General features: G+C 51.9%; 3 protein-coding genes and 1 non-coding gene across 6 annotated transcripts in view; 1 reads left to right on the forward strand and 3 right to left on the reverse strand.

Moving 5' to 3' along the window:
• Positions 1–4,417: 4,417 nt before the first annotated feature.
• Positions 4,418–32,650, reverse strand: Fbxo31 (F-box protein 31). Of its 3 annotated transcripts, none has more exons than XM_028752829.1 (10): positions 32,351–32,472; positions 18,721–18,792; positions 16,928–17,014; positions 12,816–12,892; positions 12,349–12,516; positions 11,443–11,517; positions 8,157–8,266; positions 7,409–7,562; positions 6,377–6,723; positions 4,418–4,845 (listed from the first exon to the last, which is right to left on the reverse strand). In XM_028752829.1, the coding sequence occupies exons 3-10, from the start codon at positions 16,980–16,982 to the stop codon at positions 4,623–4,625; spliced, it is 1,209 nt and encodes a 402-aa protein (XP_028608662.1). In that variant the 5' UTR covers positions 16,983–17,014; positions 18,721–18,792; positions 32,351–32,472; the 3' UTR covers positions 4,418–4,622. The 3 variants fall into 3 exon arrangements, with proteins under 3 accessions (XP_028608662.1, XP_028608653.1, XP_028608645.1); XM_028752820.1 differs by lacking the exon at positions 32,351–32,472 and adding an exon at positions 19,060–19,157; XM_028752812.1 differs by lacking the exon at positions 16,928–17,014 and having other exon boundaries at positions 32,351–32,650.
• A 482-nt stretch (positions 32,651–33,132) lies between these two features.
• Positions 33,133–33,205, reverse strand: Trnam-cau. The gene has a single exon. It is a non-coding gene; the product is annotated as a tRNA-Met (tRNA).
• An 11,573-nt stretch (positions 33,206–44,778) lies between these two features.
• Map1lc3b (microtubule associated protein 1 light chain 3 beta) lies at positions 44,779–52,845 on the forward strand. The gene is made up of 4 exons (XM_028752785.1): positions 44,779–44,889; positions 48,295–48,350; positions 50,779–50,885; positions 51,381–52,845. Exons 1-4 carry the CDS (start codon positions 44,850–44,852, stop codon positions 51,553–51,555), a joined length of 378 nt encoding a protein of 125 aa, XP_028608618.1. The 5' UTR covers positions 44,779–44,849; the 3' UTR covers positions 51,556–52,845.
• Positions 52,846–55,044: 2,199 nt separating this feature from the next.
• The window catches only part of Zcchc14 (zinc finger CCHC-type containing 14), a 49,243-nt gene continuing 34,789 nt past the window's right edge, over positions 55,045–69,498 (reverse strand). Inside the window, exons 4-13 of the mRNA XM_028753330.1 lie at positions 65,995–66,066; positions 64,754–64,863; positions 63,913–64,007; positions 63,769–63,823; positions 63,089–63,374; positions 61,727–61,818; positions 61,115–61,242; positions 59,701–59,841; positions 58,157–59,617; positions 55,045–57,022 (exon numbers count right to left, since the gene is read on the reverse strand). Of these exons, the coding sequence (XP_028609163.1) occupies positions 56,967–57,022; positions 58,157–59,617; positions 59,701–59,841; positions 61,115–61,242; positions 61,727–61,818; positions 63,089–63,374; positions 63,769–63,823; positions 63,913–64,007; positions 64,754–64,863; positions 65,995–66,066 (2,496 nt within the window). The 3' untranslated portion in view covers positions 55,045–56,966. The remainder of the gene's footprint in view (positions 57,023–58,156; positions 59,618–59,700; positions 59,842–61,114; positions 61,243–61,726; positions 61,819–63,088; positions 63,375–63,768; positions 63,824–63,912; positions 64,008–64,753; positions 64,864–65,994; positions 66,067–69,498) is intronic.

Genomic DNA, 69,498 nt, shown 5'->3' on the forward strand with positions numbered 1-69,498 from the left:
CATCTGCCTGGTGGCTCCCCCACCCCTGTGAAAGTGACACTGTCTCAGAGACCTGTGTGGAGACATCCGTCTATCACCTTCCTGTCTGGACCCCACGGTCTCATTCTGACAGACACCTCTGATACATCTGCAACAGTGGTGCCATCCTGGGGGAGAGTGGAAGCCCAACAGTGGCCACAAAACAGCAGAGTTAACTGCATGCTTTTTAAGTTTTATGTTTGCGCCGGGCAGTGGTGGCACACGCCTTTAATCCCAGCACTTGGGAGGCAGAGGCAGGCGGATTTCTGAGTTCAAGAGTTCGAGGCTAGCCTGGTCTACAGAGTGAGTTCCAGGACAGCCAGGGCTACACAGAGAAACCCTGTCTCAAAAAAAAAAAAAAAGTTTTATGTTTGCGTGTGTGTGTGTGTGTGTGTGTGTGTGTGTGTGTGTGTGCGCGTGTGTGTGACAATCAGCATGCGGTCAGGCGGCACCTTTGCTGAGTGGGTTCTTCCCTTCTGCTACACACGTGAGCTTCCGGACGATTCTCTCGTCTTCACCTCCCATGGGATGGAATGCCAGGATTAGACTCAAACCATGGCGTCTGGGTTTTGTTTTAATATGGATTCCAGGAATCAGAACCCAGGTCTCCTGACTGCACAAGCAGCTTTATCCACTGAGCTGCCTTCCTGGGCCCTCACATTACTTAAGTCAGTTATCTTTTTGAGCTCACTTTCTCAGAGGGCCCCAGAGACCAACCCTCTCGTTCCCTGCTTCCCCAGTCCTGGCATTGCCGGCATTTGGGTATTGGGGATCAGAACTTAAGATTTTCATGCTTGTAAAGAGGCTTAAGTGTGAATTGACCAAATATAGCTGTTTTGTTCTTACATTTTACATAAACATAATACTGCACCTCTTCCAACATTCCATGGTGCAACAGTGATGCATGCACATTGGCCATGCCTGCCCATGCCCTCAAGGTAGCTGGGCTGAGGCCCTCTGGGCTTTGCTGAGACCCCCAGACAGACATCAGAGTTCTCAAAGCTGTCACCTTTGCTGTGGATGTCTGGCAGAAGGCATACCCATTTCTGTCCTTTAACAACATGATTTCCTTCCACCACACTGCCATTGTCCCTCGGGGACACTGGATGAGGACAGGGACACAAACCCACACTTTCTTGGGCTCTAAGGAGTCACCTTGATCCTTCATCCTTATTTGGAAAAGCCGAAGGTTCTCTTTAGATCATGTAAGGGCTGGAGAGATTAGCCCTGCAGTTAAGAGCCCAGCTGCTCTTGCAAACAACCCGAATGCGGGTCCCAGCACCCACGTGGCAGCTCAAGATTATCTGCAACTCCAGTGCCAGGGGAATCTGACACCTTTTGAATTCTTAAGGCACCGGGCATATGTATATGATGTACACATGCAAGCAAAACACGCATATAAAATGTTAGAGGTGTGTGTGAGTGCGCATGTGTGTGTGTGTGTATGTGTGTGTGAGAGTGCGCACGAGCGCGTGTGTGATGCACAGCCCCAGCCGCCCCTCCTGGGGCTCTCACCTCCATCTGAAGAACACCAGAGAAACAAAACAACAACAAGGCTTCAAAAACAGGTTTACTGAGAACTGAAGGGAGAGCCACACACGTCCTAGGCGAGTGACACAGGCGACATTAGGCTCCAGGAGCACAGCAGCTCCTTTTTCAGGGTCCTTCCCTGACCCTTAGGCAAAGCGGAGCTGACCTGAGAGAGCTTTTAAGAGCCACCCTCTGTCCAGAGTTGGGGGGTGAGGGTCATGCTCCAGACAAACCCCTCTCTCCAAACAGGCTTGTGAGCACAAGAAACAGGCTGGAAAAGCACATTCTTGTGCTTTGTGCTGGTCTCCGTGCAAACAGAGGATCCAGCCACACAGAAGCGCCTGGCAGGTTCCTTCAGTGTCACGACCCACCATTAAACCCTTCTTGGGAGGTGGGCCATTGGGGTGGTGGGGTGCTGTGAACACTAGTGCCTCACCCAGAGTTTCTAACTGTACCCCACCCCCATCCCATTTACACCCTCTCTAGAGAGCTATCCCACTCCCTGGAGACCTCAGAACCTCAGACTTGGTCTTCCACAGCCATCAGGAGATGGTGACCTGGGGATGTGGATCCAAGCCAGGTGAGGGTGACACAGGACACTTCCCCAGCAGGACAGAAAGGCAGGGAGCAGAGTGAGGGGCTCTGCACACCCAGCTGTTCCACCCAGCATCTCACTGCAGGTCAGGTGCTTGGTGTCGTCTGTGCCCCAATGTCTTGAGAAAGACATCCCAAACTAGGAAATGTAGGTGTCCCGGGGATGGTGAAGTCCCGACAGCTGAGCATGATAGTTCTGCTCCACTAATGCCCAGCCCACAGGTACTAAAAGGTGAACATACACAAAGATGGTACACTGTTCACAGCGAGCCTTCAGAGAGAGCCACTGGAGGGCTGGGGTAGGCAGCCAGCAGCCAGAGAGGAGGCCCAGCTGGCCAGGCCACAGCGTGCTCAGCTCCAGGTTCTTGGTGGCTAACAGGCAAGCGCCTCACCGCAGGATGTGAAGGTCTGGCTGGTGCAGCATCTGGCCAGAAGCCACTGGCAAGCACCCACTCTATAGGCAGACATGCAGGGACAGGGAGGTCCCAAGAGGAAGTATGCAGAGCTGACAGCCCAGAGCCTGAACTCATGCCACAAGGAGCCAGACAGCTGATGCCAAAGAGACACAAGTAAGGCAGGACCGAGACATGGAGTCTAGAGCTCCCACCACTGACAGACTGCGGATGTCTGAGGTCTCAGTAGTGGCAGCCGATGTCCTGACACCGCCAGGCCTGATCAAATCAGGATGTAAACAGACATTAGCAATACCCCCCACTTGAAAGAATTCAGTCCCCTCTAGAAACTTCCTGAGGCTAGCCCTTGACCTTATCCACACCATCTCCACACAGCGGGCAGGCCAAGCGTATAAACCCACAAGGCGCCTTCTCCTCAAAATCCAGCTGTGTGCAGCCTGAGCAGCAAAATGACAAGGCCAGCCAACAGTGCCAACCTGGTGAGCCCCAGGGACAAAGATGTCTACCTGCCCCAGCAGAGTTCCAGGGCCTAGCTGTTCTGAGGCTGCACTACCTTCAGTGATGTCAGCCCGGATCAACCCTCGTCCGCAGCAGTGTGTTTAGGAAAGCCAGTGTGTGGTTGGCTAATACGGTGTGACTGCCCTACTTAACCAGAAGCGGTCAAGGACACTTAAGAAAACCCCCGAACTAGAACCTCTGCAGAGCAAGCCTTGGGTAACACATACTTTGCTTGAGAGCCACCTGCATGCCCAGCTGCCTGGTCTCCACTGACCTTGTGGTTTCATAGTCACATCCACCACTGTCCAAAGCCTCTCCTGACTAACAGAGGAAGTAACAAAAGGCCTGGGGCCCAATTCTCCAAAGACGCCAGAGGTCAAGACCCAGCCTGGCAGCTCACTGCAGGTTCTGTTGCAACTGACAAAAAGCCAGCATGCTAAAGCCAGCTTGCAAGGGTCCTTCACCACACCACCTCTCCTGAGGCTACTGGCCCTTCCAGCTCATGTCCACTCTCATGTGGCTGCCATCTTCCTAAGGTCCCTCACCAATAGGATGAGTTCTCAGCACAAGGGCTTGCCGAAGCCACAGAGGATGAACAGCTTTGGGGGTAAGTGCAGCCTAGAAGCATGCTAACACTGGAAGCTCTGGCAGGCGCTCCCAAAGGTCTGAGCTCTTGGCCTCTGTCCTTAGGAAACACTAATGCTGGGCTCAGACAGGGTTCCCAATCACAGATGCTAGCATGCCCTAGCACACAGGGTCTCTGAGCAGGTAAGACCAGGCACATGGCCATACAGAAGTGTGACTGCCTAGAGGACTGTCTTCTCCCATTCACCTACAAAGGGCTTCACAGCATCTGCCACTGACACCGTCAACACCGGGAGAGGCACAGCCCTGATAGGAAAGCATCAGGGACGTGGTGTCCAGCAGGGCAGGCCCTCCAGATATACATGTATGGAGGACCACGGGAGATCATGCGGCTGCTGGGGACGAGCAAGTGGCTGGCCTGACAGCTTAACTCTACTGCTAGAGTAGGTGTGGCCCAAAGGTCACCGGGGGCCAGAGTGGTGACTCCCTTGCAATCCTTGGTGGCTCCTAGCAACCAGGATAGAAAAGCAGGCCATGGTGAAATGCCCTTGTCCAAAATCTAGGCAAGCCAGTGAGGAGATGGAAACCCATCGGGTCACCTCCCAGCAGTGACTGTTTAGGTCATCGGAAGGGCACAGGTGCAGCAGAAGCCCGCCCCCACGACCCATGGTGGCTCACGACCCATGGCGGCTGCGTTATAACCCCAAAGACAGATTCGACTGCTTCAGAGGACCTGCAGGCACCCATCTGACCCCTGTGCCACAGGCGGCCGCCACTGAGACTTGGCTCAACTCTTTATTTCCCCACCATGCTTAGCTTTCACTTTCATAGCTACCAACAAATCAAATGTACAAGAGTATGTTACACACTATACAAGAAGTGTCTCGGGGCGACCAGGACCCCAGTGAGGAGGTCTGCGTTCATTTCTAAAGTGCATGCTTCCCCCACCCGGGTCCCGGCGCAGCCTCTCCGCCCATGTGGAGGTCAGGAGGTGAGAGACTGGATATTCCTGAGCATCTCGTCAAAGGCCTGTGGCGACGGCGCTTCGGCGTTCTGGAAGGTGGCCTGGACACGGCTGTACAAGCTGAAGGACTTCAGTTCCAGCCAGAGAAACCCAAAGCGGTCCTCGTCGAATAGGACGAAGACGCCAGGGGTGCGCTCGGGGCTCGTGAAGCCATGGCCGGCGATGAGGCCTGTGCCGTAGAAGCTAGAAAGACGAAAGAGCGTGCTGTCAGAAGGGGCCCCAGCAGCACACAGGGAACACACAGTACACACTGCCACAGTGCAGACAGCCAGTCCCATAGCTTCCAGCCACGCCATCAGCAATTCGCAGGTGGGCGGCACCCAAGGAGGGCCTCGCCTTCCAGGGCCAGGGTTAGGCTCCGGGTTCCTGACTGAATTCGCTGATAAGCACACAGGAGCCCTGGACACAGGCCAAGGCCCTGAGCCATTTAGGTAATCAGTGTACAAGACACCAAGACTTGCCTATTTGTGGCCCAGAAGATACTGTGCCAACACAGGTCGGCATGCCAGGCAGGCCCACCAGGAGCTCTCCCACGGCCCTCCCTGCACCTAGGTGTGGATACTGCCTGAGGCTGCCCAGCAGAGCAGAGAGAACAGAACTATGGATCAGAGGCTCCTCAGATGAGAAGCATGTCCTTCTCCAGGCAGGCCAATTAAAGGCCATAGTGCCTAGAGAGGGCCACAGAGAATCCCTGCCTCGCAGTGCAGGGGCCTGGGCCTTATTCCTCTATGCAGAACAGCCTGAACGACCAAGGCGGGCCCATCATAAGCTGAAGGCAGTGGCCAAGGCTGAAGAGGCAAAGGCTGAAAGGGCATGAGCTGGTGCCTAGTATGTTCAGTTTCGAGTTAGTGGCCCACCACATGTACAGTGGACATGGAGGCAGATGTCACCTCTCTCTCAGCGGTGCTGGCACCTATGAAAAAAGCCACCAAGGGGCTGGCTGATCTCAAAGGCACCAGATGCAGCCAGTAGTGGGAGGAGAGACAGGAGTCAAGCAGCCCCATGAGCTGAACTCAAAAGTGAGATGTGTACGGTGACACCACCTACAGGACACCCAGGCACACTGCAGCAGGGACTTCCCCTGCTCCCCCTACTTGGGCATTTTCCTTGTCTCTCTCTTACCTGGCTAACCAGGTAAGTTATCTTTTAATCTACTGGCAAAGCTTTGCCACCTGTGCCACCTGAAGTGGAACTGGAACTCTTGGAAATCCCACTGCAGGTCCTTCTAGGAGGGGTGTTGTGTTTGATCTGCAGTGGTCTGTGCCCCACCCCACCCCATCCCATGGCTCAGAGTTCAAATGCTGCTGGTACTGCTCTGGAAGCTGGGAGCACTCAGCAGGTGAGTCTGAGCTGCAGGGAAGAATTCACTGGATACAGCCTGTTTCCCGGTTCATTTGTTAGCGGCTTCTGCCACACACTTACGGCAGGAACACAGCCCAGCCCCCACCACCACAAATGACTGAAACCCTGAGCCAAAGCAGACTGTGAGGCAGTGAGATGGCCCAGTGGGTAAGGGCATCTGCTTCTGAGACCTCCCACCCTAAACTCAAGCCCAGAAACCAGCGTGAGGGTGCAGAGAGCTGACTCACGGCTGTCCTCTGACCATCGCATACGCCGTGGCACACGCCCCCTCCCCATGGGGATACACACACACACACACACCCCGGGAACACCCGAAGCTCTGCTGGCTGGGAGCTGGCCCCGTGGTCCTCACCATAGCCGGCAGGTGCGGGGGTAATCCTCGTTCCTCGAGCTGACTCCCACCGGAAGCACAAATGGCTGTCCCTGCCCAGACAAGGCTGACTGCCCAGCTGCCTCAGCTCCACTGCCAGGCTCTCTGCTGTCCTTAGCAGGTGGTCCCTCAGGGCCCTTGGCTGAAGGCTCCCGGGCTGGGGCGGGGACCTCGGCAGTCTCCTGCTCCTGCCGCACCTGCTCTCGGACCTCCAGGACGATCCTGGAGAGCTCGTTGAAGTTCTGGAGGTTCTCCACATCCGGCAGCTGGATTCGGCGTTGCAGGTCGATCTCCACAGTCTGCTGCCCCGCAGGGATATTGGGGTCACCCTATGGAAAGGGCAGTTGACAACAGTAAGGGGACCCACAGAGGCCTCCCAGCCTGTGGAGTATGCTCAAGCTGTCAGGCTTTGTGCACATCTCACAAGGCAAGAAGAGTCTGATGGCTCCCTCAGAGTCAGCTCCCAGGACGGGACAGTGACTCTCGGTGGCCGGCTGGAGCGCAGGCACACACAGGTGCTCCTGAGCCTAGAGACCCCACTTGTGAAGTATGTGGGCCTTCCCAGGGCCTGGCTGATAACAAGCCAGAAGCTCAGTTTCTGAGGGGGTTGGGGGGCTGGGGCTGTGCCACCACACAGCTGGGACCCTGATTCTGGATCCTAACCAGAGCAAAGGGACTTGACAGAGACCTAAGATCCTCCTCCCAGAACTCAGTGACAGGAGAATGTGGTGGCAAGGAGCAGGCACGCGTACAGCCAGCTGTCCAGAGCTCACAAGAGGGGCTTTATCTGAGACTCAAGCCCGGCCTAGCCCACGTCACACCAACATGAGCAGCGGGGAACCTGCTGAGGCAGAGGGTCCCAGTGAGACTCGCTGCACAAGGGTGTTAGCCAGGCAGCATATCAGAACCTGGGAAGTCTGAGCTATCAGAGCTGGAGAGAGCCTAAAACTCAGCATGGCCAGCAGGACGGGCGGCCATCCACTGACGCCTGCCCCCGTGGCGTGACTGACTCACCGTGATCTTGGTGCCCCTGGCTCGGGAGCCGTGGAAGCTCAGCATCACGATCTCCAGCCCGTGGCTGCCGTAGGTGCCCTTAAAGAGGCCGGGCTTGATGAGGTCATCAGGGTGGCTGGGCGGGAGGTAGATCCGTCGGTAGGTCAGGCAGTTGCTGCACCGGGGAGGTAGAAGAAGCAAGGGGCTCAGCTTGGCTAGTGGCATCCTTCGTGCCTGAGCAGCCACTTGACTAAGCCACTTGCCCTAGGCCTTGGGTGCAGCCCTCCTGGCACCCATGTGCATCTCAGAGCCTAGGAGGGCAAGCCCATGAGCACAGCCCAGCTCAGCCTGACCCTCAGAAAAGGAGCCCATGCCCATAGCACTGGGAGGGGGTATGGCCAGGCAGGAGCCGGAGGGGTACTTGGTTTCAGCACACACTGGCCACTTGATGGCTGTGCTGGGGTGACACAAGACAACCGATACCACAGTAGGGTAAGAGATGGGGCTGTGTTCACAGCACCCACAGAAAGGGGACCTACACCCACAAAACGCAGTTTCAGAAAAGGGGGACTAAGTCCATAGTAGCCACACAGAAAAGGAAGAAACAGAGTGCACAGAATTCAAAAAGGGGAGAACTGTGTTCACAGTACCCAGAGAGGAGAGTACTGTGTTCACAGTAGCCAGAGACTGGGGATAGCATGGTCCCATAGGCAGGCCACACTCTCGCACAGAGAGGTTGAACTCACAGCCCCGCAGGGCCCGGACTCACTCGTACTGACTGGTGTAGATGAACTTCATCAGAATCAGCTCCTGCATGTGCTCATGGAAGATGTCTTCCAGCGTGCGGCCCCACTCCTCCCTCAGCCACGTCCGAAACTCCTTCAGAGAACAAGGGCGTGGGAGTCACCAAGGTGGAAGGGAGGGTCTGCTGTGTGGCGCTGAATGGACAAATACTTTCAAGCTTCTGGGTGAGCAGGTGGGGGCAGGGACTGTGAGCACCGGGGGTTTGGGTCTGAGGATGGCCCACCTGGGAAAAAACAGAGTCCCCACCTTCCCAGGATGCATAGCCTCAGACTCCCAAGAGGGCAGCGAGGTCACAGGGAAGAACCCCTGTCTCAGGTGGCAGTGAGTGGGGCTGGCTGTACCCACGGTGGGAGACAGTGATCCACTCTGATCCAGCTCCACCCTGCACAGATGGGAGACTTCAGGCACCTGGAAGAGCTCGGCCACCATCCCAGCCCAGCCAGCGGGGCCACCGCCTGTGGCTGCCAATGAGGAACAGAGGGGGACCTCATCTGATAGACGGGTGGATTCTCCTTTCCCACGCCACTTGCTGAGACCATTCAATGTGTATTTATGGAGAAGGGGCTTTCATGAACACAGCATGTGTGAAATGTGTGAGACACAGTAACTCATGTGCACTGTGCTGTCGTGTCCTAAAAGTCCTGCTCACTCGGGACAGCTTCTGAACACTGAGGACAGGTTAGCCCCTGTTCAGGAACCCAGGAGCCATTGTGGGGCCCAAAGGAAGCCAGAGATTCAGTGCAGCAGAACAGGAACGCAAAACCTTACAGATTTCTGCTTCTAGCATCCCACACAAAGGGCTTGAGAACAGTGTGTGCAGGGCCCGCTACTGTGCAGGCCACGGAGCAGCACTGGATCGAGAAAAGGCATGAAGGGCAAGTTGGGCCTTCTGGCTACAACCACGTGAGCACTCGACTCTGTGAAGACCAAGATCCTCTGCAAACTGACCTGGAGGTCCACCGCCGCACATACACAAGCTCACCACACTGAGAAGCCGGTGAGCCCTCGCTGGAGCTGCACAGAAATGCAAAGTATCCAGTAGACGAAATGGGAAGCCATCACAAGCTCTCTGTACCACACAGCCATGTGTCAAACAGCTCTGACATGAGGACAGGGGGTGGGTCCCTGGAGTCATAAGACAGACAGGACCAAGATCTGACCACTTTCAGCAAGGGATATCCGAGCCCTGACTGAAGAAAGTCTTCAACCAACAGAGCCACCATCCCTTACAACAAACACGAGGCCTCAGACATGACTACAAAGCAAAACCTTTTCTACCCTAATACTGAGGCAAGGGGTCAAGACACTAGCAGGAGACCATCATGCCTCTGTTTTAAGGGGGAAGGCAGTCTGCAAACTAGAGATACGGCTTTATAAAACAGAGGGACCCAAAGAAATTTCTCTTAAAATTAGTTTCCAGGGGCTAGAGGGATGACTCAGTGGTTAAGAGCACTGACTGCTCTTCCAGAGGTCATGAGTTCAATTCCCAGAAACCACATGGTGGCTCACAACCTTCTGTAATGGGATCCGATGCCCTCTTCTGGTGTCTGAAGAAATGTACACATACATACATACATACATACATACACACACACACACACATACACAGACACAAATAAAATAAATTTTTAAATAAAATTAGGCTCCACTTAAACCCCTCATTCTGAAAAGATGGCTCAATGGTTAAGAGCTGCTCCTCAGATGACCTGAGTTCCTGAGTTCAGTTCCCACCACCCACATCAATGTTCACAATGACCTAATTCCAGCTCCAGGTGATCTGACACTCTTCTGGACTCCTCTGACAAATCTCTCTCTCACACACACACACACACACTCACACACACACACACACACAAACACACGCAAATTTTAAAAAGGCAGAGGCAGGCATCTCTCTCTGTGCTGGAGGAGGCTAGCCTAATCTACACAGTAAGCTCTAGGACAGCCAGGCTCATAGTAAAACCTGCCCCACCCTCAAAATTAACCCCTTCATTACCGTGGCTGTTCTTGTGGAGGAGCACAAGAACGTGTTTTTATTTTAAAAGGAACACATTTTATTTATAAGATTCAAATAGGTAACATGAAATAAAACCAACCGAGTGGGAGAAACGAAGACTTCAGCATCACATGAGCTAACTGGAGCTAACCACCCGGAGGCTGGCCTGGAGCAGTCTGAAGCAGAGTGATCACCAGGGCAAGTCCCAGCTACACAAGAACAGCATCAGGGCCTAGAACCCAGCTCAGGAGTGACGTTCACGTCCATCCACACTGTGCCTGGCACTGGGCAATCACCATCTTACGCTCCCAACAGCCCGAGGAGACGGCCAGCGGTGATGACAGGGATGTACTTCCTGTCTCCCCACCTCACTCCTAACCAGACACCCAGCTCCCTGTAAAGTACACACTCCTCATTTCAGTCAGGAGCACGCTACATTTGTAATCAGGAAAGATACTCCCTTCAAAGCCAGGGAGCCAGGTAGAACCCCAGAATCCCATCAGGCATCTCCAGAAACTGAGCCCATGACCTCTGTCTAAGGTCTTAACAACCAAGGGTCACGTTGGGAAAAAAAATGAGAATTCCAACAGTCTCACGGGGCATCAAGCGAGACTGTAGGAAACCAGAGTCAAATGGCACTGTCAAACAAGGACTCCGCCTAGTGCAAGCGCTGTTCACCAGAACACTCCTATGGGTCTCCACAGACCCTGGAAACTGAGAAGGTAGCTACAGGTGTAGCCATGACAAAAGCTACAACAGACACCCACACTCAAGCATTCCAAGTTCTTGATGGTGGTGTCGCTTAGACGCTCACAAATCAAACCTCAAAAGCAACATAAACTCACTTGTGTAAATCGCAGGAGGGCCAGCACAGACACACCCACTGTGCTGCCATGCCCTAGAAACCCACGCCCCTAGGTCCTGAGTGAAGAAAGCAGCTGTGAAGAGCTGTCAGAGCCCCCTGACTGCACATGGAGAAGTGGCTTCTCGCGGTTTGCATGGGCAGCCTCCCGGCCCTACCCACACCAGAAGAGCAATCTCAGCCTGGTCAAAGAACATAAGTGGTGGATGTTTCTGTAAGGTGGACCGCAGGCACGCTGCACAGACAGGGCTGGGGGACAGTGCCAGGGTTCTAATCAATGGGCTTCACACGCTCTACCTAACCCAACAGGAGGCCAGGCCAGTGACCATGAGAAAAGGCAGCCAGCCGCGCAAACATCTTTCCACAGGCTCCCTCCCAGACTCCAGGACTCACCTCCTGTCTCCCACCGGACATCCTGTGGTGATCTGTCTGGTTACACTTGGTGGAGAACTCATCTTTCTTCACAATCTTCAGTGTGACCATGGAGGAAAGAGGACCAGGAGGAACAATGAGTCCTAGTGTCCACCAACTGCCCTCCGCACAAACCCACTGAGACCCAGATGTGTCCAGTCTGGTAGTGCAGGCCTGCAATTGCAGCCACCTGGGAGGCTGAGGCAGGAGACCCCAGGTTCCACCTAAGTAAGAGGGTGAACCCCAGGGCAGGCTGGGCAACCCAGTGAACCATCTCAAAGGAAAAGGATAGCTGGGGTAGAGAACTCAGCCTCAGTGGTGATAGCTCTGACCCGACTATGGTGGACCTGTGAGGACCTGAGTGGCAGTGTGGGGACACAGGCTTGTGCTCTCAGAGCTGGGGAAGTAATGACAGACAGATTCCTATGGCTCACTAGCCAGACTAGTGTGACTGGCCAGTCCCAGGTCACAATGAGAGGCCCTGATTCAGAACACAAGAGGGACAACTTATAGATAAAAGCAAAGAAAACTTGAAGCCAGTCCCACCTCCATGTGGACGCCCACACATGCCACAGACATCCTCACACAGGTGAATGCACACCCACAGGCTACCTCAAATGCCCACCCAAATAACATTTTTAGGGGGCAATGCTCCAGTGGGCTCTGGCACCCCATCTTCACACAGCCTCACACAATGTGGTGAAGACCCTTCCCACCGCACTGAGCTGGACAACCACACCCCGCAGCCACAGGATCATGGTAGAACTGTGACAGGCTGCAGCTGAAGGTGCCTGGCACCCAGCAGGCTGGCACCGGGGCAGTGACAAAGGAAGACAGCCCTTCACTGCACATGCATGTCACGTCACAGGGGACCCAGCGCTCCTCTACCTGGATGTGGCCATTGTGAGGCCCTTTATGGCCGTACATACACTCCACCGTGGCCGACTTCCTCTCCATCAGATGGATTCTAAACAGTGGCTTGAATCTCATAGGGTCCCCAACATGGGGGTCATGAGGAGGCAGGTACATCCAGCCAATGATGAACAGCCCGTCCACCTGCAGCAAAGGGACAGTGGTCACTCCAGTCAGGGTGCTCTCAGTCAACAAGTACACATCAAAGCCTATGTCCTCAGGCATGAGCCTGCAGCTTCTGAGGACATAGGAGGAGCTGAGGGCCCTGTGGCTCTTCAAACAGTCCAGGGGCACAGACAGAAGACCAAAACACTACTCACAATAAATCTCTGCTTGGAAAGTAACATCAGGCCCTGAAAGGAAACCCCGGGGCGGCTTCACTGCCCATCTCCGGTGTGTGCACTTCCTTCCTGCACAAGAACCACAACCAGGCCCCCACTCACCACGACGTTTAGCAATCCTCCATACGGTCCAATATCTGGCTGCCAGAGCCCCAAAATGTGTCTGTATCGGTGAAGCACTGTTGGGAGAGGAGGGACACAATTACCCAGCATGCTCCACTCGCCCAGCATGCTCCCGAAGCAGAGGAAACACCTCCACCAGGAGCCACTAGAAGTGACAGTCCAGCCTGTCCCACCGCCATGGCCACTGTGTCTGTTCACAGAGTGACATCCAGGTGAATTAGGGTGCTCCTGAAGGCCGTGGAGTCCCAGGCGGCTACTGACCACAGCTCAGACTCAGGTTAACCATGAAGGGATAGGGGCCAGAGGCCTTGGCCTGGGATTCATGGAGAGGGACAGCCCAGCCTTTGGACACTGCTGAAGAACTGCCGCCACCACCTCCAGGTCCAGCCCAAGATCATCACATGGGTTCTAAAGACAAGGCGTGGGTCACTGGCTCAGGCCCTCAGACCTTTAGATACAGTGAAGCAGCCATGACTGATGCTGGTACCTAACAAGCAGCCCAGGGCCACACACAGACCTCACACAGAGAAGGGCCAGGTGCAGGGTACACTAATGTGGACACCTTACTGTGAGAGCACCAACCACCAGTCACACCCTCAGCAGCTCCAGTGAGTGAGACTGGTTAGCCTGTGATGTCACCAGTCGTTTCCAAAGAACTACAAGGCCACACAGGCTGCAGGCGTACCAACCCTAGGGACCACAGATTCCCAAGGTAGCCTCGTTAACTCTCTCTGAACCCACAGCACAGAATACAGCACATGAGCCTGGAGTACAGGGTAACGGGGGGCACACGCCTAGGAGTGTCTGCAGTGAGAGAGCTGGACACCCAGAGCTGCCTCTCCCAGTAGCCAGTCTACAGCCGCCTATGAAGGCCACGGAACCAACCTTCATCCCAGGGCGAGTCCTGTGCTATCCAGAGTGACAGCCCAGGCTCACCCAGAACAAAGCCAGTTCAGCAATATTCAGAAAAACAGCACAACTCCAAACATGGCTCCCGCCCACGATGGAAAAGAACTGAGTGTTTATGTCTTCAGGTGTCTCTGCAGACCACAGGTGAGCCGGGAGTGACCCCACGCATCCCTCTTGTCGAAAGGAAAGATGCACTAATAGTCCTGTCTCATCCTGGCCGCCAGGTCACAGCCAGCAGTCCACAGTGCCCAGTAAGAATCAGAGGACGAGCTCACCCTGAGTCTCGGTTTTAGACTTCCCCACACGCTCCTGGCCACTCTGGAGGTGTCAGTGTTAGAGGATCCTTAGGGGAGGGGAGGGTCTAGAGCTCTGTGGGGGCTTCCCGCCACACTCGAGTGTGCAGCCCAGGGATCTCAGGAGCCATCACATTCTGTTACTAAGTCCCTCCCTGTCCTCAGATTTCAGAGGCATCACCTGGCACCCACAGTCACTCCGAGTGAGCCACACAGGAAGGACAGACACCAGCTCCATCCAAAGACAGAGGTGTCCCTGAATACTCTAATACACCGGCATTGCACAGAGCTGTGGCACCTTGAGCCTGCCTGGGACAGTCCTACCCTCGGGACACTTCTCTCGGCTCTTCTCAGCCCATCCAGCCCAGAAGCCTGGGGTCCAAGGGCCTTTACACACAAGTCCCACCTCAGACAGCAGCCCCTGTGGGTGATGAGAACCCAGGTAGGGTCAGGTCCCAAAGCCTTCGTGTGGCAAGGCATCAGAGCAGGCTGGTGAGAGAGCTTGCTGAGAACCCAGCTGGTGCTACATGCCTGAAGTGAGAGGGTAGTGGTCAGGGGCTGGGCCTTGTTTTCTTATTTTCTGGCAACCATGGGCTACCAGGGGCTCACTACCAGGGATGCCCCTATCAAGTGTTGTATGACTCAAATGTACTCGAACCTTGGCTGGACAGCCACCCCCACCCTGCCACTCTGCTGCCAAACAGGAGGCTGAAATCCAGGCACTCAGCAGCACCCCCCAGTGATGGGGAAGAAGACGCCACACTCTTCACAGACCTCTGGGAGGGCTGGGCGTCCAGAAGAATCTCACGTGGCCCTGCATGGGGCCAGTTGTTCTCATGGCTTCCCAGAGCCACGCTCTCTCTGTGGGGCTGGCAGGACCTGCTGCTCTCTGCTCAGCAGGGAGGGCTGCTGGGCCCAGAACACACTGTTCTAGAAACCTGTCCAACACCGTGTGGGAAGTGCCTCCTCTGCAAACTGCCAGTCCTCCCAAGCTCAAGCCCTGCCCAGGTCCCGTGCCCCGCCATGCCCAGGTCTTCCCGTATCCTGGCCATGACCTTGTCAGTCCACCTCTGTGCCAGCCAGTGTAAGCAAAGGTGCATGTTAGCAGCTATTCAAAGTGCCCACACACCGCCCAGGAGCACGACAGACAAAGGCAACATGTCACAAAGCTGAGACTGTCCCCACGGGCAGCTGGAACCTGGTGTCCAGACCTTGACAGCACTCTGAGACACAAGTCACAAGTCTGTCGTTGCTTAGTTGGACAGGAAAGGGTCATTCACAACTTGTTTGTTTGGGGGTTGTTGGAAATAGGACTCGCCTCACACTTACTATCCGGCCAAAGCCGGCCTTGAGCCTAATTCTCCTGCCTCCACCAGGAGCCAGTCCGGCAGGCAGGGCCATCTCAGCTCTGATCTTCCTTGACAGCTGAAATCCTCTCTCCCATCCTCACAGCGTCAAAGAAAACCTTCCGCACTCAGTCAGAGAAAGAAGGCAGGTGGCTTTTAAAGATCCATTATCATTTTATTTGTTTGTGTGAGCACACACTCGCCAATCGGAAGCTGGAAGCCGGACAACTGGATGGAGTCAGCTCAGGTAACTGGGCTTACAAGGCAAGTGTGTTTATCCACCCCTTGTCTGACGTGGGGGGCAGGGAGGGGAGGGACGGGACACTACACTGGAATTGTCTGTGTGCTCACATTGTTAACTGACAAATGTAGAGATTGGTTTACATTCTTCTGCGGTCTTCTTTGGGGTGGGGGGTCTTATTTTGTTTTTGGTTTTGACAGTAGTACCATTCTATACCTCAAGCTGTCCCAGAACTCACAGCAATCCTCCTGCCTCAGTCTCTTGAGTACTGGGCTGACAGGCATGTGGCACTGAGCCCAGTTACATGTTATTTTAGAACGGAGGAGTCTTAGAGGCCTTCTGGTCTCTGCTCTACCTGACTTTTTCTGTGACTGCCTTAAAAAATATTAGTGAGATGTTCCTGCCCAAATCATCACAACTGCGCTGTGGAGAAAGAAAAGGCATCATGGGCCCTGTATGGATGCATCACCTGTCTGTCAATTAAAAAGCCTATGGCTTAGACAGGAAATAGAACCGGGACATCCGGGAGGCAGAAAGGATTCTGGGATAGACCCAGTCTGAGGAGATATGCCCCAAGACATGAGGAGACAGGCGCATAGTACCTGAGCACCAGCCATGTGGCAGAATGTGGATTAGAATAAAGGGTTATTACAGGCAGGAATCTCAATCTTAAGCTAGAACAAAGAGGTAGGCTTCAGGCATGAAAATGACTTTGGGCTAGGACAGGGAAGTAGGCTCAGATATTTTGGTCATCCTGATAAGCCCTCAGAAACAGTGATCATCGCCTTTAATCCCAGCACTTGGGAGGCAGAGGCAGACGGATTTCTGAGTTTGAGGCCAGCCTGGTCTACAGAGTGAGTTCCAGGACAGCCAGGGCTACACAGAGAAACCCTGTCTCGAAAAACCAAAAAAAAAAAAAAGAAAGAAAGAAAAAGAAAGAAATGTAAATAAATAAAATATCAAATTAAAAAAAAATGGGTTATCTTAAGTTATGATATAGTCAGAGAAGAGCCTAGTTATATGGCCAAGGCATTTCAAAATGTATTGAGTCTGAGTCTTATTTCTGGGAGCATGGGGCTGGGATTTAGAACCAGGCCTAACTTCTACAGTACTGCCCAAGACCGTAGAAGCTACTGTGGAACCCCAGCCCATACACAGAGAGCCTAGGCTACCACTCAGCACGACCCGCCACAGCTGCAGCAGAGCAAAGGGAAAAGGCGGGGTGGGAAGTGAGCCCGGCTGCCCAATCGCCCATGCAGCGACAGACAGCAGCAGCCACAGTGCAGGGCAGGAGGTACGTACGGCAGGTGTACACATCTCTGTACTCCATGTGCTCGTAATCGGGGAGAATTTTCATGAAGCGTCCTGACTTCACACGAGGGTTTATACCTGAACGGACACAGCAGGAAAGTCTGAGGGTCCCCTCACACGTGAGCGTCTGCCATGTGATCACATGGGAGTAGTTGCCAGGTAACCTGGCCTCCTCTTCCTCCTGCTACTCCTACTTCTGGGGGTCAGGCTGCAGCAGACTGGCCAGGTCGGCTGCAGAGCACACTATGGGGCAGGTCTCCCCGTTTACTGCAACTTGCTGCAGCCATAAACTCAGGTGGCCCCTGTGGCCCCCTCACTCCCTTGTCACAGCTCACTGAGATCCAGAAATGGGAGAGCAATGTGGTTAACAGGCCCCTAGGGCTCTGTCCCTGCAGAGACACGGCCTCAAAGTCTGTGTCCTCACGATGTGTCTTATACCTGTCACTGCTGAATCCAGACTGGCCGGTGCAACCACCTGTTCAGGGACTCAGGCTGACTCTCTTCAGCCATCAGTCCCGGGTTTAGGAGTGTTGCAGACTTTCAGGCTCTCAGCTCCCATATTTCACTGAGACTCACCACTGAAGCATGCTCTGGCCAATGCAAAGCGAACACCCAGGTACTAAGAAGCAGGCAGAGGCTGGCTCTGCGGCTGCAGCAATATTCACAGAGCCAAACAGCAGAACTCCGCTGTCCTCGCCTGCCGGCCTGCCTCCTCCACACCACAGCGGCTCCAGACCCTGCACCCGGGAGGGTTCTCCACAGGACAGTGGAGCACAGCTCTGAGAAACACCATCTGTGTGTGCTCTGTGAGCTGTCACGGGACACTGACACCTGGCTAACATCCACAGCTCTGTCCCCGTGAGGACGAGGCTGCTAGTGCTTACCACTCCTGACGGGCACGCTGTACTGCTGGCTTGTAATGATGAGAGTCAGGCGGGCACACTCAGCAGTCAGAAAGGGTAGCTGTCACCCAAGATGTGACCACCAAACAGCCACCTGACCACACTGTGGGACACTGTGAGCCCCACAGGTTGTGAAGAGAGGCTAACGGGGAAAGGGATACTGAGTTCTGGGAGGAAGAGACTCTGGGAAGTGAGGGAGATGATGGGAAATAGGACCGGGCTGACGAGCTCACAGAAGAGGGAACCGGAGCTGTGGACGGATGGGGAGCGCAGAGGAGAGGCAGCCCCTGAAACTGAGGGAGCTGACGGAGAACATGGCTCCACTTCTCCATCCCTGCAGCCTGGTGATGGCTCGACACGCTGCAGGCCCAACTCAACTCCAGAAGGCCAGAGCGTTCATCCCAGCCCACACTCTCAGCTCGTCTCTAACAGGTGCAAGCCATCGTTGGGTGGGAGTTACAGCACTGCAGACAACTGTTCACTGAGACAGAACCACCAATGCTCCCAGCAGGATATAAATGTCTGGGGTAACGGATGTGCCGTTCACCCTGATCTGGTCAGTGTATGCTGTGTACACACACTGAGATCACTACATGCCACAGATACACACAACTGTCATGTATGTTACAACAGAATACACAGGCTGGGGTGTGGGTCACAGACAAAGAGAGCGTTTGCCTAGCACTGAATCCCCGGCAGCACCAAAGTAAAATACAGATTAAGTAAACAGAAATGCAGGTCCTGGATGCCTTTAACCATCATGAACTTAAAAGGAGCGTTTCCAGGACACCAGCAAGCGTCAGCCCCACCGACAGTCATGGCTGCTGCTATCTGCTGAGCCCTGGTACAAAGGAAGTTGCAGATGACAGAGGACAGACTCACGCTTCGCATAGACGTCCCGGCAAGACACGCCTGTGATCTCCAGCTTCCGCAGGTTCTCACAAACGCCATACTCTGCAACAAGAAACACGCTAGATGTAAAACCAAGAACTCACAAAGCAGCAGAGATGGTGACTGTGACAGGCAGGGACTCGGAGTTGACATTCCTTCATCGGTAGGAATGGCTTTCACTTCACTGTGTGACCTCTCTGCTCACAGATGAAGGCCCTGCTGCAGTAGGGGGCCGCCCACCTCTGCCGTCTGCTCTGCTATGGTCCAGCCACCCATGGTACAGTGAGCTGAGGAACTCGGTACTCTGGAAATGGTGGTGGCCATTCGCACCTTTATAAGGTCTGTAACGCTGGTGTTAGGTCCCAGATGGCCAGAGGCCTACTTAATGCACAGAATGGCGAGACCTGTCCTTACAACAGACTCTGGAGAGTAGCACCCAATGTCCCTTTGGTAAACTGCCCTAGTCCCCCTGAGGGAAACGCAAATGGAATGCACTGTCCCTTCTGTCAAAGGGTTACAAACGTCATCCCATCTTCAGAGAAATCTGTACCGAGGCATCTGGCAGAAATCCCTCCCCAGTCAGCACGTTGATCAAAGCAGGGTCAATGTGCACACTGCTCATGAAGGGTACTTTGCTAACAATTGTCCCTTTAAGTTAGCCAATGGTGTGAGAGGGTGAGGCGAGCTCTGACCACTCAGAGCGAGCCGTAAGATCTCTCTTTGACTCTGTAATAAAAGCCGTGTGGGGACTCCCACTGAGAGTGGCTACTGGCTTCATGTGGCACAGCCACCCACAAACATTTCTACAAAAAGGAATCTTCTTCCTTCTCTGAATACTTTGGACAATGTGGTGATTTTCTTGACATCACAGACCCATTTCTAATACCACATCAACACAAAGGTGCTCAGCACCCTCCCACCCCCTCCACCGCCACCCACTACCAGCTACTGTTGTGTGCAGCCTTCATCTTGCCACAGCCCCCACCCCACACTCAACTCACCTCAACCAAGCACCAGCCCCCTGCCTTAGGTCTCAGGTGGGGGTAAGAGGGTACAACCAGCACAGTTAATTGGACTAGCCCTCGTCACAGAGCAGCTTCCACCCACAGTGCTGTCCCCAAGGGCTAACCAGGACCCTTGGGCAGAACATCCAGGAAAGCCCATGTCCTCTCCATTAGCGCTGAGGGATGAGGCACAGAGGTCATGTGACCCGAACAAAGGACCATGAGCCAACAGTGGGACCTGGGACCGAAGTGAGTGGTGAGCACATGGTGTAAGAACAGGTAAGGAAGCCATGGGTCCCAGAGACGGCTAGAGCTCACATTTCCAGTGTAACGCCACGTGCAGGGTAAGGCTGGGCTTCATAGCACAACCTCATCAGATGCTCACAGTGGCTTCCCTTGTCAGGACTCCAGCCTTGCCACATGGCGGGACACTGGCTATGGTGCAGCCGGTGAGGGGTCTCCAATGTCATACCCTCAGCACTTGAGCTCTGACGATCCCCAGAGACTGGTCTTTGCCCTCAGTAACAGATGCCCTAGCTCTGTGCTCTGGATGGAGGGATCCTGCCAGTACTCATGGGCTGTCGGATGTGGGCACCCAGGAAGCTCTCTGGGCAGCTCTGGTGGGGCAGGGGCTCTGGCGTCCTCCAAGCGTCCTCCCTCCACCCCAGGCTCCAGAGAGTACAGTCCCACTGTCCCACTCAGCATCCTCTCAGCTGTGTCTGGCTGTCCCCTCCAAGGGGAAGATCCAGGCAAGGTCCCAGCACTGATTGTGTGTGTGTGTGTGTGTGTGTGTGTGTGTGTGTGTGTGTAAGTGGATGTTACTGGTAAATAAACTTGAAGACTGAGTCACACAGGGGTCACAGCCTGTCTCCAAGAACGCACACCTTGGCACACGCCACTGGTGAGCTCATCCCTCCAGCACACCACAGGGATTGGGCCAGCTCCCTGGAAGGCCCCGCCTACTCAGCAATTCTAGCTGGAGGGAAGGCTTCTCATAGACAAATGTACAGAAGAGACAGGAAGTGGAGAGACCGTGGGTCAGTGGGGCCAGAATGTGGGCATCTCAGCCCTGTGTCTCTGGCTCACCTTCCAGAAAGCCCCCTCCCCCCCCCCCAGCCCAATTACAACTTCAGAGGTGCTGAGCTGGCACAGTGAGCCAGCAGTCTCTCCTTGCAATCGATTGCTGAGTGACTCCAGTAACGTCAGCTAAGGAGGGAGGGGCTGAGACAAAGGCGGTGACGTGGCCCAGACCCAAGAACCTTGAACTTGACTGCCTGGAGGCGTCCTTGTCAACAGTGCCAGGAAGAACCAGAACCGACTACCAGGCACAGCTGCACTGGGTCTCGCTGCACAGAAGGTGATACAGTGGGGGCGGTGCCAGTTCTTCATGCTGTCTAACCTGAGTCTCTAAAGCTGCCTCCACTCAGGTCCTGAGGCCTACAACTTATCTGTGTGAACTGCCTTCCAAAGCCGGAGAGCTCCTATGTCCAAGCTACCCTCTATGGGGTAACCATAGGCTGGGGGACATTTAGATGCCCACCTGATTATCAGGGAGAAACACTACGTGGAGCCTCAGACCTTTGTAAAGAAACACCGACAGATTTGATCCAGGCACCAGGCTAAACTCAAAGAGGAAATCTGATCACTAACAAGATTTACGTTTGCAAATTTATCACATGCCGGAGGAGGCCCTGTGTTCTTCCCCAGCACTGGGGGTTGGGGTGTCCCTCAGGCGGGCTTCCACAGGACAGCGGCTGTGCCATATGGCCAAGGTGAGCGGCCGAGTGTGCAGTGCGCTCTGTGGTACCTGTACAGAACCTGTCCAGAGGTCAAGCAGCAGGACTGTCCTATAGGATTGTGACACTCTCTGCAATCCTTGAATGTCCCTGGGAAAACAACTCTAAAAACCTTTCTGCCAATCACCACTGAGCCAGAGCCTCAGGATACCTAACAATGTAACATTTGTTTGTTTTACTTTGTCCTTTATTTCTGTGAGATAGTCTCGCTCTGTAGTAGACCAGGGTAGTCCCAAAACCTTAGATCCGGCTCTCTGCTTTTTACTGGTGCTTTCTTTACTCTCAAAAAAAAGTGTAGCCGGGCGGTGGTGGGACACGCCTTTAATCCCAGCACTTGGGAGGCAGAGGCAGGCGGATTTCTGAGTTCGAGGCCAGCCTGGTCTACAGAGTGAGTTCCAGGACAGCCAGGGCTACACAGAGAAACTCTGTCTCGAAAAAAAAAAAAAAAAAAAAAAACCAAAAAAAAAAAAAAGTGTAATTTGCGTTAGGGATGTAGCTCACTTAGTACAGCCTGTCATATCCAAGGCCCAGGGTTCGATTCCTAGCACAGCACAAACCAGGCGTTGTAGCTATCCCAGCACTTGGAAGACAGAGGCAAGAGGATCAGAAGTTCAAGGTCGCTCTGAGCTGCATAGTGACAGTGAGTCAGGGGCTAGCCTGGGCTAAAGAGCGAATTCCAAGCTAGCCTGGGCCACAGTGTAAGAAGACATCTCAAAAATAAAAAAGAGCTAGGCTAGAGCTGGAGAGTGGCCATCCCTAACTCAGCAAAAGCTGTTAGGGTTAATAGAATTGTCCTTGCATCCCTCCAAGCCTGTGGCAGCCAGACTGGGGGCGTGGGGACCCTGACCAATGGTGGCGGCTGTAGGGACTGGGAGTGGGTTCTGAGGTGCACCCCCCGGCGTGCAGAGCTGGATCAGAGTGCATTTAGCGGGATGCCTGGTCAGCTGGAGCATCTATAGATGAGTGGGCAGCAGCCTCGTGAATGCTCCCAACACCCCAGGCTGCCCACCGCAGTGCTGCCTGGGTGACGTCATCTTGCAAGTTCTGGAAGTTCTGAGCATGACAAGCTGTCTCTCAGTAACCCTAACTCTCAGACTGGGCAGAGGTGAAGACTACAGAGGGAGCTCCTGATCCATCTTCAGAGACCCCAGGTCTGTTCCAGAGACCAGCGGGCTGGGACCACTTGTCTCATCCCACACCATCTGACTGACACGCTTCCACACAGTGCTCCCCACATGGGAAGCAGTGACTCAGTATGATCCTTCTACAGTCTAACCGCATCAGAACTGAGAGCTGCCAGTCTGTGCCGCAGCACCGGTGAAGGCAGCCAGCTACTGTGGGTTTTTCCTTCTCCCCCACTGCCAGAGAGGAACGGAGTCACAAGACAGAGTCATTCTGACCCCACCGCTCTACCTGCCCACAGATGGCTAAGAACAATCAATCCCACATCCTGGCACTGTCATCAGAAGAAGCTGTCCTCAGCTTAGCTCCTGCACCAGACCCTGGGACAGTAGCTAGGTGGTACCCTCCCCCCGCTTCCAGGAGAGCTAACAAGTGCTCACTGCCATTCAGAGTCAAGCTCAGCCAAGAGGGCTGAAGGTGGCAGGCCAACCTGGCTTGGATTTTTGTTTTTGCACTGCGCTCAGGATGGAGTCCTGAGCCATCTCAGCCCGGTGCACAGTGCTCCGTAAGTAATGAATTTAACACTGCAGGTTGGCAGTTTCTCTTACAGTAGTGACGTGGTATACAAATAATTCTCTTTGAGAACCACCTACCCCTCAAAAGGCAGCACAGCTGCCAGGCAGTGGTGGTGCCCGCCTTTAATCCCAGCACTTGGGAGGCAGAGGCAGGCGGATTTCTGAGTTCGAGTCCAGCCTGGTCTACAGAGTGAGTTCCAGGACAGCCAGGGCTACACAGAGAAACCCTGTCTTGAAAAAACAAAAAAAGAAAAGAAAAAGGCAGCAGGGTGAGAGAGAAACCCGGGGGGGGGGGGGGGAGTATGCATGAGCAGAGAACAGGCGATCTACAAACCCACAGTGTCGCGGGCCGAGAGAAAATTCAACTTAAGACTCAACATGGCCAAGGTGTCTGCGGCCAGGCTCAGGCCTGAGGGGCTGAGAGCGGGGTCTCTGGAGAAGCCATGCTCCTTGTTTATATGTCCCACACAGCAGCCGAACACTGAGGGTCTGAGGGAGGTCCGTAAATCCTGGCACAGACATGCAGAGAAACTTCTCTGACCCACACTAAGTGGACAATCTTTGAGGACCTGACACTGTAAACCAACAACCTGCAAACACCATGAGATTCCGCTTCTGAACCCTGAAGCATCACTTTCATAGACACGAGCAAAACGAGGAGGGGGTGCAGGAGGCAGCACTGAACCCCAACACTGCCTGTGATGGTTTGTGTATGTTCAGCTCAGGGAGTGGCACTATTAGAAGGTGTGGCCTTGTTGGAGTAGATGTGTCACTGTGGGCGTGGGCTTTAAGACCCTCCTCCTAGCTGCCTAGAAGTCAGTCTTCTGCTAGCAGCCTTCAGATGAAGATGTAGAACTCTCAGCTCCTCCTGCACCACGTCTGCCTGGATGCTGCCATGTTCCCACCTTGATGATAATGGACTGAACCTCTGAACCTGTAAGCCAGTTAAATTAAATGTTGTTCTTTGTAAGACTTGCCTTGGTCATGGTATCTGTTCACAGCAGTAAAACCCTAACTATGACACTGCCTCAGTTTACAGGACAGTTCTGGGGAGGGCAAGCAGACAAATGTACTTCAAGGATGAGCCGGCCATCCCTGAACTGAGCTCAGACACCTAAGGGAAACTGGATTTAGAGATGAACACTTGCAGGTCTTCTGGAGTGTGACCTTACAATCAGTACGGACTGACCTCAGACCTGTGGTCCTCCTGCCTCCGACTACTGAGTGTTCTGATCACAGGTAGGTGCCTCCATACCCAAGCTGTTACATACATTTTTACTCCAACAAATAAAAAGCAAAACAAAATAAAACCTGTCACTTCACTTCAAATACTACAGAAAAGTTTAATGATTAAAAAAAGAAAAATAAATAAAAAATTTTTTAAAACGTCAGGCAGTGGTGCACGCCTTTCATCCCAGCAGTGTACTCCAGAGGCAGAGGCAGGTGGATCTCTGTGAGTTCAAGGCCAGCCTGGTGTACAGAGCAGAGTTCCAGGACAGCCAAAGACACACAAAAAGGAAGGCAGGCCAGGTGTGATGGTGAAGACCTTTAATCCCAGCAATGGGGACAGAGGCAAGAGAACAGGTCTCTATGAGTTTGAGGCCAGCTTGATCTAGGACAACCAAAACTGCATAGTGCAGTCCTGTCTCCAAAAAAAAAAAAAAAAAGAAAGAAAGAAAGAAAAAGAAAAAGCTAGGGCTGGAGAGATAGCTCAGTGGTTAAGAGCATGGACTGCCCTTCCAGAGGTCCTGAGTTCAATTCACATGGTGGCTCACAACCATCTGTAATGGGATCTGATACCCTCTTCTGATGTGTCTGAAGAGAGCAATAGTGTACTCATATACATAAAATAAATAAATCTTTTTAAAAAAAATGAGAGAGAGAAAAGAAAAGCTAGCATAGGCTATAATCCTAGTATGGCTGAGTCTGAGGCAGGAGGATTGCGTGTGGATCTGAGGCCAACATATGGCTACACAGTGAGTTCTAGGCAAGCCTAGGCTCACCTACATGAAAGAAAGTGGAGTATACCAAAGGGGGCTGGGGGTGTTAAGGGAAAAATATTCCATATATTTTAACAAGAAAATTCCAAAAAAATTATTTAAAAAAATACTTTGAAGTCAGGTGTGATGGTACACACCTTGGATTCCAGCACTTGGAAGGCAAGGGCAAGTAAATCTCTGTGAGTTCAAGGCCAGCCTGGTCTACAGAGCAAGTTCCAGGCCAGCCAGGACTACAGTCAAGTCACTGGGTTCTACCCCTCAGGGGTCTACTGCAGGGCTGCAGCCTCTGGACACAGACTTCTACCCAGTAAGGCTAGCCTGCAATGAGCTCCCTGCAGGTGGTCTCAGTCGCTGGGGACTTAGTGTCACTGTCCCCAAACGTCTCTCTCCCTTGATGTGTGTCTCAGAAGTCCCACACAGACAGCACAGCGTTGGCTCTGGGCACAGACAAGGGGCCAGCAAGTGAAACTGGACTCCCACAAAAACCTCGGAGGCAGATTCTTGTCCAGTCACAGGACCAGGCCATGAGCTCAGAGATGACAGATAAACTCGTCAGCGACAGAGAGGACACTCAGGTCACCCCTCCACCCAGATAGATGTCTGCCTGTCCTGGCAGACACTGGACTCAGCCACTGAGGTGGCTGCAGGACACACCTGTCTCCCCGACCCCCCCCCTTTTAGATTCATTTCTTTTAATGTGTACGAGTGTTTTGCCTGCATGTATGTCTGTGCACCATGAGTGTGTCTGGTGCCCAGTGAGGCCAGAAAAGCCTCTCGGATCCCGAGACTGGAGCTACAGAAGGTAGCGAGCCACCACGTGGGTGCTCAGAATCAAGGCTGGGTTCTCTGCAAGAGCAACCACTGCCCCTAGCTGCTAAGCCAGCTCTCATTTCCTTTTTTAAAACATTTGTTTTTAGTTCACATTTGTGAGTGTTCTGCTTGCATGTATGGATGTGTACTGTAAGCATGTGGTACAATTCAGGCCAGAAGAGGACACCGATCCCCTGAAACTGAGAGCAAGGAACTGAACCAGATCCTCTGGAAGAGGAGCCAGGGCTCTAACCACCGAGCTCTCCTCTCATCCTGGATATCAATCTTAAATAAAGCAGGCCCAGATTATCATTCCTATAGAATATCATGCCCACACTCTCCACAAGCACCCGAACATTCAGGGGCTAAAAAACAGACCAGCCGAAATGCACACACAGTTGGTCGACGTGGCCTCTCGAGCAGCTGGCAGAAGGCAAGCAATCTCCATCTCCAAAGCCCAAGTCTCAGGAAGCCCATTCTACCCTCATGAGTATTACTGGTCATCCCCAAGACAACTGCATAGCAGGGGCCCACTGTGGGCACAGTCCCCATTCATCTGCGGTCTGAATCTGAGAGGAGGCTGCTCTGGATCCTTCAGAGGCTTGGGACATGGGACATTCCTGCACACCAGTGCCAGGCTTATGAGTCCCGGTCAGCCCTTCCCTCGCCACTGGTGACAGCTGGGCGGCTGCCAGAGGGCAGTGACTCACAGTGACCAGGCCCAGGTGTCTCTGAAGGGAGAGGGGTAGGGGTGTGTGGGCTTCAGGAGGTAACTGTCTCCAACATAGCTGTGTTTACCCTCTGTCCAGAAGGAAGACATGCCCAGTTCCTCAGATGCCCTGTGGCCATCTCAGAGGGCCAATCACCCAGGTCCACCCACTCACTGTGGCAAAGCCAACCTTCACTTATGCCTGCAGAGACAGACTCACACCCAGCCTGCTCTCCTATGGTGAAGCAGCCCTAAAAAGACCTCAGCACGAGTTCCTTCCTGCCTCTGCAGCCAAGGGAAAGGCACCCTGGTTGTGTGTGGAAACTAATTCTTAAATGCCTCATCTGGTCTGTGACAGTACACCCGTCATCCCACTTTACAGGGGAGGTTCAAATCCACCCTGGACTACCAAATGAGACCTGTCTCACAAAAAGTAAAACAGCTTTAAATCTAATGTATACGCCCAGCACCGTGGAGGTCAAGGCCAACTAGGACCACAAACCAAGAACCTGTCTCAAAAAAAAATCAAAAGCAAGCAGACAGGAAGAGCTGGGAGTCAGGTCCAGAGGCCGATGGTAGAGCACTCACCTCCCAGGTCCAAGGTCTGGGTTTGATCCTTAAGCCACTCCCCACCAACAAAAACCTGAAGCCACACATGGTGGCCCACATCTGTAATCTCAGCACTCAGGAAGCTGAGGCAGGAGGATCTGTCCAAGTTTAAGGACACCCTAGGCTACCAAGCACATGGGATCCTGCCTCACAAGAAACGAACCCAAAACAAAAGCATAAAAATACAACTCAGTGGGCGCTGAGCCATCTCTGAGGCAGTTAAGAACAATGACTGCTCTTCTAGAGGTCCTGAGTTCAATTTCCAGCAACCACCCGGTGGCTCACAACCATTTGTAAAGGGATCTGATGCCCTCTTCTGAGTGTATCCAAAAACAGCGACGGTGTACTCACATAAAACAAATAAATTAAATCTTGAAAAAATAAAATATAACCTGAGAGCCAAACTGCTTCTCCAGCAGGGATGGGTGAGACGGGGTGGGGGTGGGGGGACCTCGCAACTCTGGGCCTTCGCTCCTCCAGGATGAGGCCCTGCTGTCCCTCTATTTCTGAACAGCCTGTGTTTTCTGCCATGCACCATCAACATGTCCACTGGACCTTAAATATTCCTAAATGGATTTCAGACATCCTCCTAAGGCAGCCCCTCCAAGCTCAGCTACTTAACAAAGCTCCAGCAGGGGCACTAGCCTCTCCTCTCAGAGCGTGAGGGGTGCAACTAGCAAGCCCTCAGTAGACCCGGTCACACCACTGTAGAGGAACTACGGGTGTCATTACAGTCAGGGGACTGCCTGCAGGACTCCCACAGGGTGGGATCCAGGGAGTGAGCTCAGGGCATCAGGTTTAATGGCAGGTGCTGTACTGACAGAGCCATCTTGCCAGCCCCAGTATGAACAAGCAGTTTGATCTAGAATCAGGGCCTGAGATGTCGATAGCCCTGGGCTGGCTTTAGGGAAGCACACACTGAGCCATGAGGCATCAGAAGTGGCCAGCAACCGATCAGGTGGAGCATTAACCAGAGTCCTGTCAGGCAAGGGCAGGTATTTGAGGCTCCTGCCCTTGCTGCTTTGGAGACGAGGATATATTTACAGCCCTCCCTTCCCACAGGACACAAATACAGTTGGCCTTTGGCCAAGGGGGTGATGCATCAAAAAAAAAAAAAAAAAAAAAAAAGTGCTTATGCCCAGGTGGCTGGGTGCTAGGTCTGTCCCTCTCCTCTGGGGACACTACCACCTATGGCACAAGCCCCAGGGGCAGAATTGGCTTAACAGGAGGCAGTCTTTGACCAGCCCAGAGAAGAACTTCCAGAGAGGACTCCATCACTGCCCAGCTCCCCCAAGTCACTCTACATCCTGACCAGCAGAACAGAGGGACCAAGGTGGCAACTGCTCATGTCACTATCGGGACACAGGTCCTGAGGCACTCGCTGTGTCTAACAGCCAATGACAGCATCCCAGGGTCCTAGTAACTTCCTGGTCGGAGACCACGCTACCTGATAGAAAGAACAGGTTTGCTTTTTCATTTGCTTTCATTCTCAGAGGTAACAAGAGTAGAGCCCAGGGACTCGCTCAGCTGGCCCAGCGCCCACCCTCTGAGCTACACCCAGACTCTTTTTACTTTTTGTTTTGAGACAAGAGCTAACCTTGAACTCACTCTATAGCCCAAGCCAGTCTTGAATTTTTGATCCCTCTGCCTCAGCTTCCTGAAAACTAGATTACAAACCTCCAAGGACCATTTACAAACTTATTAAAACAAGTGTTTGGTCCACGCCTTGATGGTCAGTCCTGGTTTAAGTCTCAGCAAGAATAAATCCCAGCAACAGATTCATAAACCTTAAACTAGCCTCACCTATTTCCCTGGGACACACCACAAACGGAGACTACCAAACACCACAGCCCTGCCAGGAAACCACAGACACTGAGAGGGTCCAGGCCTGCTCACGGGGGAGGGGCTGTGTGTTGTTTTTCACATAAATCTACTTGATTTTGGAATCCAAGAAAGAAGATGCTCAAGGGCTCAGAGAAATGTAGAGAGCTTTTGGAGCCACTCCAAATCTGATAAGCCCTTAGAAACAGTGATCTTGACAGTGATCACGGGACTTTGCTTATTGCCTGGCTTGTTCCTTGACTATTTGCATTTACTGTATTGCTAGTTCCTCAACCTAGAACTGAACTAAATACCTGCATGTAATTAAAATGGTATGAAATGGTATAAAATGGTATAAAATGGTATAAAAGCAGATTGGGAAAAAATAAACCTCAACCTAGAACTAGAACTGAACTAAATACTTGCATGTAATTAAAATGGTATAAAAGCAGATTGGGAAAAAATAAACCTCAGAACTGACTGGGGTCATGCTACAATGTCGACTAATTGTCTTTTTTCTTTTTAATCCTCACTCTTGCACTAGAGAACCTGTCGACTTGACTGGGCTACCCTGGTCAGAGAAATAAGGGCAACACTGTCTCTCACACAGCAATTTCTCAGGAAGTTAGGCACAAAGAGACTGCCTCAGGAAGACCCACAAATCCCAGGCCCACCAGTCAAGCTCTTCCTGACCCCCATGGATTAGAGTACACCTTCCTGAATAGCCAGGTGACCTGACAAGGCTGTGACCCAGTGTGTGTGTGTGTGTGTGTGTGTGTGTGTGTGTTAAAAACAGGAGAATGAAAAGTTCAAAACTACCCTCCTCTACACTGGGAGATCTTGTCTCACAAAGGGCTGCCAAGAACCCAGTGGCCCCGCTCAGCACCTCAGCACAAACTTCTAAAGCCAGTAACTACCCAAGAGTTCAAAACCAAGTGAACACAAAAGAAACATGAAACGGAAATCCTCCCAGATTACTTGAATAAAACCTACAGACCAAAGTGGGAAATGCCAGGTGAGGGCTGAGAGATTGCTCTGCAGTTAAGAGCACAAGCTGCTCTCCTGAGGGACTGTGTTTGGTTCCCAGCATCCACATGCAGTGGTTGATAACCATTTGCAACTCTAGGGGATCTTATGCCCATCTTCTGGAGCCAGTAGGTACCTGCAACCACATGCACACACTCGCACACACATAAATACACGCATACAAATACACGCACGCATAAAAATAATAATAATAAATCTTTTAAAATGCTAGGTGTGGTGGCTCAATCAATACTTGGCAGCCTTTTGGTCCTTGAGCCTTTGATTTCTCACAATTGGAATCCTGGCGTAGGTGAGATGATTTGCTCTCTAGTCATGGCTCTGGAGTCCCACCAAACTGTGGGAAGCTGTGTCAGTGGAAGAGGGGGCTAGAAGAGGCTCTCCCAAGCTGTCCCCACCATTTTCTACACTGGCAATGGGACTCTATACATTTCCATTCACAACTCTCAGAGTGTGCCCCAAGCTGCAGTTCAGTTAGCATGGCCGGAGGACACCTCTAGCTTCACAGAAGTCTGTGATCTCGATCTTAGCAATGACCTACCTAGCTGAGCCTCCTGCAATTCCCCCAAGATCAGCACAAGCTCAGCTGGCCAACGGAGAGCACGCTGAAGTGTCACAGGTGCACACCCTAACCATCAGGTGAGCACCAGTCAGCTCAGCAGGAAAGAGAAAACCCTTGCTGCATAAGCCAACAACTTGAGCTCCATCCCCTGACCCCAGAGAGGAGAAGTTCTCAACCTGTGTGTTGAGAACCTACTGGGGGTGGAGCGACCCTTCCACAGGGGTCACAGGGGTCATCTAAGACCATGGGAAAACACAGATATTTACATTACCATCCGTAACAGTAGCAAAATTACAGTTATGAAGTAGCAACAAAAGAATTGAGCCGGGCAGTGGTGGCGCATGCCTTTAATCCCAGCACTTGGGAAGCAGAGGCAGGTGGATTTCTGAGTTTGAGGCCAGCCTGGTCTACAGAGTGAGTTCCATGACAGCCAGGGCTATACAGAGAAACCCTGTCTCAAAAAAAAAAAAAAAAAAAGACAAAAACAAACAAAAAATAAAATAATTGTATGGTTGGGGGTTACCACAACCTGAATAGAAGATGTCCTCTAACCACAAACATGCCCCTCCCTCCCTCCCCCCCTCCCCCCCCCCTCTCTCGCACACACAATAATAATAAACGAAGTAATTTGTAAAAAGAAAGCACAGTGCTCAGAGAGAAGCTGAAAACAAACTTCACCTATCCTGTGTGACTAAAGGTTACTACTGAGGATTCTCACAAAAGAAAATAAGACATCACACCTGGACCAAAAGACAGGCCAAACTGCCATATTTAGGACTGAGGACTTTACATGCTTCTCCTTATAAAAGCTCCGACCCAAGTTGCCCTCAGGAGGGTCACTGACACCAAACGCTCCCACTCAGATCTGGGGGTAAAATTACCCCCAACTTCCCACCGTGGGTAAGTGGAGACAAACCAGAACTCCGATGTCAACCGTGAAATCACACAAGAACCCTGCCGCGGGGAGGACCTGGGGAAACCGCTTCTCACACAGCCTGCCATCCCACAATCCCACTTTGGAAAGTGCAAACCCATGAAGACCAACCACCCCAGAGGTTTCCAGAAGACAGATGTAAATCCCCTGGATTTCTATAAAATGCACAAAGCAGTCTCTAGCATGCCATGGCCAGAAGACAGAAAATGCCGAAGCCCACCGTCAGGGCATTAGCCTGTGGGGCACGCAGGCAGTGGAATCCGTTAAGTTCCCTTCACCAGCAAGGCTTCAGGACACATACCGACAAGCCACTCAGGCTGAGTACCGTGCTGTATGTACATGGAAGGAAGGCCTTCCAAATGGGACTGTAACCACTTTGCGTCCTCACTCTTCCTGCACCGGGAGGGTGGGCTGTAGGTTTGGTTTTGGGGGACGGGGGCTGGGATTTTTAAAAATCAGGGTCTCACTCTGCAGCCCAGGCCTTTTGACTGTCTGGTTTTCTAAGACAGGGTCTCACTCTGCAGCAGGCCTGCTAGCTGTCTGGTCTTCCCACTCTGCAGCAGGCCTGGTTTGGAACTCCGCACCATGCTCCTGCCTCGGCCCGAGTGCCCGTGACAGGGGATGCACCCGCTCACCCTCGCGGCAGCGCCGTCTCCAGATGGTGTCCGTGTGCAGGATGCGCCGGAACCTGCTGCAGACCTGCGCCAGGCTGGGCAGGTCGGTGCCGGGCAGCGACGCGAAGATCTCCACTAGCAGCTCGGGCGGCAGCTCCAGCAGGGAGCACCGCGCCGGCCCCGCCTCGATGCGCTCCTCCTCGGGGTCCGTGTCCGCCTCACTGTCCGCCGCCGCAGTCTCGGCCGGGCCGCGCCGCTGCTGGCGGCGGCGGCACCCACGCGCGGGGCCCACGCCGCAGAGCCGAGCACACACCGCCATGCCCGTCACCACCGCGGACGCGCGCACGCGAGCGAGCGCGCACGCACGGCGATCTGCGCAGGCGGCGAGGCGGCCGTAGTCCGGCCCGCTGGATCTTCAAGCTCCACCCCAAGCGTGACCACGCCCACTGCTTCCCCACACTCCCGCAAGGATTGGCCCCGCCCCTCGAAGAAAATAGGGCCCGCCCCCCCTAGACACGCCCACAGCCTTCAAAGTCCCACTCAGATATTTCGCCCCGCCCCTTGAGCCGTAAGCCCCGCCCTACATGTGGTCACGCCTTCTCTTGGGCACACGCCCTTGCATGGCGCCACACCCTTTTTCCAGGCTCCGCCCCAGGGCGTTTGGCCGGAAACCTTTGATGTCCAGCTCACTAAAACAGGGTCGCAGGGGAAAGCCCCGCCCCAGCATGACACACCCCTCCCACAAGTCCCATTTGTTGCGAAGAATGAAGGAGTTTTGCTTTCTGCAAGAAAACAATGCAGGATGCCCCGTGTGAGGATCGAACTCACGACCTTCAGATTATGAGACTGACGCGCTACCTACTGCGCTAACGAGGCTCCTTAGCAGCCAGCCCGCTGCCAGGGCATTTGCATAGGTGGTGGCCTCGCCGTGGGGAAAAAAAAAATCTGGCAAAGGAAACTATAAACCAAAGCTACTGTCGCCTAGCAACACTGCATCTAAGCTAACTTGCCACGGTGGCTGCCTTGGTTGCAAAGGGTCTGGTGCTCAGTGAGGTGGGAGTTCCTCGTGTCCCCAACCTGCTCTCCCGCTTACGTTTCCGCGCGTAGCACAAGGCATCTAGAAACTTCCGTCTCAGGAAAGTAGTCTGGTGTGTCCTCCGCAGCTCTGCGCTTCATGACCCTGTAGAACAATATCGCCTATTTTTTTATTATTAAAACTGCCGTTTGCCTGGCGGTCTCTAATCCCAACTTGGGGTGGGGGGTCGAGGCAGGAGGATGAGAACTGCAAGATCACTCTTGGCTATTTAGTGACTTTGTGGCCAGCCTGGGCTACATGAGACCCTGTGCCCCCTAGCAGTCCACTCAGTAAATTATCCCAACAAGCAAACAGATATTACCTAATACATTCGTTGATTAACAATAGCGTTAAGCGAAGGCTCCACTCGGTGGCCTGTAATCCTAGACCTTAGGAAGATGAGTCATGAGGATGGGGACTTTTCAGGACAGCCTGAGCAACGCGGCAAAATTTGCTGTAAAAATATATATAGAGAGAGAGACTTAAATTACATGATACTATTAACATCGTGTAAAAGTGTAGCTGAACACACTCTGCCTCTTGTTCCCGTGCCCATGGGGAGGGTAAGCTCTTTGTGAGCGTGGTGGCTGGGACCCTGGACTGGCCGCTCCCAAGATGAACCCCTCTGGTCTATTATCCATGGGCTGTCAATCAGCCTTCGCTGAACAGCAGTGAGGTGTGTGGATGCCGACGCTGTTCCTTTGCCTGGTAATGTAAACACAATGCCAGCGAGTTCCGTGTTGCTCACTGGCTGGAAGGTATTCCCTGACCCCCGACCTCACTCCTGCCTAGGTCACATTCCTCACATTCTAGCCCTAGCCTCGGTCTCTTCTCCATTCTGGTGCACCTCCTCACTGGCTACTGGGGTATGGGAAGGAAGCAGAGGTGTCCCCCGGAGAACACAGTTCCCAATCTGTGGGGACCACACACCTCCCCAGCATCAACGCCACGCCTTCTATGAAGCGTCCCATGTTGTCCCTCAGAGGACACACTATGCCAGAGCAAAGGCTACGGTTTATTATAAACACCATTCTATTATAAACACCATTCGGATGTGGCCAGCAGCACGTGGGGAGTGGGGGATGTGTGTTTACTCTCTGAGCCTGTGAAATAAAAACAAACAAGGTGTCACGCTGAAGAAGGAGGAACCTGAGACTGAGGGAACAGAAGGTACTGGTAGTTGCATCAGCAGCCTTTGCAGCCGACAGACTAGGCTGGGCACTGTGGCTCTCACATGCCTCCAATCCGAAGTGTGACACTTGCTGTTTGCATCTTGGTCTATTGCAAATCAAAAACAATGCTGGCCATGACAGAGAGCTCTGGTAATCCCAGCCCTGTGAAGGAGAGATGGTTAATATTAAAGTATAGGCTTAACTACGTTTGAAAGACCAAAAAGCAAACCTGTGCAAGCCCCCAGCCTGTCCAGCGTCTATCCCAGCCTGTCCAGACTATCCCAGCAACCCACTCCCCTCATTTCCCTAGGCATTGAACACTATTCTTTTTGTTTGGTTGGCTTAGTTTTTGTGTGTTTGTTTTTTAAGACAGGATTTCGGTATAGCCCCGGCTGGCCTGGAGCTCACTCTGTAGACCAGGCTGGCCTCAAACTCAGAAATCCTCCTGCCTCTGCCTCCCAAGTGCTAGGATTAAAGGTGTGTGCCACCACTGCTTAGGGAAGAGTATTTTTAAATTGTCTGCTCTTATAAAATGTGATGTTTTTGCAAGATAGTTGGTCTTAGTCTGGTGTTGTGGTACACTCCTTTAATCCCAGCACTCGGGAGGCAGGGGCAGGCAGATCTCCGTGAGTTCAAGGACAGCCTGGTCTACAGAATGATAGCAGGATAGCCAGGGCTACACAGAAAAGCTTGTCTCAGAAACAAACAAACAACAACAATAAAACCACAGTAGGTCATAAGACTAACTGTTGTTTCTGCCTTTTTCTTTTTTTTTCTTTTTTGGTTTTTGGAGACAGGGCTTCTCTGTGTAGCCCTGGCTGTCCTCGAACTCATAAATCCGCCTGCCTCTGCCTCCCAAGTGCTGGGATTAAAGGCGTGCACCACCACTGCCCGGCTTGTTTCTGCTTTTTAATCAAACTTGCTTACTCTGCTCAAAAGACAGCTAGGACAACTGCAAGACATATAAGTCAGACTTACATGCTGTGTACACATAGACAGAATACATGTAACTTATGGGTTCCGCCTTTAGAAGCCTCAGGTTCAGACCCGACCCCAATCAGTCCAGGTGCCAGAAATAAAAGGCCTCCTCTTATTAAAATGTATTCATGCTTATCGTGGCTTATCTCTGAGTGACCCCCAAACCAAAACAAAAGCCGGCAATTTCCTAGGCTACAGGTCACAGCCTGTCCTGAGAAATAGCAACAAATCTGTCCACCCATAATGTCAGTATGACAGTGACAGGAACTGGGCAGAAAAGGGTCAATACAGCATAACCTTCCCTAGAGAAGCTGAGAGCTTGTTAAAACATAAAATAATTTAGTTTCCCTCTTTAGAAGAACTGTGCCTAGGTTCACAGCCCGACTTCAGAAACTCAGCAACTAAACAGTGATACACAGGGAGTTCTGTGAGCTCAGGGCCAGCCTGGTCTACCTGGAGGAACTCTGGAAACAAACAAACAGATCTGTAAGAATTTCAGCAGAACTGTAAACAAGCAAACAAAATAAGTGGTAAACCAAATATATGTAACATGTAAGTCAGCAAGTCGGAGGGTAGAGATCCTTGTTCTCTACAAAAAACTGGATTTTCTTGGACTGCCCAGAGAGGATCCCAGGGGCGTAGCATTTGTGATAACAGAGGTACACAGATCTTGAATTCAATCCCCAGCACCAAACGGTAAAGACCTTGATCTGTTGATATAAAGACCTATGCAAGAGTTCGGTGGTCACACCTTTAGTTCCAGCACTCCTTAGGGAGAAGCAGGTGTATCTCTTTAGGGTCAAGATCAACCTGATCTACACACTGACCAGTTCCAGCCAGACCTACCTACGGAAACCCTGGATCTTACTTCGAAGAAATGTCAAGGGTAAAACGTTGGGGAGGAAAGGGACTATTCAGCTTATACTTCCAGAGCGTAGTTCATCATTGGAGGAAGTCAGGGCAGGAACTCAAACCGGGTCGGGTCCTGGAGGCAGGGCTGACGCAGAGGCCATGTTGGAATGATGCCTTTCTGCTTGCTTCCTATGGTTTGTTCAGCCTGCTTTTTTTTTTCTTTTTTCTTCTTCTTTTTTTAAATTGGATATTTTCATTATTTACATTTCAAATGTTATCCCCTTTCCTGGTTTTCCCTCCCCAAACCCCCTATCTCATCTCCCCTCCCCAGTTTCTATGAAGGTGTTCCCCTACCCACCTACCCACTTCCGCCTCCCAAGCCCTCGAATTCCCCTACGCTGGGGCTTCCAGCCTTCACAGGACCAAGGGCCCCTCCTCCCATTGATATTCTACAAGGCCATCCTCTGCTACATATGTGGCTAGAGTCATGAGTCCCTGCATGTGTACCCTTGGTTGGTGGTTTAGTCCCTGGGAGCTCTAGAGGGTCTGGTTGATGTTATTGTTCTTCCTATGGGGTTTCAGACCCCTTCAGCTCCTTCAGTCCTTTCTCTAACTCCTCCATCGGGGACCCCACTGGGGACCCCACACTCAGTCCAATGGTTGGCTGCAAGCATCTGCCTCTGTATTTGTCAGGCTCTGGCAGAGTCTCTCAGGAGACAGCTATATCAGGCTCCTGTCAGAACGCACTTCTTGGCATCCACAATAGTGTCTGGGTTTGGTGACTGTATATGGGATGGATCTCCAGATGGAGCAGTGTCTGGATGGCCTTTCCTTCAGTCTCTACTCCACACTTTGTCTCCGTATTTGTTCCCGTGAGTATTTTGTTCCCCTAAGAAAGACCGAAGCACCCACACTTTGCTATTCCTTCTTCTTGAGCTTCATGTGGTCTGTGAGTTGTACCTTGCGTATTCCAACTTGCACTCATTGGTAAATTGATATTAACCCCAAAGCTCAGCCTGCTTTTTTTACAGAACCCAGGATCACCACCTTCTGAGGAATGGCACCACTCACCATGGGCTGGGCCCTCCCTCATTGATCACTAATTGAAAAAAGGCCTTACAGCTGGATCTCATGGAGGCATTTCCTCAACTGTGGTTCCTTCCTCTCTGATGACTACTCTGGCTTGTAAAAGTTGACACACAAAACCAGCCAGTACACCCTGTGAAAGGAAGAAAGAAAGAAAGAAAGAAAGAAAGAAAGAAAGAAAGAAAGAAAGAAAGAGAGAGAGAGAGAGAGAGAGAAAGAAAGAAAAAAAGAAAGAAAGAAAGAAAGGAAATAAAAAAGAAGAGGAAAAATTATAAAGACTATAGAAAATATATACATATGTAAAAAAGAGAAGTTAGGAGAAAAACAAAAGTGGTAGAATGTTCTGGAAAGAAGAGGCAAGTACTTGCTAAGTACTAACTTAGCAAAGTAAGCTAGTACCAGGCCACAGCATACACCAAATTTAGAACAGCAAAGACCTGCCTGCCAGGAAGCAGGGACTGAGCAGGCAGAGAGGCTGGCTCAGGCCAGAACAGAATCCAAGCAGAAGATGAAACAGGAGACGAGCCAGGACCACGGAGGGTGACGCAATCCTGAAAGTGGTGTTTTGGGAAGCCGGCTCAGGCTTCCAGGGCAGCGTGGGAAGCAGATGAGTCTGCACAAACACACTCTGTTTTGGTCTAGCATTTGATACAGACAAGTGAAAATCACATAGCAAATAAAATGTATACATCTCTGTTGCATAGATACCTCTACACATAACCAAGTTCTTTTTTTACAAATTTTATCTTTCCAGACAAAAGTTGGGCATTTGAAAGAAATGGGTGGCAGTCTACACAGGGCTATTGGAAATGGAAATTACATGCTATGGAAATCAGTATCCGAGTTCCTCAAAAAAATAAAAGCAGAGCTATCTGTAGATAAGACACTCATGGATGCAGACTTGAGGACTCCTTGAGTCCACACGCCACAGTGACACTCTCACACTGCGTTCACTATAGCTCTGTTCACAACAGCCCCCAAATATGGAAACTGAGGAATGGCTGCAGAAAACGCGCATGTACACAACTGAATTCTATTTAGCTATAAAGATTAATGAAATTATGGCATCTGCAGGAAAATGATGGAAGCGGAGGAAATTCTATTAAGTGACATAAGCCAGATTCAGAAAGACAAATCCCGCAAATTTTCTCTCATACGAGGATCCTAGATTTAAGTGTGTGTGTGTGTGTGTGTGTGTTTTCTAGGACTTAAAAACAGAGCAAGACCCCTGAAGAGGAGGGTGACCCCGAAAGGAAAGTAGAGGGAAAATAAAGGAAGTTTGGCACAGACTGCGGGGAGAAGCCAGGAGACCCCACCGGTGGCCACAGGTCCTCTCCAGATCAGTGGTTTGTTAAGATGTTTTTGCAGCCTTGCACTGCTACTAAAAGCAGGAAAACAACACCACGGAAGGGTTATCCAAGCTTGCAACAGTGATGTGTCAGTGACAGGAAATAGTTAAACAGGACAGTTTATTTTTCAGTGGGTTGCCTCTGAAGTTATTCAGCAGTAAAGTATCGAGTAGTATTGTGGGTGATAGCTGCAATCCCAGCACTTGGCAGATGAGGATGGATGAATAAGGAGTTCACCCTTGGCTACACTGGAAGTCGAGCCTGGGGTGGTTGAAACCCAGTCTCAAAAAACAAGTGTTTGGGTAATCACGATAGCTCACGCCCGCAATCTCAGCTCCCAGAAGACTGGGGTAGCAGGAGAGAGAGAAATTCGAGACCAGAATGTCCTACAGTATGAGTCCTTTGAAATAAATAAAAACATAGTGAAAAGAAACGTCTATTTGCCCACTTGTGTCAGATGCACAAATGGTGTCGTACAAAGTGCAGGAAAGGCCCTGCACCAGGCTCCGGGATGGAACGCTGGCACAGCCATCTTGCTAGGCTGAAGGGCCCCGCGGGGTGTAAGGACGACCCACTGGCCCCGAGGCCGCTGTCCCCGCAGCCGCCCCGCTCCCCTCGCGGATCTTGAGCAATTCTTGTTTACTTGTTCTGAAGAGCAGGTGACGCGGAGATTGACTGCACAGCTGGCCAATAGTTTCCCAGACAACAAAGCCGACGCGCGACTCCTTCCAATCAAAAAGAGGGAGGGGCGGGGCGAGTCGTGCTTAGACCCCGCGGCCCTGAGCACGCTCGGGGCCTGGCGTTCTCCATGTTGAGTGTGGCGCCTCGGCTCTGCGCTGCGGCCGGAAGTGCCCGCCCATTTTCTGGTGTTCTGGCTTCCGGTTCCCCGCGTTCCGGAATGCCCAGTTTTCAGCCCTGGCTCTAAGCTGGGAGCGAGCCTGGGTTTCCAGCTGTCATTGACCTGTTAGTATAAACTAGCAGTGGGATGGCAACTTTTAAAGTGCCACTGCCTGGGCTCAAGAATGAGCAGTGTGGTTGATAGACTTGTGTTTTTTACTTGTTACTTACTTTTAGACAAAGGCGCATTAAGTAGACCAGGAGGGCAAGGAACTCACAGAAACTCTCCAGCGTCTGCATCCAGAGTGTAGAGATTAACGGCGAGCCCACCACGCCCAGACAGTAGCTAGGTTTAAACACCAGGAATTCTCTGAATAAACGAAATAAATGGATAGAAACGCTCCGTTCCCGCCTTTCTACTCGATGTGAACTATCTCGGAGAGGGGAGAATATCACTAAAAACAAGTTATACTGGGGGGCTGAAGCGATGTGTTTAGGGGTTAAGAGCACCCAGAGAACCTCAGTTCAGTTCCAGAACCCACATGACAGCTAACAGTCTGTAACTCCAGTTCCAGAGGATCCAGTGCTGGCTTCTGTGGGCACTACACACACGGTGTACAGAAATGCATCCAGATGAGCCTCACACATAGAAACAAATCATACTCTACGTATTATTAAAAAAAAAAAATCATGCATCTTTCGTTCGGGTTTAGGTTGGAGAATGGGCAGGCACTCCACCACGGAGAGTGTTGGCTTGCTTGCCTAGCAGTTATCAGACCCTGACTCAATTCCTTGCACTGAGAAGACCAAACAGAATCAAGTGACTGGGTTCTCCTAAGTGATTCTGGCACACTCCTGTTTGCAAATCCATGGGTCTGCTTCGCCTGCCTGTTTGCATGTGAAGAAAATTTAGTGTGGTCTGAATAGAATCTGTACTGTGAGACCCTTTCTGGGGGGGCGGGAGGTGGGAGGTGAGACTTGTAAAGCACCATTGACACACACACCCCACGCTACGCTCCACCCACCCCCATGTTTGGCTTGTTTTCATCTCAAGGCAAAGTGTTGGGCTATATGGGTCTAGGTTCACACTGCAATGAGAATTTGGAGTGGCTTTCAAAGGCATAGACGCTTTGCCCATCGCTTGGAGACCCTCAGTAGATAAGACAGTAGCCTGGGCTTCTGGGGTTGCCAGGGGGAAGGCAAGTCTCCTCCTTCCCTTTCCCCACTTCCACAAACCACGTCCACTAACAGTGCCTCTCCTGCATTTTGTACAGGTCAGCGACACAAACAAAAAGCCCCTTACACTCTCTCTCTCTCTCTCTCTCTCTCTCTCTCTCTCTCTCTCTCCTCTCTCTCATTTTTGGTTTGTCCAGACAGGGTTTCTCTGTATAACCCTGGCTGTCCTGAAACTCACTCTGTAGACCAGGCTGGACTTGATTTTTTCTTTTTTTGTTTGTTTTGTTTTTTTCTTGGAGACAGGGTTTCTCTGTGCAGCCCTGGCTGTCCTGGAACTCACTCTGTAGACCAGGCTGGCCTCGAACTCAGAAATCCGCCTGCCTCTGCCTCCCAAGTGCTGGGATTAAAGGCGTGTGCCACCCCCCCACACACCCCCCACACCCCCAGCCAGGCTGGACTTGAATTCAGCAATCCACCTACCTGTGCCTCCCAAGTGCTGGGGTTAAATTCAAATGCCACTACTCCCAGCCAAAACAAAACAAAACAAAACAAAACAAAAAACCTAAAAATTCTTCCACAGGAGCAGTTAATAAAGTGTCAGCAGGCAAGGCTTATTATCACAAACACCTGGGGAAGCAAGTCGCTCCTCTGATTGTTGATATGGAATGTAGCTACAACTTTCTCTTGTTCCTTTAGAGATCAAACCCAGAATCTTGCACAGACCAGCGCCACCGCACCACTTGGCGTGATCCCTGGGGCCCTGAAGATTTGAATTTGCTTTGTTTTTTTGTCAAGAGGTCAGGCAACAGTTTGTCAGGACTGCGCTTCCCGAGCCGGGTGCAGGAGCTGTGTTTTATAGACAGGAAAAAGGCGGAGAAAAGCTAAAAAAGCATCAAAATCAAACAAGTAACAACACTAAGCCGGCAGTGTCACACCTGTCACTCCAAAGTCACTTTCCCTCCCAAGTGGGGACGGACAATAGAAAACTGACTGACATCAGACTATCTTAGAAATTGTTAAAGGCAGAAGAACCTTCTATGCTAGTTGAAGAGCCGGCTGGGAGATGTGGCTCTACGGTACCCTGGTTTTGTCTGTCTATCTGGTTGTTTTGTTAGGGTCTCGCTGTAAAACTCTGGCTCTCCTGGAACCTACTATATAGGCTAGTTCTGCCTGCTTCTGCATCCCGGGTGCTGGATTAAGGATGTGGGCCGCTACACCCGGCTCCTCCCAGTTTCAGTTTATCCTGGGACCGTACATTTTAGAGTGACTCCATTCTTTTCTCTTTTAAGATAGGGTTACGAGAGGTGACCTGGCTTGAATTTTTAATTCCAGCACTCAGGAGGCTGACCGGGTCTACCGAGAGAGTTCAAGGACGGGTGGGGATTCCCAGAGAGACCCCGTGTTAGCATTCTGACTAAACTCCACCCCCTAGTTACCTGGCAACAGCCAGGTAGGCCGACCCACTATAAAAGGGGCTGCTTGCCCCTCCTCCCTCGCTTGTTCTTGCTCTCTTGGGCTCTCGCTCTCTCGCTCTTCCCACCCACCCCCTTCCCTTCTCCTCTCTCTCTCTGCCTCTACTACCCTCTTAACTCCCCTCCCCATGCCCTGAAAAACCTCTATTCTATACTATAGAGTTTATAGACCAGTCATGTGGCTGGTCCCTCAGGGGGAAGGGATGTCTCAGTCATTCCCTTCCCCCACACCTCACTACCCCTCCATAGAACATAACCAAACACATCACCCTGTCTCAAAGGGAGGCATTTGGGAGTTATCGGGTTGCTGAGGGTGACCTTGGACTTTGTTTTGTTGCCTTTGCTTTTTTTTTTTTTTTTTTTTTAAAGATTTTTATTTCATGTGTATGAGTGTATGTGGGTGACTGGTGCCTGAGGATGCCAGAAGAGGATGTCAGATCCCCGGGAGCTGGAGTTACTGTGGAGCTGTCATGTGGGTTCTTTTTTCTGTTGTTGTTGTTGTTTTTTTTGTTTTTTCGAGACAGGGTTTCTCTGTGTAGCCCTGGCTGTCCTGGAACTCACTCTGTAGACTAGGCTGGCCTGAAACTCAGAAATCCGCCTGCCTCTGCCTCCCAAGTGCTGGGATTAAAGGTGTGCGCCACCACCGCCCGGCTGCCATGTGGGTTCTGAGAACCAAATCCAAGTCTTCAACTAGAGCACCAAGTGTTCTTTTTGTTTTGTTTTGTTTTGTTTTGTTTTGTTTTGTTTTGTTTTGTTTTGTTTCGAGACAGGGTTTCTCTGTGTAGCCCTGGCTGTCCTGGAACTCACTCTGTAGACCAGGCAACCAGTATTCTTAACCACTGGACCGTCCCACCAATCCCACGCCTATGTCACGCCTCCCCTCCTTTTTTGAGACAGGTTCTCACAATGTAGGAATTTACTGTATAGAACAGGCTGTCTCAGAATTACAGAGTCCAGACTGTATCCTGTCTGGGTGCTGAGATTAGAGGCCTAGGCACCATGTCCCACTTGGCCTTGAACTTTTGATAATCTTGCTTCAGCCTCCAGTGTGCTAAGATGACATACCTTGTGCCACCAGATGTGGCTTTCATTTTGACTGTTAGCCTGGTCTCTTGCATCTCAGGCCAGAAACGTTACACAAAACAGCCCTCCGGCAAATAACGCAAAGCAAGCAAACAAACAAATGTAAACAGCCTTCTGGGATTTCACTCTGTAGTGTGTTTTGAACGTTTCCTGTTTACATGGATGTGTAAGGAGGTCCCTCGGATGAACAGCGCATGAAGAAGGTTATTTCCATTTAAAGGAGGAAGTCTGGGCTGTAGGGAGACTACAGTGTCAGGTGGTAGATCTGCAAGGACCCAAGCCCGGCTCCGATGTGGCAGCACAGGGCCCGGTGGGGGTGGGGCGGCTGTCCACACTGTTGGTTTGAACTCCAGACCTGTCACCTGCTCCTACAAACTGAAGGTGCTAAACCTAATCCATGGCTGACAGACCCTGGGCCTTGCCTGAGGAGGTTAAAATCTGTCTAATCTGTAATGAGCTATGACTGTGGGCTGGGCAGACCCAGGCTCTGCAGGAGTTAAAGTGAGGACAGGCTTGTGATAAAGCCACCCAGGGGTCACCTGCAGTAGAAGGATCTGTCGGTGAAGGGACGGCTGAGATAAAAAGTCTCCAAACAGAACTGTCCTCTGGGGCTTTCCAAGGTGAATCCCGCCTGGATCAGGCCTCTGCTGGAGTTCCTGGACACAGACTGATTGCCCGACCCCCCCAAAATGTGGTGGGGTAGGAAATGAAGTTACACATGGACTAGCACCCTGGGAAGTCTAGGCGAGCCTTGTCCCTCAAACTCGGTGCTCAGCAGCTCAGATACACAAAAGGGCTTTTATAGGAACCCACAATAGGTGGGCTCATCGTCTTTCTTTTTGCTGTCACTGATCTTGCCCTCCAGAGACAAGTCTGTAGTTCCTTAGACCTTGCTTCTCTGCGAGTTTAACTTAGGGGTACATACTTGTGTTAGTGGCAGCACAAGACTTGCAGGGGAAGCGCCACAAGATCAGATCCAACCACAAGTCTCCAGACGTCTTGTAGTCCGTAAATGTTAAAGATTTAGCAGGCGAAACCTCAAGTCTGTTTCTTGTTGTTTTTTTGGTGGGGAGAAATTTAGGAATGTCAAATACAGCGGCAAGGGGACGGGTGCTGGAACACTAGCCGGGCCATGCAAGGGGGAAGGAGGTCTGCAGGACTCCACAGCACCAGTGCCCAGCCCAGAGACACAGTTAGCAGATGCTCGCCCAGCGAGTGCCCAGTATGGTTGGCGCAGGCGTAGGACCATCTCTTGGGCGCTCGTATGTTGCGCGCCGGCGAGCTTCCGCCACGCCTGTCATGGCTGCTCTCGGGGCCGCCCTCGGCCCCACCCACGCTGACGCGCCGCTAGTCACCTGACTCGGCTGCGGGCTGAGGAGACACACAAGGGAAGTGATCGTCGCGGGAGCCAGATCGTCTGACCCGGGACCCCCGCGCGCCATGCCGTCCGAGAAGACCTTCAAGCAGCGCCGGAGCTTCGGTGCGTGCCGCGGGCCCGGGGATGGGAGATCCGGGTGCCGGGAGGGGTGGAGGTCGGGACCCCGGGGGTGTCTTGCGGGGCCCGGACGCGGCGGGGCCCGGAGCGATGGGGACGGTGGGGTCTGGGTCCCCGGCGGATCAGTCCCTGGGGTAGCCTGGGCACGCAGCGTCACCCTGGCTGTCGGTCGCCGGTAGGCCCGGCGTCCCCTACGGGACTGGAGACCCGACCCCGGTGGCGGAGGGAACCGCAGTTACGGCGAGATCGGCCCTGTCTTTAGTGGGCCCCAGGTCCGGGCGCCCCGCGAGCCCTGGGGCAGCACCCAGCCTCCTCTGCTCCCGCAGTCCCTTGGGGACCTGTGTGTGGGAGAGGTGGCCTTTGTCTCATAACGGAAACTTAACAGCTGTTTTGTTTGCTTGTAGTGATCTTAAGTTATTCTGGAACAGTCTTCGAGAAAGGAGTGTGGGTGGGAAACATATTAGCTAGGACGCTGGTCCCCAGAGTGGCCGGGGAGTAATCTCTCCAAAGCTCCACCAGGCTTGCGATGTTTTTCCCCTAGCTTGCCTTCGATCTTGCCCTACCAAGGCTGTTATGAAGAAAGCGCGGGCATCTGATGGTCTGGTGGCTGCTGCTTTCCTTGCTTCTGACTTTATTGGTCCTGATGGTGGGCACTGACAGTTTAGAGGTTTACCACGCAGATGTTGTTTGGGGCGGCCCCTTTGAGGAGGCCAAGACTGGTCTTGCTCTTTTCCAGTGAGTTTGGACGGGTTTAGGTTGGAGCTCTGGAGTTTGCAGTATCCAGACGGAGGGGATACTTAGTGGCTGGCTGGATGGATTTAGGACTCACCCCACACTGACCCTTTGTAGCTGAAGCACCTGGGTGGGGCCTGGGGCGGTGATGCTTAGAATCCGCCTAGTGGCAGAGTCCCATTAGCTTTCTATAATAAATTCTTAGACTTCCAGTAAGTAGCGATCATCCCTCGTGCAGTAAGGAAGGAGGCCAGGCAGCCAGAAGGCTGTCAGGTTCGCAGATTCTTAGAAGGTCGCGCCCAATTTCCGATTTAGAGCTGATCAGGTGATTTCAGGCTTCTCTCTTCTCAGATGGTTCCACCGAGTTTTTCTGGGGTAATCCAGTGTTTGCTCTTTTTTTGTTGTTTTGTTTTGTTTTGTTTTTCTGGATGGTTCCAAACTCCTAGGAACCCAGTGTCTGCAGGAAAGTTTGCTTGCTGGGTCAAAATAAATAGCCCCAGGGAGAGCAGGATTCCCATCAGTCTAAAGTCGATGAAAGGTGTGGTGTTCCATGACTTTAATCCCACTGGTTCACACAGTGAGACTCTCCCTCTTTCAAACAAAACACCTCGATCGCTGGGCAGTGGTGGCACACACCTTTAATCCCAGCACTTGGGAGGCAGAGGCAGGCGGATTTCTGAGTTCGAGGCCAGCCTGGTTTACAAAGTGAGTTCCAGGACAGACAGCCAGGACTACACAGAGAAACCCTGTCTTGAAAAAAACAAAAACAAACACAAACAAACAAACAAAAAAAAACCACCTAGGTGGCTTTAGGAACTTAAGCTGTCACTGGGCTGGGCCAGGCTGAGAGATACAAGATAGCAGTGTGGGTGGCATCTTCCAGAGTTGAAGCAAAGGAGCCTAGGGCTGGATCTGCCATGTTGTGGCTTTTATTTTTTCGCTAGTCATCGACAAGCCTGGATGGGGGGCTCTTGTGGGACAAGGAGATGCTGAAGCCTTCTCTGGTCACATAGCCCGGTGTGTGCAGAGAGACATAAGTGTCATTATAGTTAAAGAGCCAGTCTTCGGTACCAGCTGATGGCTCCTGCACAGCTGTCTGCATAAAAAGGCCACCAGCGTGCCCTGAGTGTCTCGGCTCTTGGAGGCCGCCTCTAGTTCTCTGTCCCTTCAGCCAGCCAGGGCTGAGCAGGTCCTATAGGCCACCAGTTTTGGCCACTGCTTGCTTTAGTAAAGATTATTCCTGCCTTTTCCCTTGGGACAAATCAGAATGGCATTGTAGTTTGTGGGGGTGGAGCCCTGCAGCCTGTATTTCTCTCACCGGTGTTAACTGTTTCTGCCCCTAAAGCTCTCACCCTGTTCCCATCTCACTGTGCTAGGCTTTCTGCTGTCAGTGGCTGGTTGGTAGATTTAAACAGGGTCTCATTGTGTAGCCTGGGCTAGCTTTGAATTTACAGAGTTCTTTGTGTCTGCCTCCTGAGTGCTAGGATAAAAGGTGTGCCATTGTGCCTGGCTTTTTGTTTTGTTTTTTTGTTTTTTGTTTTTTGTTTTTTTTGAGACAGGGTTTCTCTATGTAGCCCTGTACTGTGCCACCGATGCCTGGCAAGCTTTATTCTGTAGCTCAAGCTGGCCTAGAGATTGCCAAGCTGGGTTTTAGGTGCTGTGCATTTAACCTTTTAATTTTTATTTCATCTGTATGGATCTTTTGCCTACACATATATCTGCACCATGTGCATGCCTTGTGCCCATGGATGCCAGAAAAGGGAGCCAGTGGGGGTGGTGGGAGCTGAGCATGGGTCAGTCCTGGTGAGAAAAGCTGCTCTGAAGCCTGAAGTGTGGTGTGCCAGGTGTCTGAGTGCCTGTTTATTTGTTAGAATGAATTCAGTGCAGTGACTAAACCCTGGAGCAGGTATGACAATGGAGGGTTTTTCTGGAAAGTGGCAGGAAGCCGTGTGTATAGATGGTGCTATCCCATCTGGGGTGACAGGGAGAAATGATACAAAGAGGTCAGCCTTCAGAATAGAGAGGGGTGCAGGGCAACTCCATCTCCAGTGGCATGCCCAGCTTCTTGTACCAGCTACTGGCTGAAGACCTCCCAGCACATCCTTAGCTTCATGAGTTCGAGGCTAAGCTGTGGTACAGGAGAGCCTATCACAAGAAGAAAGCAGTGGAGAGGAGACATTTGTTCAGCAGGAGACTTTGGTGGTTTTTGACTGGGGGTGGGGGTGTGTTTTGAGAGCACGTCTCACTAGCCCAGGTGCACAGCTATAATTTCAGTACTGGGAAGCCTCAGACAAAAGGGTCTGAGTTGAGGCCAGCTTGGGGTACATCAATCATTTCAGAAAATAAGCAAAACAAATCCTTTCTTTCCTTAACTGGGAGTGCTCAGAAAAACTGCATTAGTCCTTGGTTTACCAGGGTTGAAAAATTAACAAAAGAGTGGTGCTAGAAGTCATCAGAGAAGAGACACCACTTTCCCCAGGTTACGGTTACACAGGTACCCTGTTCTTTGTGGCTGTCCATCTGGGTTTGTAGCCTCTTGCAATGAAGGCTTCACCCCTTGGGCTATGTTGGGACGCTCCACTGACTGCCTCAACACAGGACAATCCCAGCAGACCCTGGCAGCCAGGCCCCTGATGGCATTCTGTTTCTTTCTTGCAGAACAAAGAGTGGAAGATGTCCGGCTCATCCGGGAGCAGCACCCCACCAAGATCCCAGTAGGTTCTCCTGCAGCTATGATGCTTCTGGGCAAGAGGGGATCCCCCAACCCCAGTAGAGCCCCCAGGAGCCCTTGGACTCTGAGGCTTTGTGTGCCCAGTAACCATATGCCTCCAAATCTGAGCTTGCTCTTCCTGTGCATGTCAAAGGGGAAAGGGACGGGTGGGCCAGACTGTTTGGCTTTTTCTCTGTGGTGTCTGGGATGGAACGCAGGGCCTGAGCTGTCAACCAATGAACTGCACTCCAGCCGTCACTAAGGAAACAAGGATGACTCCTGTGGGAGTCAGTGGTCCTCGGTGGCATGGCGGCTTTATAGGAGATAAGGGACTGAGAGGCGGCCTTCAGCACCCTGCACACCATGTGCCCTGGTTCTAGACCTTACACAGAGTCAGACATGGACAGGCCACTGCTTAAAATGGCTCTTCTCCAGCTAGTGCCCATGTTCTGGGGATTCTGGTGGGGCCTCTTTCACAGTGGAAGTCAGCTTTGCCCGTGTCCTGCTTCCCCGTGTCCCCGTGCAGCTTTCTCCACAGCCCTTGTACCATTCTGAAAGAGCACTGATAAGGGAGTGGCTCAGACTTGCTGCTGGGTGGGGGATGTGGGCATGCTGTTCTCAGCTGGCTGGCCTTTTCCCAGTCCTCACCTGGGGGCGGGGCTTCCTGGGCCTGGGCCTGGGCCTGTGAGTAGCTTTTCCTGGACTGAAACAGTCCTTCATTTTGGAGTGCTTGCCCGACCTACTTGTAGGAAGCAGCTGCCTGAGCCTGCCAGGATTTGCACACGGCTTCCTGTGAGCTGTGAGACCACAGCTCGGCATAGCCAGCAGCTCCACAGTAGCTAGGGGCTCTTTGCTGAAACTCAGCTGCAGTCCTCTGCACATGACACCAAGCAGGCACGAGAGGCAGCCTCAGTGAGGACAGGGTGGCCACAGTGGCTCCGAGTCTTTCCAGGCTGCAAAGACGGAGGCCTATTTCAGACCAGTCAATCTGTCTTCCAAACTAGAGAAGAAAGCAGAAGGTGGAGAGGGAGCCAGGCATGTTTGGACGACTGGTCACTGTGGGGCTTCCCAACAAGGGGCTGGGACCTGCTCACAGCCTGTCTCAGGAAAGTGAGCAAGGGAAGACAAGGACAGCCCTCTAGTGTCCCCTCACTCTGGCGTTGTGGAAGAGTGCCTTGGACTTCCTATACTCCTCCACTCTGCTCTCCTCCTGGAGAGTCTGCCTCGCAACCCCAGGTGTGGGGTGCCCAGAGCTGGCATTTCCCTTGGGTGGAGCAGCCACAGATGCAGCTGTCAGTCTTGCCAGCGATGGGGATGGCTGCTTAAGACTGACTTCCACAGCACCACATACAGGCCATACCCAGGGAGCGTGTGGAGATGAGCGCTTTCCCTCCGCAAGTACACGTGGCTATGTCCTTTGTCTGCCGTGCTGTGACCGGGCATGGATTTCTGTTGTCCAGGCACCTGGAAACTGGTGAACTGAGGTTCTCAGGCCCATCAATGCTCAGATCTTGTAGCAACTTTTTGTTTTGTTTGATTTGAGGCTGGTCTCCACCAGGTTAGTCTTGAATTCAAGGCAGTTCCCTTCCTGAGCCTCCAGGTGCTGGGATTATATATAAATAGGGGCCCTTATATCCATACCTAGCTTAATATTTATTTTGGTTGAGATTTGTTTATTTAGCTGGGCGGTGGTTGCATACGCCTTTAATCCCAGCCCTTGGGAGGCAGAGGCAGGCGGATTTCTGAGTTCGAGGCCAGCCTGGTCTACAGAATGAGTTGCAGAACAGCCAGGGCTACACAGAGAAACCCTGTCTCGTAGATTTATTTGTTTATTGGTGTAGAGTTTCACTATGTAGCTCTGACTGTCCTGGAACATGTATACCAAGCTGGCCTCACACTCATAGAGATCTGCCTTCCAAGTGCTGGGATTAAAGGCCTGCGCCACCATACCAGGCTGCTTTTAACATTTCTTAAAAATTATTTTGGGGCCTAGAGAGATGGCTGAGTGGCTTAGAGTACTTGTTGCTCTCACAGGGGACCTGGGTTTGATTCCCAGCACCCACATGGCAGCACACAACCATCTGGTCCATAAAACTTGGGCTGAATACATTGCTGGGTATGAGGCTTGTGTCTGTCATCCTAGCACAGGAGGCTGATACAGGTCGAGAGCCCTGAGTTAAGGACATCCTGGGCTACAGTGTGAGACAGTAGCTGGATGTAGCATGTATCTTTAATCCTAGCACAGTTCAGATAACAGGTGCCTGGTGGCCTTGCCACAGTTTTGCCAGAGACAGTGGCAGCACTATGAACGAGTACTGGTCACAGGAGTGCTACAGGCAAGCACAGAAGGGCTGGGTTAGGCAACTGCAAAATGTGCTGTGCCCAGCGTGGGGAGTGGTGTGTGTACTGCTGAGTGTCTGGGCTCTCTGCAGGTGATCATCGAGAGATACAAGGGGGAGAAGCAGCTGCCTGTCCTGGACAAGACCAAGTTCCTTGTACCTGATCACGTGAATATGAGCGAGCTCATCAAGATAATTAGGTATCTGGCCACTTGTCCTGTTTCCTTGAGGGACACTTCTCCTTTAGTCATCACTGCCAGCCTTAGGTCCTTCTGCTGCTTTCATGTCCTTGTAAGTCAGGCGTGTCTTCAGCTGTACGTGTCTCAGGTCAGCTGGCAGTGTGCTCTAGCATAAAGACATCATACCCGAGGGGCCAAAGGGTTGACATAGCTACTGGATGATGACTCTAAAGAATGCTAGGCGGCATGGTGGGCTGCTGCTGCCCAGTCTGAGATCACCCCTCCTAGTAAACTATCAGGAACAGCGAGAGAGGATGCGAACTCACAGCTGTAGCATCCAGAAGGCTCTGACCAGATGGAAGCTGTGAATGTGGCCATGTAGGTGCAATGCCGATCCCAGCCATCGTGGGGGTGGGGGCATGCTAGGTTTTGTTGATCAGTAGGCTTTTGGGGGGCCGAAGTTCTGTACACAGTATGCAGACTTCACTGAGTCTCCCCATTCTCTTTCCTCCACAGAAGGCGCTTGCAGCTCAATGCTAACCAAGCCTTCTTCCTCCTGGTGAATGGGCACAGCATGGTGAGTGTGTCCACGCCCATCTCTGAAGTGTACGAGAGCGAGAGAGATGAAGACGGCTTCCTGTACATGGTTTATGCCTCGCAGGAGACATTCGGGACAGCGCTGGCTGTGTAAGGCTGGAACAATGCCTGATGGTTCTTAAGCCCTTACCAAGGCAAAAAGGGACGTTACCAGCGGACGCTGGTCAGCTCACCACCCACAGATCAGAACGTAGGCACCCACATAGGGTATTATTAGGAACTGTTTATCAGCAGAAACTGAGCTCCATGCAAGTGCATTCAGCTTGGAAACTCATCTAAACTAGGCTATCTTGTGTTCAAACTTTAGAAGTTTAAAATAAAATACTTTGCATCCTAAGTTGCCAATAAAAAGACCAAGTTATTTTGACATTTTTCTCCCCAGTAGGGACTTAAACTAGAAGAGCGGTGTTGGGGGCAGTCTCTTCCTGGGACCTGCTGCCTTCTCTAAAAGGGCTTCCACTCAGGAGAGAAGTCCCTCTAAACAGTCCCTCGGCCCAGGTTGCCTGGCAGAGGTCCCCAGAGGGCTCTGGCTTTGCCCAAAACTGGTCAGGTGTGTAGGATCTCACTCTAAGCCAGGTCCGGGTCCTGTCCCAGCCATGCCATTTCCCCCTCAGCAGTGCAGGGACGCTCACTCGCTGCTGTGTAGATGTTACCACATGCACTGCTGCTCAGAGGCCAGTTCTAACCTTGCCCAGGGCTTGCTTGGTCCAGCTTCTTAAGAGACTGCAGAGAAAGTGTGTGTTTCTCCTGGTTTGGATTTTGTCTAGTCCATGCCTGCTTCAGGGAGAGAGCAAGCAGGTATGCAATGCTGGCCTTAGGATGCAGTTGTCACAACAGTAGACTGGAAGTCCAAATGCACTCGCTCCGGACTTGGCTCACAGTTATTTGTTAGTGTGTAACTGTCTTTGTAAGGGCGGTCTGACAGCTGTGAAGGCAGCAGCAACAGGATATGTGCTCTTGACAGACATGTGGCCACTTCCAACTAAAGCAAGCCTCTGCTTCCTGCTACCTGCATCAGATACTCAGACCACCCCTGGTCACTCACTCTTGGTCTGAGAGTCTCAGTGAGAGCTGCCTGCTATCATGGACGGAAGCCAACATAGCCACCTCCCAACCTAGCTCCTCCCAGGCACCCCCCAACCCCTCCCTGCATGCCGCTGTCCTTGCTAACCCTCAAATGTTACTTTACATTGTGTCAATCCTCACTGCTCTGTCTTGTGTAGGTTGTGTGTGTCATGACCCTGGTTTTTATAACTATGGTGCGATCAGTAAGGATTCCTGTAATACTGCTTTAAAAATGCTGCTCAGAGGGCGGCCTCCACTAATAGGCCGGCCACCTGTACACTCTGATGCACTAAGTCAATAAAGGCACAACTCAACCTGTCCTGAGTGCTGTCTCATGGAGTTGGTTGGGGTGGGAACTGGGATCTGCAGTATGCCCAGGCTGCTCTTCCTGGGGAGGGGTAAAGGGGACTGCCTTTCCATGGTCAACTCTTTGCCACCAGCACCTGCTTTTAAATCCTCTGGATAGCTCACTGACCTGCCAGATGGCAGGTGCATACTGGTGCTGTGAGAACACACACAAAGGATTTACTCATGTGGACAGCTGCTGGCATCTGGGGGACATTGTAACCAACTGCAGCTCAGAGCAGACAGCAGGCTCTGCAGAGAGCTGCTGCAGAGTGTCCTCAGGGCAGCCCAGGAAGCTGCTCTGCGTGGGGATGCCTTTGAGTGCAGCACTGCCTCAGCAGCGTCTCAGGTGGCGCTGTTAGCAGGTCCTCTTCCTGTAAGGGCAGGGCAGGCCATAGCCTAGAGTTCTAGGCAACAATGTTTAAAGCTGGGGGCCTTGACAGATAGCAGGGAAAGGCGGAAGGACCTGCCTCACTGGCAAAGGTCTGAGAATGTTGAACACATTGAGTTTTTTTTAAATTTTTATTTTCCGTACATTAAATTTACTCATAAAAACAGTCTAAAAATGTACAATTCTTCCTTTTTAACAAAGTATAATAAAACATAAAAACCCCAAAAACAGAATACTTGACATTTACAATTCAAAATCAAATTAGCAGAATATTAAATATTTACAAAACTATATCTTTTAAAAATATTTATAAAGTTACATGCAATTTTGTAGAATTGACAAAAGAATGGCTCAAAAATGGGAGAATTGTCCTTCATTCCTAAAAAGAAAATATGCCCAATAGAATCTATGAAGGTTTCAGTCTTGGTACCAACACCTCTGTGTGCGTGAGAACTGACCTGTGCTGAAGGCTGGTCACTGCCCCCTTGTGGCGGGGCAGTGCCCTGGCCCTGGGCCTGCCAGTACAGTGTGTGGTTTCTGAAATATTGCCAAGTGTTGACTACAGGTGCCTACATTTTCAGTGAGACCCTTGGATGGGTCAGCGATCACATCTCTGGACTGATGGTTTCTTGGGCCACCTGATTTGCTCTACAGGAGTCACCTGCACTTCGGAAAGGACAGCTGTCCCTGCTCAAGTTCTCCAAGACTGGGATGAGGTTGAACAAATTAGACCAAGTCCCTGCAACCTTTTAAGACTTCGGCAAGTAATGTCACCCATTAGCTGGCTGTAACACTAGCACATGAGACCACACGCCAGGAAGCAGAGACACAGGGACGGAGTGAGGAGGGCAAGACCCAATTCCCATCGGGCTGTCCTCATGGCACTGTCATGGCACACGTGCACGTGCATGTGGTACAAGCCAGGCTGACCTGCAGAAAGAAGCCCAGTGAGCTCCACCCACACTGAGCTGCTGAGTACTGTGTTAACAGGCTGCTGCTGTCACCTTGGGAGATGATGGTGCCACTGGTTTCCTGATACCCAACCATCCGCTCAACTGTCTTTACTGTGAGCGCGAGATCCCATCCCTCAGTGCCCTTCAGCAATTAGGAGTTTTCAGCATTCAAACACTTTCCAATTTTCACTATTGATCATGAAATAAAAACTAGAAAGGAAGGTAGAAAACGGAATATTTTGCTACAACAACAAAAAGGTCACATAGCTGTTTTGTTCTAATACTGTGCCCTCCTTCTTATCTGAATACCCCCCTTCGTGCCCTGAGATGTTAACACAGGATTAGAATCTGATGATGGAGTCCTGGGCCGTCCCACCTGGGCACCACTGCCATCTGACTGAGCAGTTTTAGAGAAATGACGGGAGAGGTCTGTCAGGTGTGTAACGATGAAGTCGGCTGAGGGAGTGCCTGCTGGCCAGGCTGACTGTGGGCTCTGAGGGCGTGCCCGCCTGCAAACATCCACCTGTGCTTCCAGGCTGCGCACGCTCCTTCCATCCTCGCTGGCCGGTCGGCTTCACAGAAATGCCACACTACACAAGCTCTGCAGAGGCAGTCGGCTGCTTCCAGACACAGACTTCTGCTGCCCGACAGCTGAGATGGTGCTGGAGCTCGCTCACCTCGGCTGCATGCCACAGGTAGCAAAGTTGCCACAGTAGACTGCTGTCTTTCAGGTCAACAGCCGTAAGACACTTCCATTCCCTATACTGACCACAAAAGAGAAAACTTAAATATGATCTTTTTCTTTTGCTATGAGACAGTTTTCAACAACTTCTGTGTTGAAATAGGATTTATTTAAAATATTTCTTTGTTTAAAAAAAAACCAAAAAATTTAAAAGTTTGGCTTTCAGCACATACCCAGGCCACCGTGATGGCCTTCAGAAATATTAAAATCGTAAACATCAGTGAACACTCAGAGTCTTCCTTATCAACACAATATGACCAATCCCAGTCTGGTGCTCTTTAAGGCAAAGTTGTGTCACTTCTTGTATTGACATTTGTAGTGTTTCTGAGAGATCAACAGAGCATCCCCTAGTGCCTCATTGCCATCACTCAGAACAGATCCTGTGAGCCTGTGAGCCACGGACACGACAGAGGCCTAGCGATCTTGCATTGCATAGAATCCACAACACTCAAGCCTTCCGTGGGTCTCCACAGAGAGAAAGCCCATCTTAGACTATGAAGCCTTATATCACAACGCCTCCAGTTCTAGGGTATTTTGTGATTTACACTAATTCTGCATGAGGGTGATTGTCCCATCTGAAGAATGGTTTAAGGACTGTGATTTTTCTTCTCCATAAATAGGAAGCTGGAAAATCCTTGGCAAAATCTTACCATCGATTTTTTTTAATACCGAAGGCTTTAGCATTATAAATATTGTTATTTGAGCATAAAATTCCCTTTAACCTCAGAGGTCTAAGTCCCTTATGCCTCCGCTGTGGTGGGTTGAAATGTTCACAACCTGTTGAGGAGTGAGGACCCACCCCCACCCCTGGTCTGGACTGCAACTGGTGAGCGACTGGTGAGCGAGCGGTCTCGAGGGGTCTCTCATCTCTCTACTGAAGTTTTCCAGGCAATTTTAACGGAATTAACAATCAACACACAGCCTAATACAAAAGAAGCCGACAGTTTCCAGTCTTTTGTTCATGAATCACAGGACTGTATTACTGCTGACATCTGTGTCAAGTGTGACTTTGTCAGCAGTGAGCTCTGGGGCTGGGGTCCTGGGGAAGCCATTTGAGACACAACAGCCTGCCAGCTTTCTGAAGAATGAGGCTTGTCAGTCACAGTCAACTCACAAAGCCGAGTCATTCCTGTGTCAAGAGTTGGTTCTTGTTTGGAGAGAGCAGGCTCAAAGCCTCCGACAGGAGAGGTGGTCTCAAGCCTCGGTAACTGGATTCCCTGCAACTTGGACCCTTAGAAATGAAGTTGTCGAGAGTGAGCTAGGTCTTACTTACTAATATAGTGTAAATTTGTTTACAGAAAAAAATATTAAAAACCTGGAACTGCTCCAAGTGTCTACACAACACCCTGTGATCAATTCCAGGGTGTGCTTGGCGGAGCAGCCTGCTGGTGCCAACTCCAGTGCCCACTGACGGAGTCCCCGATACTGTCGGGTCCCAGCAGAGTCTGCTCCCAGACTGCAGGGCCCTTGTCAGGTAGTGCAATCCTTAAGAAGCCAGACATGAGGCTCCCAGAGGCTCCCACTTTAGAAAACAGCAAAGTCCAGCTGGCATTTCCTAGCCCCAAAAGGGGTCCTGGATCCGACTGGGGAACTTGAGAGAACTCCGACCTGCAGTCTTGACTCAGGTCGTGCATAGCTGCCCTGGAATTACATGTGAGCCTAGAAGGACCATCCATCTTGAGGAGACAGGTCTTCATGCTGCAGCAATGACAGGACGGCCACGTGACTGCCATAGCGATGCCCACTAGGCGATCCTTGGATCAAGCTCCGAAACTAGGAATTTGGCAATGAAATCGAGTTTGACGTACTTGTATGCTAGATTCTCTATCCAGTATAGTGAAGTAAAGCACCTTTGGGTTAAAAATATTAAGCTCCACAGCGGCTCGACTTCAGCTCTCTCTGTGGTTGTCTTTAGGTCTCCACGGCTCCACAGCGACTTGACTTCAGTTCTCTATGTGATTTTTCATGGCTTAAGAAAATGTTCTGTTGCCAAAAAAAAAAAAATAGGATCAGTCCGTGGAGTCCAGACTTTCTGCTGGAGGGGCGTATTTCAACCTAAAAGTTCCTGGAGAGAAAGAGAGAGAGAAAGAGAGAGAGAAAGAGAGAGAAAGAGAGAAGAGTGTGAAGCCTGAGTCAGTTACAGAAGTGCACACACCGCCCACCTGATCTGAGATGCCATGCAGGACTGACCACACCCACACACAGCCGCATGGGGGCGGTGGCCATCTCACAGCACACTGCCCGCCTCAGTGCCTCGCATCTTTCTTCAGACATGGCCCTCACACTCAAGCTGACAACACCCATGGGCAGGGATGGCCTGGACCGAGCAGACACAGGCCAGTTCTAGGAAGGGACGTGGCAACCTGCACCACTACTGCCCTTCCCTTCTTGGCTACAGGTATTGACTGGGCTTCTCAAGCTCTGCAGGGAGAGAGCAACAGGAAACTGCACAACCAGAGATGGAGGTGCTGGGAGTCCAGACCTGGGCAAGGCGGGACCAATTTTCCTAACCATACTGTAATTTTCCCAAAACAAATAGCAGGCGTGAACCTGGTGAACCTGGTGAACCTGGTGTGTGACATGTATTAACCATCCCAGCACTCTGGAGGCTGAGGCCAGACAATAAAACAAAAGAATAAACTGGCATAATACAGTAGACATTTCAATTTGATAACACAGACTACAGGAAATACAATGGGAAGGAAGCAGCAGCCAGTCGGCAGGACACAGCCTGACACAGGCACACAGCCACACTGAACAGACAGACCAGCAGAGGGGGCTTAACTGTATCAGTCCTTAACTGATGCTCAATCCTTACACTTTACCCATCTTCCAGGAGGTGGCAGCAACCACTGGCTGCTCTATAATCCTGGTAGATCCACCCGGCTCATGCTGTTTTGGTGAAGAGGATCTAAGGTTCTTGTTGTTTTTAAGGGAGGGGTGGTGTGTGTGTGTTGTATGTAGTATGTGCAGTGTGTGGGGTGTGTGTCTGTAATCTACAGAGGCCAGTAGAGGGTAGTGGATTCCCTAGATCTAAAATCACAGGTAGTTGTGAACGGCCCAACATGGGTATAGGAATTTACCCTGGGTTTCTTTAGAAACAAGTTTACTGCTTTCTGAGCTGAGCAGCCATGAGCACGTCTCCCAGGAGCCACAAGCAACAGAGCCAGGAGGATGCGGCACCTCCTGGGGTGTTTACCTTGCCTGTTGAAGTCCATGGATGGTTGCTTGCAGTCCTGGGCACGGTGGCCAGTGGCCCCACAGTTGTAACAGGACAGATTCCCACTCTTTTTGTGACTGGAGCCATTGGTGCTGCCTACCAGGCCTTGGGCTTGGTACACCCCCGCTGTCCCAGCCATGAAGTTCTGCATGGGTGGCACTGCAAACGTGGACTGCCCACCTAGGACAGGGTCTGGAGTCACGCTGCCGTTGTAGGGTGTGTGTACCACAGGGAAGGCAGAGCCACCACCATACTGCTGGGTGCTGACATAGCCATTGCCACACATGGGGCTGAAGGGCAGGAAAGGGAAGGGGAACATGGACGGCCCCGAGAACGGGTGCTGGAAGTAGTTGGCATAGCTGACAGTCAGGCCGTTGGAGCCGCAGCTGCCGCTGCACCCACAGGACGTGCAGACAATGCAGCCGGGTGGGGGTGGCGCAGGCTGGGGGGGTGCGGGGGGCTGCTGATGGTGGTGGTGGTGGTGGTGGCTCTGACTTGAGGCAGGAATGTTCCCTGGAGAGCTGCTGCCAGCACCGCCACTGTAGAAGCTGCTTTCTGGGACAGAGGAGAGGGCAGGGCTGGAGCTGGGGGCTGGGCAACTGGGTAGAGTGGCCATGCTCGCGAAGGACGTGGAGGGGTGACTACTGGGGGAGGCGGTGTTGCTGCTGGCGCAGAAGCTGCCCTGCAGTGGGCCCACGGGCACACTGCTCACTGCAGAGAAGGCAACTTTGGTGTTGGCTGTGTACAGAGCAGTCCGGGGGTTCATTATTGCAGGGGGCACGCTGATCTGCCCATTGTTGGGACAAGAAGTCTGGCCAGAGATGGCAGCATCAGCAGGAACAGAGGAAGACAGCAGCAGCTTGATGGGTGGCCGGGCCACATGCAGGACGGTGCTTGGTGTCCCTGTGGCGGCTGAGCTGGTCTCTACAGTCAAGGCTGGCTGCTGTGCTGTCTTCAGCACCCTGTCCAGTGTGGCTGCATGCACAACTTTGGCCCGGGGACCAAAGGAGACGGTAGGTGACACAGAGTTGCTGTCTACGAGGCCCGAGAGGCCCTGCACTGGCGGGTGAGGTGCTGCTGAGGGCAGTGTTTCCAGCACAGCCCCGCCAAAGCTCTTGTCCACCTTTGTGCCACTTCTAGAAGCAGGCCCCTTGTTCCTTTCCTCCAGAGACAGAAGGGAGTGCACAGATGAGGAGAGCAGCTTCACGTCCGCACTGCCTCTGTCTGACTTGTGCACCGAGTTCAGCATGCGGACAGGCGCCATGTGCGAGGCTGCAGGCAGAAGCTGCGGGGGCAGAGCATGGTGAGCGGTGGGGCTGGAGCCAGTCTCGTTCTGCACGGGCAGAACCTGGGCTGTGGGTCTTGCAGAGCTGGATGGGAAGTGAGCCAGGAGCATCACGGGCTTCTCCTTCTCAGTCCCCTCAACATGGATGTCCACACCTGAGGATGGGGAAGACTGTTAGCAGGGGACCTGTGAGCTCAGCGGATGGGGCAGGAGCCAGGCCACAGCCCAGGGATCTTACGTCTATCGCTCTCCTCAGCGCTGTCCGAGCTCTCCTCACGGACCTGCACACCCATGGGGCTAGAAGAGGAGCTGGAATACTCGGAGGAGCTGCCTTCTCGGGGCAGCTGGTGAGCCGGTGGCTCCACCTCCACCCGCAGCTCTGTGGAGAAGGCAGGTAGAGGTCAACAGCTAGGTGGCACTTGCCCACAGGCAGAAGAATCGTGCCATGAACACTGGAAAGCAGGGCCCCAGCCAAAGTCGGACCAAGCTCCAAGAATCTGGAAAACTGTACCAATAGGTGCTGGAGAGATGGCTCAGCAGTTAGGAGCACTGACTGCTCTTCCAGGGGTTCTGAGTTCAATTCCCAGCAACCACATGGTGGCTCACAACCATCTGTAATGGGATCTGATGCCCTCTTCTGGTGTGTCTGAAGAGAGCAATGGTGTACTCACATAAAATAAATAAATAAACCTTAAAAAAAAAGATATACATGCAGGAAAACTACAGCAAGCACTCAAGTCAAGGCTGTCTTATTAGGTGACACATCAGAGGGGGTATTGCTTCTTCTTTTTTGTTTTTGTTTTTGTTTTGTTTTGTTTTTTGAGACAGGGTTTCTCTGTGTAGCCCTGGCTGTCCTGGAACTCACTCTGTAGACCAGGATGGCCTTGAACTCAGAAATCTGCCTGCCTCTGCCTCCCAAGTGCTGGGATTAAAGCCGTGTGCCACCACTGCCCGGCCTTCTTTTTTTTTTTTAAATTTATTTTTTATTTCATATGCATTTGTTTTTCCTGCATTTATATCTGTGCAAGGGTACTGGATCCCCTGGAACTAGAGTTACAGGCAGTTGTGAACAGCTGTGTGGTTGCTGGGAATTGAACCCTGGTTCTCTGGAAGAGCAGCCAGTGCTCTTAACCACTGAGCCATCTCTCCAACCCCAAAGGGGTACTTGTGACTCAGGCTAGTACACTCAAGGTGGAGAGCCAGTCAGAGTAGGGCGCTCTCATCCACACTGTGGAGTAGAGACCACAGCTTCCTAGGCCCACGGCACTGTCTGGTGCACACTGGTTCCTTCCAGTCTGTACTGAGCTACTCATCTTGTTGATGAACTAGCAAAGCTCAGTGCTTCCTGCAGGACAGCCACACTTCATGCATGGCGGACGCCTACGTAGCAGAGAGCCTTTCACCTCTCTGGACTGTATCTTGCTTCCCCCACAGCATAAGAGTTCAGGATCTAACACTGCTGCCCAAATAACCTTAGGCCAGGCACTAGTGTCTGGTGCCCAAGGCCATCTGTACAATTACTTGCCTGTACTAGACACTATTGAGTCAGAATAAAGTGTGATCGGAAGTCTAAATTCTTCTTAAGTCAAAACACCACCATACCACACTTTATACAGGCCACACATCTGTCTGAACTACAAGATCTCACACACCTGAAGCGTGGCTGCTACGCCCAGACTGCACAGGCCCCACGTGGCTGGTGGGGGTGACTCGAGCCACTCCACTGCTGGTGACCAAGGATGGGGCTGAGGAGTTGAGGCATCGTCTCTCTGACTTCTCCCTGTGAATAACAAGCACAGAGTGTCTCCCAGACGAGCCCAAAGCTACACCCGTGATATTGAATGCCACCTGAGAACTGGGTAAGAAATAAAGTAACCCGGACACTGACATTTTAAAAACCTGCAGGTTCTAACACTGCTTGGTACATAAGAAATTAAAACGAACACAGTTCATTTTGTGTTGATTTGGTGTTTGAGACATAGTGTCACTATGTAGCCCAGGCTACCTCAAACTCAAATCCCCAAGCTCCAGCCTAAGTACTAGGATTGCACTGTGGCCACACCCAGCAAAGGGCACATCAAAGGATTTCTTCATTTCTTCCTTTTTTGTTTTTTTGAGACAGGGTTTCTCTGTATAGCCCAGGCTGTCCTGAAACTTAATTCTGTAGATCAGGCTGGCCTCAAACAAGAGATCTGCCTCCCGAGTGCTGGGATTAAGGGCATGCACCCCTTCCCCCAGCACACATCAGATGATATGATGCTTACTTCTCTAGCTCCAGCTGAGTCTTGAGCTTTTTCTTTGCCCCCATGGTGAGGGACTCAAACTTATTCAGATCGTCTTCAGTAAGGCTCAGAAACTTGCATAGGAGAGACAAAAGACAGTTACTGAGATGACCTCACAGGACTCTGGAACCGACTGGAGCGGAGTGGATAACAGATTAAAGGGATAGCAAGCAGAAGTCTGACCCCACTTCCCTCGGCTCTCAGGAGCTGTGGCCTCTCTCTGCACCTCAGAGGAGTCCAACTGACAGGCACTCTGCAGCCCAGTCACTAGGCAGGGATACACAGTTCTAACCACTAAGCATTTACAACTGAAGGCTGCCCTGCCCTCTGGAGATGGTCTTGTGGGCGTGCACCAGCCTCTGCACACTGGAACTGACTACAGTTACTTGGCTTAAGACCTGGAAGATTTTTTTTTTTTTTCAGTAAATCACCTTCAGCAATTTGGTGAGGACCCAAGAAATCTAGAAAGAAGGCACTATCCAGATGAAATGGTGAGCTCACAGGCCTGTCACCCAGGACAACTAACTGGCCAATCAACTGGCCATCACATCACGGCCATCACATCACGGCCAGCTGTGGGCTTCAGTCCCTCATCATAACTCTGAGTAGAAAATTCAAACTGATTATGAAAAATGGTAGAGAAACGTATCTTGTCCTTAAGCCTTCTGGGCCCTGAGCAGCAGCGCTGCACGCACGGCACCGTACTCCTGCGGTCTACAAAACCCCAGCTCCAGGTTAGCGAGTGGAGTTTGAGATGGGCGCACTGTTAAGAGTCATCCTGCCCAGCAGGGGGAGTGAGATTTCAAATACCTTGTGCAGGAATCCTTTGGCTTAATCAGTGGCACTGAGGCTTAGAAAATGCCAGCCTGCATCCCTAGTCACAGCTGTCCACTAAAACAGGGCTCTCTGAGCAGGCCAGCTTTCTTCCACAACCTCAGGTCTGACGTTTAACTACAACCTGGGTTGTCTGAGCCCCACCTGCTTGTGTCCCTGTAAGCTGGCCACACTGAGACATGAACTGCTTTAAGGAGGAGCAAGCGGCATCTGAATGAGCTCTGGCCTATCTTTGAGGGATGGAGTCATTTCCAGTCATAAAGTTCCTGGTTTGTCAAGACCTGAAACAGCTAGAAAAGCAATTTGTTTGTCCTGCTTTGGTTTGTTTTGGCTGTAAGCTGGGAATGAAAAACTGGTCCCTTCTGACACCGAGCCATATGGTCACCACCCAAGCTCTTCCATGTTATGGCATCTAAAAGCCTTACTTGACCCCTCTAGGAATGAGGACAGGGCACAGGCTACTAGAGAAACGCCAAGCACATTGTGTGAACCTCTGAGTAGCCAACATACCTTCTCCATGGTGAGCTGTTTAAAGACAGGGTAATACTTGTGCAAACGCAGCTTCCTAAGCCAGTCTAAAATCCCATTCTGCTCCTGGGGCTGAGGGGCCTGCAGACTAGAGGGCATCAGGATGGTGGGCGAGTTGTCCACTTGGGTCCGGTAAGGCAGCGCGGAGCCTGCGCCCCCCCCTGTGTGGGAGCAGTGGGGCAGGGAGGCAGCAGTGCTGGCCGAGTGCTGCAAGTGCTGCTGGGAGCTGCTCTGCGAGGACGGGATGCCAGCCACACCACACACGGGCCTGCAGGACAAGGAACAGTGGAGTGCAGGCGCTGCTTTACAAAGCTGCCAGGTGACGCCAGGAGGTCAGAGGTGCCATGCTGGCACCTGGTGTTCAGCTCACAGCACACCTGGGGTCCTACGCCCGTGTGCTGTGTGTGTGTGTGTGTGTGTGTGCACCAGAGATTCAACTGAGCTACCTGGTTCTGTCACTTCCAAGGAACAAAATGATACCAGTAGATCATGCATTAAAACAAGCTACTCAGCAATGAGAAAACCATAAAACTGGGAAGCCAAAAACTGGCTTCCTTCTACCCAGTTCCTCTCCTGGCATTATCCAAGATGTAAGCCAAGCAGCTCCAGGAGCAGCTGCTCACACACACTGCTGACCATGCTGGCTCAAGAGGGCCACTAACCTTCCAGACACGCCCATCACGGCACCCACTTTAGGAAGGGAAGGGTTGCCAGGACCTACAAAGGAGAAGAAAAGGATCACAGAACTTACAGACAATAATAATGTAACTTTCTTTGTTTATTTTTTAACCGTTTCACAAACTTACTTGGACTCTGGAGTTGCTGGGAGGGAGATGAAGTACTGAAGAACTTCCTAACATGGTCGTGCTTCAGTGCATGTGAGGGTATTGAAGCCAAGTACCTGTCAAGTGACACGGCAGCTTGTCAGCACTGAACTGACACCAACATACAAAAGAGAACAGTTGACCCTCAGAGAACCTGAAGCCTTCATCCCAGACAATAAGGCCTTACAGAAGAACAAGTCCCACGGCTTGCTCACACTTCCTGCCTTCATTCAATCTGTATAGTTCTTCTCAAGTCCTTTGCTGTCTCTTGCAGTGAATGAGTCAAACTCTCCAACAGCCTGAGTCTGCTGGAACCAGGCCACAACATGAAGATGTTGGTGCCAGAGCCCATACAGGACTGTGGCTTCTTACACACTAGAGAAGCAGCCATCGCTGTGGCTCAGGTGGTACAAAGTCTATCTAACACACAAAGCCCTGGGTTCCATCCCTAACACACATCAACTGTGTGGTGAGCACACCTGTCATCCCAGTCCTGGGGAGACAGAGAACTACAAGGCTTCCTCAGTCTCAAAATATCCCAACAGAACAGAGGCAGTGAGTCCCAGCACGGCATGTGCCATTATTTCTCTGTGGGGTACAGTGATGACTCGGGAGCCAATCCTCACTCTGACCACCCACCCAGCTAACTGCTTTCATCTCACAGAGAGGAAAACTCCCCAACACACACAGCACAGCTCCTTCACCTCATCCTCAACTGACTCTACGGCTGTGCACACTCTCCAAACCCTCCCAACAGAGTCCTGGAGATAAGGGACAGGCCCCCACACACAGCCACAGCCACCTGGCCAAGGGCCTTATTTACCTTAGGGCTGCTTCCAAATCAACATGGTTACGCTCCACATAGAAGGACTCCGGGCCAGCCATGCAAGGAATGAGTTTGTCCAGGTTCTCCTCAGGGCAGAGTTGGGATAACTGAAAGACACAACAAGGAAGATGGGTCTCTTCCCTGTGACACAACGGCAGCCTGCCTTCTCTCAAGAGGTGTGGTGGCCTCGGGACATCTGTCAGAGGATAGTTTGGACCTTTCCAGCTACTAAGGTTCTACATGCATGCAGGACACCCATTCCACCACAGGTGAGCCAAGCCCCACAATCTACTCAACGTTCCCGAAGTCTAACATAACGTGAGCCGCAGTAACATAACGTGAGCCGCAGGGCCAGGTCCTGATGACAATGTAAACAGGGACCAGGCCCCCAAGGAAGGCACGGACTCTTTGACACCACGCCATGGCCAGCACAGATCGGGGAAGATGGATGTATTCCCCTGGACCACATATGCCACTATACAGAGGCAGAGCCACCAAGTGTGGCACAAGTACCTAAGAACAGATCTAAACTCTCAGGGCTTTGTCTCCAAGGCAAAGGTCCTTAACCTTTAGGGGAGAGACTATTCCTGGCCCAGTGCTCCGGAAGAGAAGAGTAAACATCTTCCGGCCCGGGAGCAACGGCATGAAACCTCCATGGGTACAGGACTCGGGCTCTGACAAAGTCTAGTCTTCAAAACCCAGGCATGACAGCCCTGGTCTAGGACCAAGAGCAAGACAGGATAGTGGAGAACCCTTCTCTTACTCTTACCAAAAGTCTAGCCCCAGGTAATGGGCACTGGTGACCACCTAAGAGAGGGCACAAATAGGATCCTCTGTGCCTCCAAGTGCACTGGGACTGCTGAGAGCTGTGTAGTAAGCAAGGCTCTGAGAAGCCCTCCACTACTCCTGGCAGCTCAAGACTCAGGAACCAGCAGGCCACCAAAGATGTTCCAGAGCCAGCCATGCCTGCCAAGACTGAGTCCAGGACCTCACTACTGGGCGGGGGGAGGGAGGGATGAGTTCTCACTGTAGACATGACTACCGTTTCCTCAGACTCCACAGCCGTCCAAAGACAATGCCTCAAAGACATGAGAGAACACAGGTCAGGGGACAACTGTCAGTGTCATGAGGAGACACATAATGGTGGCTCATGCTAGTGGTCTAGAGCCTGATTGTCATGGCTAGCGGAAGGACAGACACCAACGATGTCACTGCTGGAGAGGCCTTGACCACCTTACCTTTGAAATAAATTCAGTCACTTCTGAGGAAGACTTAGTTACTGATGTTATTGAAGAATCAGACCATAAGACCTTAAAAACAAATAAACAAGCCTTAAAAACCAGATGCCACATACTCAGAATCTAACTGTCCAGGGCTCACAGCTAGTAACTACTGCCTGGGAAAGGGTACACTCACACTCCTGACTTGCTGTGAAGACAACACGCATATAAATCAAGTGCATTCACGTACCACTGAGTCACTAGACCACGGGGGGTCATTCCTAGGACATTGCCTGCCATCTGGGAACCCATGCGCACTAAGCATGTTTTTTTTTCTCTTCACAGTACATGTGATGCTGAACACAGCATCAAGTCACAGAAGTCAGCCTCTTCACCTGGAAGCAGGTGTCTGTGCCACACAGGTGTGTAGCTACGTAAAAACCTGAGCCCAAGACTGGCTGGGGCCCTCCGATTCTGGGAGGTGAGCAGGGCTTGATGGCGGATGCTGCACATGCCTGCGGGCCTGGCACCTGCTGCAAGCCACAGCACTGCAGCCAGCACAGTCTCTGACTTCACAAAGCTGCTGGCACTGGCTGAGCAATCCTGTCATCCCTGCTGACTGCAGCATGCCCATGCTTGCAACAGAGCTATGCAGTCTGAATGAAGCTACTTCTGCAGGTCGTTGTAGGGGTGTGTGTTTGTGTGTGTGTGTGTTTTACTTGGGGGCGGGGATGGTCTGTGCAAAAAACCTGTATCCACTTAGAAAGGCAAGCACAGAAGGCTTGAGGAGCAGGCTGGCTGGGAAATACAAAACACAATTTTGCCTAAAAGCCAGAAGTCACTGCCCAAAAGGACACACAACATTTAGCCTGGTATAGAGGCAAGAGTTCAAGATGCCCAACCTCTAATTCCTCCTCTGTATCCCTGAGACCTCTGCCTGCGACCTGAGAGAGCCACAGCAAACGGAGAGGGCCAGTGACTTCACAGATGGGACAACTCCACTCTGAGCTAGTTGCTGCCAGAAGCCTGGCTGCTATCCTGACTTGTGTGCACTTGGTAAGAAGATGCCTCAGGGTGGCTTGTCCTCTAACAACACTAGAGATCTGAGGTCCTTAAGTGTGGCCCATATTCGCCCTGACATTCCAGATGTGAGGTGAAAGCTTGAGTCACCCAAAGCCTTAAGTAGAGGTGGCTGGCGACCTGTTTCCAGCAGGAGTCTGCTTCCACATCCACCCCGCAGGATGCATCAAACCCAGGAATGCACTAAGCCCAAGAACAATGCAGCTAAGAACACCGACTGGGAGAGTCCCAGGCCAGCCCCAGAGAGCCACTGGGATTAATTTCCGAGTTGCCCAACTTGGGTGGCCAGGGCCCAACACTACACTGGCCTCAACCTCACTCTCCACCACTCAGCACAGGTGCTGGAGGAGGACAGGCCACCACAAAGGCAGGGAGATGTAGTAGACCTGCAGTACACACCCAATCAGAGCTGGCATCTGCCATCTGCCATCTGCCTCCAGGAACCCATTCCTTCCCGCTCCGTAAGCGGGCACTGCAGGAGGGTTGAGGCACACAGCACAGACTACTTCCTCACTTGAATCTCGAATCACACAAGAAAGACACAACAGGCAAGCAACACACAGGCTCAGACTAGCTCCACACCTCTGTCTGGAGCCACTAAAGTGCCATGTGCTTCCTTCTGTACCAGCAGGGGCTGTGTGCACACCAGCCCACAAGGTACCTGGGAGGAGGCACAGTGGAAGCTCCCCGACTCTACCCAGCCTCCCAGACATCTTAAGGAAAACACAGTATGGAGGCTGGAGGCTGCAGTCCACTCTCAGGGGCTGAGGCAGAGGGGAGGGAGAGCAATGGTCTGGTATAGGAGGCAGCATAGGCCCCAGGAAGGCCCTGGAGGAAAGCCTGAAGCCAGTGAGCCGCCAGGCAGACCAGCTAGGAAACAGAAAAGCGGAGCAGACACAATGGCACACTCCTTTAGGTGCAGCACCCAGGAGGCAAAGGCAAGAGGGTTTCTGTGAGTTCAAGACCATTCCGGTCTACATACTACAGTGAGAGTTCTAGGACAGTTGACACTACAGAGAGAATTCTGTCTCAAAAAACAAAATGAAATAGAAAGAAGCCATAGCCAAGCCATCATCAGCGGCCAGTGGGGGCCAGTAGGGGCCAGTGGGGGCCAGGTACGGCATCTCCAACAGGAAGCATCCGGTGGTACTGCCTGACTCTAGACACTGTTAAAATGGAGGACTTGCCAGGTGGTGGTGGCACACACTTTTATCCCAGTACTCAAAAGGCAGAGGCAAGTGGTCTCTGTGAATTCAAGGCCAGCCTGGTCTACAAAGTGTCAGGACAGCCAGGGCTACACAGAGAGACCCTGTCTGGGGGGAGGCCAGCACACAATGACAACAACTACAACCACCACGACTCTGGGAGGACAGACCTGGATGAGCCAGGAAAGCGTCCGGCTGGCTGGTGCTGCCAGTCACCCTATGCTCTTGTATAGGCTCACCACCTTGCCTGGCTAGTTCAACACAGCCTCAAGCTGCGGTGGTGGTAACAGACACCTTTAACTGTCCCAAGTAGGAGGGGTTCACAGGTGCCAAAACATCTGACTTGTATGTGGCTTATCATGAACTATTAATGAAAAAATAAAACATTTTTCGAAACTCAGGTCACCAAGACAGACAGATCTGAGTTCTCGGCCAGCCTGGTCAGTCTACAGAGTGAATTCTAGGACAGCCAGGGCTACACAGAGAAACTTTGTCTTGAAAAACAAACAAACAAACAAAAAGCAAACAACAACAAAAAGCTCTCAAATGAAAACAAACATTTAAGACATAATGAGCACAGTGACTTTTGAGGTGTGTACTGTACTAATACTGTCTTGTAATCCCAGGCAATTAAACTCAGTCACCACCAGGCTTCAGAAATGGCACGCCGCCACCGCCACCGCCGCGCCTCCGCCTCGACATCACCCACACTCCTGAGGAGCCTCAGATATTTTTCTTTTCTCAGATACGCTCCCCCATGTGTGTCCTAAGACTGGCGGGGCCTCCTTGGAACTAGCAAGTGCAGTTGCAGCAGAGACGAACCTGACTGCACAGGAAGGAGCAGGAAGCCTCACACGATGTTTCAATGAAGTGGCAATGAAAATGAATTATATGGTTGGGTCACCAACTGTATTAAAAGGTCACAGCCTTAGGAAGGCTGAGAAAATTACTTCGGCCAATTGGCCTGCAGGCGAGGCTGTAGTGCACTTTCTTGGCTGATTTATATGTGAGGCCCAGCCCCAGGCACAGTGGGCCGTGTCACTCGCTGCCCAGCAGTGTAAGGAGTGGGAGGGGCCAGTGAGCAGCACCCTTCATGGCCTCTGCTTCACTTCCTGCCTTGAGCTCCTGCTTGGCTCCTGTCCTGACTTCCCTCAGAGTGTAAGCATGAGGTGGGAGATGAAACAAACTCTTTTCTCCCTAAGCTGCTTTGGACATGGTGTTTATCACAGCAATAGAA

The sequence above is a fragment of the Grammomys surdaster genome, unplaced genomic scaffold, assembly GCF_004785775.1.
Source record: "Grammomys surdaster isolate TR1022 unplaced genomic scaffold, NIH_TR_1.0 128, whole genome shotgun sequence".
Taxonomy (NCBI): domain Eukaryota; kingdom Metazoa; phylum Chordata; class Mammalia; order Rodentia; family Muridae; genus Grammomys; species Grammomys surdaster.

What these genes read in the sequence shown, in the direction of transcription:
- Fbxo31 (XM_028752812.1), bottom strand. Translation starts at nt 32,648, where the DNA reads ATGGCGGTGTGTGCTCGGCTCTGCGGCGTGGGCCCCGCGCGTGGGTGC. An exon ending in CCGGGACGTCTATGCGAAGC is followed by an intron (nt 12,893 to 18,720) that starts GTGAGTCTGTCC and finishes CTCTCCCAACAG; the next exon opens with TGCTTCACCGATACAGACAC. An exon ending in ATCTACACCAGTCAGTACGA is followed by an intron (nt 7,563 to 8,156) that starts GTGAGTCCGGGC and finishes TCCCCGGTGCAG; the next exon opens with CAACTGCCTGACCTACCGAC.
- Map1lc3b (XM_028752785.1), top strand. Translation starts at nt 44,850, where the DNA reads ATGCCGTCCGAGAAGACCTTCAAGCAGCGCCGGAGCTTCG. An exon ending in CAAGCAGCGCCGGAGCTTCG is followed by an intron (nt 44,890 to 48,294) that starts GTGCGTGCCGCG and finishes TCTTTCTTGCAG; the next exon opens with AACAAAGAGTGGAAGATGTC. An exon ending in AGCACCCCACCAAGATCCCA is followed by an intron (nt 48,351 to 50,778) that starts GTAGGTTCTCCT and finishes GGCTCTCTGCAG; the next exon opens with GTGATCATCGAGAGATACAA.